At 48.1% G+C, this 72,089-nt stretch overlaps 2 protein-coding genes across 2 annotated transcripts; one reads left to right on the plus strand and one right to left on the minus strand.

The window, feature by feature from the left end:
* Positions 1-12,878: 12,878 nt before the first annotated feature.
* Positions 12,879-15,550, minus strand: LOC123040585 (probable lysophospholipase BODYGUARD 4). The gene is made up of 4 exons (XM_044463385.1): positions 14,602-15,550; positions 14,111-14,457; positions 13,817-14,013; positions 12,879-13,697 (listed from the first exon to the last, which is right to left on the minus strand). Exons 1-4 carry the CDS (start codon positions 15,044-15,046, stop codon positions 13,358-13,360), a joined length of 1,329 nt encoding a protein of 442 aa, XP_044319320.1. The 5' UTR covers positions 15,047-15,550; the 3' UTR covers positions 12,879-13,357.
* Positions 15,551-31,553: 16,003 nt separating this feature from the next.
* Positions 31,554-33,981, plus strand: LOC123043641 (probable pectinesterase 53). Its single transcript, XM_044466161.1, has 5 exons — positions 31,554-32,065; positions 32,424-32,616; positions 32,690-32,896; positions 33,416-33,651; positions 33,750-33,981. The coding sequence occupies exons 1-5, from the start codon at positions 31,683-31,685 to the stop codon at positions 33,895-33,897; spliced, it is 1,167 nt and encodes a 388-aa protein (XP_044322096.1). The 5' UTR covers positions 31,554-31,682; the 3' UTR covers positions 33,898-33,981.
* The last annotated feature ends 38,108 nt before the right edge of the window (positions 33,982-72,089 follow it).

The raw sequence follows: 72,089 nt of genomic DNA on the forward strand, positions 1-72,089 counted from the left end.
CGAAAAATAACAGAAAAAGGAAAAGGCTAGAAAGCGAACGTTCGTTGTTATGATCTAAACAGAGGACGTTCTCTAAATAAAAACAAAATGTTTCGAAAAAAAACTAAAACGATCTGGATCGGTGGATCCAGATCCAACGGCGAGGGAGGGGCGGAGGTTACCGCGGCGGCGGCGGCAAAGTCCGGCGACGCGGAACGATGGCGGTGGCTCTGCTCCGGTCGGGTGGTGGCTCCGGGCATCGGGGAAGGCGGCGAAGAGCACGGGGAGGGGCGGCGTGGAGCGGCGGTTGCGGTGGTGGCGTCGGCGGCGGTCATCGGCGTCGCGGGCGGCGGCTGCGGCGAGCGGATCTCCGGCGGAGCTCACAACTCCGGCGGCGGAGTGCGGCGGCTAGGGAGGAGGAGAGAAAAGGGGGTCGGGGTCCCGGGGCGCCCGAATTTATAGGAGGGGGCGACGGCGGCTTGGGGAAGGGGCCAAGGAGAGGCCGGGGCGGTCACGGCGGCGGCGGCGATGCCGTGGTGGCTCGGGACTTCGTCCCGAGCTCTGGGACGAGCGGCGCGGGCGACGTGGGCTGGCTGGGCTGTGGCCTAGCTGGCTAGCTGGGTCGGCCCAGTCGGCGGAAGTTTTTTTTTAAATATTAAACAGACAAACAAAATAAAAACAAAAGAAATAGAAATATTATATAAGCATATAATATATCAAAATTTTCAGAAAAAGATTTCCTATAAGCTGAACATTTTTGTAGAGTCAAATAAAATACTCACAAATTCAAATAAAGCAAAGAGTGCTTCTACCCTAGTAAAATCCAGTAAAAATCATTTTAAAAATACCAAAATTAATTCAAATTTATTTCTCTCCAATTTTTCTGATGTAGGGAATCATGTTACCCTATTTTCCATATATTTAATTTTTGGAGAAAAATAATTTGAATAAAACACAAATAACTCCAAATTGAAAATAAATTCAAAAGAACTCTGAATTTAATTCTTTGAAACTCCCAACTCATATTCCATATGTTTTGAAGAAGTCATTTTATCTTCGCTCGTGAAAATCATTGAGTTGCATAAAGTTCCAGAATTGGAAATATTTTCCAAATGAAATTCAAATATTTTCAACACCCCCTGTCATTTAAATAAATGGAAGAAGTCATGTCATCTTCTCTCCAGGGTTTTGTGGTGAAAAGAATTTGAATTCACGAAGATCATAAAAGCAAAAATGAAAGTTTGGGAAAGTCATTTTATTCCCTCTCATTTAACTTTCAAAAAGTTTCAAATTCACTCACTTTCAGTCAATCAATCAAACAATCAATCAAAACTATCTATTTGTTTATAACATTCCAAAATTTAGAATTTTGGGATGTTACACTCTCTCTCTCGTGTTCTTGATATGGCACGATCTTGATGTATCGCGAGCTTTGCTATTATAGTTGGATCTTATGATGTTTCCCCCGCCCCCTCTACTCTCTTGTAATGGATTGAGTTTTCCCTTTGAAGTTATCTTATCGGATTGAGTCTTTAAGGATTTGAGAACACTTGATGTATGTCTTGCATGTGCTTATCTATGGTGACAATGGGATATTCACATGATCTACTTGATGTATGTTTTGGTGATCAACTTGTGGGTTCAGTGACCTTGTGAACATATGCATAGGGGTTGGCACACGTTTTCGTCTTGACTCTTCGGTAGAAACTTTGGGGCACTCTTTGAAGTAATTTGTGTTGGATGAATAGATGAATCTGAGATTGTGTGATGCATATCGTATAATCATGCCCACGGATACTTGAGGTGACATTGGAGTATCTAAGTGACATTAGGGTTTTGGTTGATTTGTGTCTTAAGGTGTTATTCTAGTACGAACTCTATGATAGATCGAACGGAAAGAATAGCTTCGTGTTATTTTACTATGGACTCTTGAATAGATCGATCAGAAAGGATAACTTTGAGGTGGTTTCGTACCCTACAATAATCGCTTCGTTTGTTCTCTGCTATTAGTGACTTTGGAGTGACTCTTTGTTGCATCTTGAGGTATAGTTATATGATCCAGTTATGTTATTATTGTTGACAGAACTTGCACTAGCGAAAGTATGAACCCTAGGCCTTGTTTCCTAGCATTGCAATACCATTTACGCTCACTTTTATCGATTTTTACCTTGCTGTTTTTATATTGTCAGATTACAAAAACCTATATCTATCATCCATATTGCACTTGTATCACCATCTCTTCACCGAACTAGTGCACCTATACAATTTACCATTGTATTGGGTGTGTTGGGGACACAAGAGACTCTTTGGTATTTGGTTGCAGGGTTGTTTGAGAGATACCATCTTCATCCTATGCCTCCCACGGATTGATAAACCTTAGATCATCCACTTGAGGGGAATTTGCTACTGTCCTACAAACCTCTATACTTGGAGGCCCAACAACATCTACAAGAAGAAGGTTGTGTAGTAGACATCACGGCTCCGATGGCGGCGATGGCGGTGATGGAGGCAGGGCGATGAGGGAGCGCAGGGGCGACGAGGGAGAGGTTAGGGATCTGGCGATAAGATTGGGGAATTGGGGGAAGGAGGGACGCCCGCGAAGCGGTAAGTCAAACATAGTAGTAGCGGTTTTAGGAAACATGCGCTATAGCTACTTAGCTATAGCGTTTTCAGCAGAAACGCGTTACGGCTATAGATAAGTTAGCTATAGCGCGTGTTGGGCGAATGCGCTATAGCTAAAGTAGCTACAGCACTTTCGTAGAAACGAGCTGCTGCTATTGCTTTCATTTTTTTTCTTTTTCTTTAATTTTCCTTTTCTTTTTTCCTTTCCTCTTTTCCTTTCTTTTCCTTTTGTTAGTTGCTATCATAGACACGGAGATTTTTGGCGTGGTTCCGATTGGTGGTGCTATCGTATGTCCACATTGATGGAGACTTCAACCCACGAAGGGTAACGGCTGCACGAGTCCATAGAGGGCTCCACCCACAAAGGGTCCACGAAGAAGCAACCTTGTCTATCCTGCCATGGCCATCACCCACGAAGGACTTGCCTCACTCGGGTAGATCTTCACGATGTAGGCGATCTCCTTGCCCTTACAAACTCCTTGGTTCAACTCCACAATCTTGTTGGAGGCTCCCAAGTGACACCTAACCAATCTAGGAGACACCACTCTCCAAAAGGTAATAGATGGTGTGATGATGATGAACTCGTTGCTCTTGTGCTTCAAATGATAGTCTCCCCAACGCTCAACTCTCACTCACATATTTGGCTATGGTTGACAGATGATTTGAGTGGAAAGCAACATGGGAAGGCTAGAAATCAAGATTCTTGTGGTTGGATTGGAATGTCTTGGTCTCAACACATGAGTAGGTGGTTCTCTCTTAGAAAATGAGTAGTGAAAGTGTAGGCACGTTCTGATGGCTCTCTCTTGAATAGAGAAGGGGGTGGAGGGGTATATATAGCCTCCACACAAAATCCAACTGTTACACACATTTGACTCAACTCGGTTAGACCGAATAGAAGAACTCGGTGAGACCGATTCAGTTCAAAATGTGAACGTTAGGAATCTCGGTAGGACCGATGTGCTAGGGCTAGGGCAAGACCTCATCTCGGTGCGACTGATTGCATGAATTTGGTGAGACGAATTTCAGCAATGAGTTAACATAGAGTTGGTCAGGCAAACTCGATGGGACCGATCGCTCATTTCGGTAAGATCGAAACGTTACGAAGGGAAACAAAGAGTTTGCAATGCGAACTCGGTGGGATCGATCTCTCATTTCGGTAACACCAAAATGTTATGATGGGAAACAGAGAGTTTGCAAAGCCATCTCGGTGAGACCGAGATCCGTATCGGCGAGAACGAACTATCTAGGGTTTCTGGCAGTGGCTATGTCAAAAGAACTCAGTGGTACCGGATAGATCAAATCGGCGGGGCCGAGTTTGACTTTGGGTTTTGGACATATTTGGAAATGAGAAAGTGGCTGAGGGTTTTGGAGCAATATCACTAAGCACTTTGAGCAAGTAGACCATTAAGCAACACCTCAACCTCTTTTAATTGTGTTGGCTTTCCTACGGACTCAATGTGATCTTGGATCACTAAAATGAAAATGAAGAGTCTTGAGCTTTTGCCAATCTTTGTCCTTAGCATTTTGAGGGGTCCACATCTCTAGTCCATGCCATGCCAATCATTGAAATTTCTGAAATATTTAACTTGAATGGATATTAGTTCAATGAGCTATATGTTGTTATGAATTACCAAAACCATCCAGGGTGTAATTGCACTTTCATCGTGGAAGAGATAATGAACGCTCTCCTCGAGAAATCTCGCGTCATGGACAGATGAAGAAGGACGCGGAGGAGATGCGCGAGGAGATGAGGGTCGTGGAGGCGATGAAGAAACAGTTAGGACTCCGCGACCAGCAACCCTTCATGAAATAGAGAGCAGCACCCCAGACTTGTGTTTGTGTCTTCCTTCTTTGGGGGGGGGGGGGGGGGGTAATCTTCCTTCTTCTTTTGCTCCTGTGTTTCTTCTTTTGCTTTGGGTGTTTCACCGCATGTGTCACGTTCTCCGTGAGGCACGAATAGAACAATGCTAATAATGAGCGGTGCCGTGAGATTGATGAATAGTAAATTAGATCATATTTTATTACCATATCGCACTGGGCTGCCGTGTTTCGCATTCCTCTGTCGTACTAGTAATCGAGTGGAAAACTAGAGTATACCGCAAGGTTCTTTGCTCCTCCTCAGGTCGTCGCCAACAATTATATGATTAGTCAAATAACAGGGCCCCACTTACAGCAGTAATGAGCCGTCAAATCACAAAGTCCCTCGCCTCTCGTCAAACCAACCAGGCGAGACTGCCCCGCGCTCTAGCCTTTTTAATGTACTTTTGTACAGTAGTAGTATGGAATGCCATGGAGCAATACTAACAAGATGAAATTAAAGAAAAAAGGTGGTACATATACAGAGCGCTCGTCGCCAAATTATGCATAGTACTACTTAAAAAGCTAGTATGTGCTTACTAGATGGGGTGCTAAAGTCTATTAAAGAAAGTAGCATATGTACTTAATTATTTGACAACTAAACTCCTTCATGCTTTGGGTAAACTTCTCTCATTTAAGTTTTTTTAGAATTACTTATCTCATTTAAGTGTTTTGCGTATGTGGCATTCTTAGAGCATGGTTAATAGTATAGCCAACTGCTGGATATATGATGTTGGCCATATCGTATATACTAGTACGTATATAATGTGAAGAAACGAGTGGTAGTACTACCAACTACAAGATGAATTGTAAGAAATACTAGTATGTACGTACTGAATAGTTAAAGTAATGAGAAAGAACATAACATAGTTCTACTTGGGGCTCAGCACAACACACCCCTCAAATAAAACTAAGCACCCTGAAATTAAACTAAGCAACTAATCCGGTAGACACTGGATTAGAACCACCATGAGCAACGACACTGCCACCTTACTTGGATTCCTCGTCCACGTCCTCGACTTCGTCCTTGTCCCTCTTACTCTTGGCTGATAGTTCTTTGCTTGAACCGCACACTAGGCTCTCGCTCTTCATCCAACCCTTGTAGATATTGAAAAAAAGGTAGGCATCCATTGCAGCATACTGGATGTGGTATTTATCTATTAAATTCCACTCCCATGCAAGATGAAACTTTTGGTGAGGTTTCGTTAGTTTGTTGTACGGGATCAACCATGGCTCCTGCCAGGATCAGCATTAAAGGCTGACGGGAGGACATCAGCCTATTCTTCTGGAGGTCGAAGGGCTGGCCTACAACGAGACCTATCCGACCCAGGACTTCCTCGTCATTACGAAAGTCTACAGTAACAAATTTGACTCTGTCGTCCGCAAGGAAGTTCTCAAAATCCTCGCACTTAACATCGGTATGGCATATGTGGTAGACCAAGCACAAGGTATGCACGCAAACCCGGATCACGGTAGGCTTATTCTTCTCTTCCTCCTTTAGATTCTTCTCTTTTCCCAGGACAATGGTGTACTCAACATCTAGCCCAGTGACCCACTCATCACCATCTGACTTTTCGAACATGTGTTTGAAGCGAGCAAGGCATCCTTTCACCGTCACGGAAGAACGGGTGTAGATGACGTCGAACTCATCGCCGGTTATGGTTCTAACCTTGTACTCACCACTGATCATGGAGATTTGGGACGCCATGGAATTTGGAGGAGGGTTAGGATTAGTGGAACTGCTGTAAGGTGAAAGGACGAGACAACTATTAGCAAACTGTCGTAATGTTATAGGACGGCCGAGGACGAGTAGGAGCGAACTGCTAGCGGTTTTCCGATTGTAAAAATGCTGAGTGGGGCGTGCGAACGGCAGGGTAGTGGCTTGCCCAGTGAATAAATGGCTTCATGCACAGTACTATGGGGGCCCAATTAGATGTCATGTCTACTAGACCCACTTCGTAGGCCTGATAGTATAGCATCTGCATGTTCGCATGTCAAGCGTCGGGAAAATTACAAGTGATATGAAGCTTTCCATGCTCCCATGATACTGCTTCCGAGAGCCCTTGGATTTGAGATCGAACGGTTGCATGGCGTGATTCTAGACCTATGGGTGAATAACCTATTCTGTAGGGTTATTCTACAAATTTTCAGCAACAACATGCGACCATTCAATCTCAGATCCAAGGTTGTCAGCAGCCTGTATCATGGTCGCTCCTACCACGACCGTCACCTCGCTCGCACGGTCGCGCCCTTGGAGATTTCATACGACTATAAATGAGCATTTTTCTGCCTACTTCGCATCAAACTACTTCCTCCATCCAGGTGCGTTAGGCTATCTGATGTTGGCATGTCATACATAGTTATCACTTATGGTCACTCATACAACAAGGTTAGCTATATGGTTGGCTAGAAGAGTATTTTTTTACTTATCTCTATCTCTTTCTTCGTAGTATTTATTGCATGGACATTATTGCATTTGCCAAGGAGTAAGTGTCGGTGTTACGGGATCGGGGGTACCCAGATCTGCCTGCTCGCAGCCTGTGGCATGGATCCCTTGACATCCTGGTACGGCCCAGCGGCAAGGCTTCCAACACAAGACCCTCGTGAGGTCCCCCGGCCTCGCGAGATGGACGACACCAAGACCTCCCGAGGGGCAGCTCTCCGAGCATCCATCCCGAGGAGTGGAGGTTTCTATGCGGGTACCCAGCCTCACGAGGCACTCGATGATGCAAGCCATGACGACCAAGGCCAGGTGGGCGCCAGCGGGCACAGAGGATGACAGTTTCCTCTTCGGTGCTAAGGTAGCAAGGGCAGGCGCAGGTTCCCAAGGAACCCCCCAAAGGTTTACATTCCAGTGCAACAAGACCAAGACCACGAGCTCGGCAGGACAGATGTCATTGCCGAGCCCACCTCCGCGTCATGACCAGAAGCTTTGAAGGCGAAGACCACCTTTTGTCAGGATTAGATGTACTTCTTGTCCCCTTTCAAATTGGCCGTTGTGGGATCCCTTCCCGCCTAAGTTGAGAGGGAAGAGGACCAATACCACTATAAGTATAGGCTAGCCACCACCGTAGAAGGGGTCGATCCGATCCGATCCAACCCCACAACGATCCATTCCATCTTCGCCACCTGAGCCCTCGCGAGGCCGCTCGTCCATTGTACTAGTTTATTCTCAGCCTCCTCGTGAGGCCAATCCACCACAAAGCAGGAGTAGGGTTTTACACCACATGGTGGCCCGAACCTGGGTAAGCTGTCGTGTTCATCCTCTTCCCTGGTCGCACGAACTCGACGAGGCTAGGTTGTGGGGCGGTGAGCTTGAGGCTTAAGCTAGTTGAGATCTTCGCACACGCCCCAGAGTTTGAACCTTCTTGGGTCTGCGGAGACCCGAATCCGACATTAAGTAGCTAGGGTCTTGCACAAGAGCCCACTCCCACCATTTTTCCCATGTCTCTCTCGTCGACATATAAGCAAAAGTGCCATCTAAGCGGCTATAAACCCATTATTGTAGAGTACTTAGCACTTGTTGTATACCATGGAGGGGATCAGGGGAGACTGACCCCGGTTGTAGCGTCGCAGTAATAATGATAATGGCTAGTCAAATCATAGGACCCCACCTATCCAGCAGTAACGAGTAGTCAAATCACACAACCCTACGTTTGCAGCAGTAAGTTCAATCCGCCACTCCCTCATCTTCTCGCCTCTCTATCGAACAGACTAGGCGGAACTACCCCGCCTAACATGCGGGAAAAGGCCCGCCCTCGACTTTCAAATATGACTTTGTACCCATGGATTGCGCCATGGAGCAAAGCAAGAAGAAAACGGCGGTACACATGTATATAGCACGCCCATCACGTTCGCTCGCACCCCAGACGGTCAGTAGGTCTGGCACGCCGCTCACCGAGTGGAACGCACGTCATATTGCGTTTGCACACACATGCGGGCCCGCAATTGAGAACCGACCATAGGCACACTCCCCCGTCCCCGCAAGTCAGCTGAGTTAATAGAAGAGAGAGACGAGTGATAGTACTGGAGCAGTGTTGTACAAACATCGGTGCCTGGACGATCCCTACACGACACGGGAGATCAGTTCGTCCATGCATGTGACCAGACTCCAGCAGCCGGCTGGATTGGCTATTGTCTACATATCGTGCAAGCTGTGTTGTACAGGGATGTAGTTCTAATGAGAAATCTAAAAGAAAAAGGGAGCACCAGGTATATTACATTAGCAATAAAATTTGAACCCATTTTCCGTATAAATAAAAATATACTCCAGTCACCATAGGCGGCTAGGGAAACCTCTCCCCTCCATTCTTCACCGGTGAGCCCGTGGATTCGCCCCTCCCGTCTTACCACCGCTCCGTCGGCCGCTGGTGGGGAGGGGAATCCTAGTCCCTCCGCTCGGGTTATTAGTTTATGTTAGGGATTTTAGTCCTGGCACATGCAGAGCTCACGCAGATGTCGGCATTTCTTCTCCGAGTTCTCTTTCGGGCTCCGATCCTCCTTGAGGTCGTTCGTCCACACGTAGTCGATGGAACTCCACCATAGATTCTTGTCTTCTCCTTTGGGGTAGTTATTTTAAGGTTTCTTGTCATCTCGCAATATTAGGTGTCATGTGCTTCGGATCACTGTGAGGGTTAAACAGCGACAACTGCGTTCCTCCAAGGCGTTGGTCATTGGGGGCACATGCATGAAGACTACTCGGCTGCCATCTAGGTCAAGCCAGCAATGTTAATTAGGACATCTCTCGATTGACCCCTTTTCTACGAGTTTGTCTTTAATTTGAGCTTTGATCCTCGTCTAGTTTGTCCGTCGGGATTCATGTTGTCTCCTTGGGGCAGTGAGGTTCGGCATTTTTTGTATTATGTTAATCCGGTGCTTCAGATCAAAATGACAGCAACTGCGCCTCCGGGGCACGTGCATGAAGACTTCTCGACAGTCATTGACAAGGTCAAGCCTGCTCCGATAGAAAAAAGAGAACTACTCCACTATATAGGCAGGAACCTCCGCGCTAGCTTGGGTAGTACTCCCTCCATTCCATAATGTAGTACTAGTACTTTACGTTACTACGTTCGCAGTGGGTAGTATTCCCTTCATTCCATAATTTAGTACGTATATAGTTTTAAAATAAGTCAAACTTTGCAAATTTTGACTAAATTTATAGAGAAAACTATTTATATCTATAATACCAAAAATATGAAATATGAAATTACATCATATGATGAATCTAATGATATATGTTTGGCATTCTAGATATAAATGTTTTTCTTACAACATTCGGACAAAGTTTGTGAGGTTTGATTTTTTGAAAAATCTATATGCGCTACATATGAAATGGAGGGAGTAATATATACGTGGAATTTGTCTTTTTTCGGAGATAAAACAAAAAATATTTTTTTACAATACTTTATGCTGCGCACACACATTTGCGAACATGTATGCATGATTTTTTATGATTTTTTTTGACATTTTAAAAGATGCCTAAAATGCTTTTTTTTTTAAAAAAAAAAAGTGGGTGCATATGCCCATGCGTGCAGGACGTGTCTCTCTGCGAAGTGAATCTGAGCTCTTTTCGTGTCATTGACACATGCATATGCTCTTTTTAGTGTGTGTATGCATACAAGACAAAATGGTGTTGTAAGTATAGATTTCATCTAAATTTGACATTCACAAAATGCTTTGTGGCTCAAATCTTTCATCCGATTAAAAACCCGTTTTCACCTTAAATCCGTCGAGACGGGAGCTTCAAAACTAGATCTCATGTTCGTATGCTCTGATGACTTTTTTGAATCCAAAGTTACCTCACCGATACCCCTCAAACCCAGCCCAAATTTGGGGTGGGTATGGGAGGCTCGGACATGCCCGTCGGACCATCCTACCCTGATCCATTCGGACCCTACACATATTCCCACCCAGGCAAACCCTAGACCGCAGTCAAACCACACTTCATTCCACTCGCCGCATGTTCCTTTCCTTGTCCCCTTCCCTTTCGATCCAATGTCAAGCTCCAGCAGCGCACCGTCCGGCAGTGACGACCCCATCGACTGGGAGTTACTGTTGCTCAAGGCAGAGGCGGACGATGAGGAGGAGCTCGTCGTCCACATCACACTGCCACGACTCCGATGACGACGCACCTCCCGTCGCCGACACATATACAGGGCTATAACTGCCACGATGACCGCAAAGGACCCACGTGGAAGTGGTGATGTCTCAGTGCCGCTCTCGTTTCCAATTTAGTTTTTTCCTATGCTGCGATGATGAACTAAATCTTTTGATCCGATGAACCGTGTTTATATGCCCGTATGGAATTTAGTTTGAATTATGTTTATCTACATGTGTATATGATCGATGTTGGTAGTTTCTCACGTTGCATGGATACCGCGGTTTTGAGGGGTCGGATTTATCCGATCGTGGACGCTGCCATACAAGTGCTGATCAATCACTATGCGGATGCGTCGGATCGCATTTATGGACATTTAGAGCAACTTTAATGGGACGACCCATTTCATCCGCCGCTGTCCGTTTGAATCGACGCGGACAGAAAAGTCGGCCCAACGCGTCGACCCAAACGGACGCGCGTCCGCTTTTCGTCCGCGGGCGGCCCATTCCCGGTCCATTTTTGAGCCGGGTTTGCGTTGGCGCGGACACGCGACGGACGCGCGCACGCTCGCCCTCTCCTCCCCTCGGGCCCGCTGGTCTGTGTCACATCACCCTCCCCCATCTAACAGCAACCCTCGCCCTCCTCCTCCGTCGCCGACACCGCCGCCCATTTTTGTCGGCGACTCTGCCAGCTGCCGGGGCCTCCACATCCGCCCAGCTACGCCGCACACTCCCACGTCGCCCGCCACCGTCGTCTTGCCGCCGGGAGCTGACTGCTTCCCACCCCCCCCCCCCCCCCCCCCCCCCGCGCGTCCCCCACCACACAGCCGCCCCCGACCAAGAAGCCGCCTGGCCAGATCCTCACCGGCACGCTCGTGGACGCCGGCAGGACAGCAGCTGGTCCGTGTGTGCCGCGAGTCCCTTCACCAGCCGTCTCCTTCGCCGACGCCCGCAAGCTATTCGACAGTTTGCCAAGGTACAAAATGGACTCCGCCGACGAGTTCTTTTTTCACAATTTCCTTTGCGACTCCGACGATTCGTCCTCCGATGACGAGGAGGAGATATTGGCTGCCGTATTGGTCCATTACCACCTCAACAGTCAACGACCATTGTTCCGTGGCTCCATTCCGGGCCACCTTCCGGCGTTGAATCACAACCGAGAGAGCGGGCATTTTCTTCTTTGGAAGGACTACTTTGATACAACAAACCCGTTGTTCAAACATCAGAAATTCCGCCGCCGTTTCCGTATGAATAGGCATGTCTTCAACCGTATTAGAGAGGGGGTGGTCGGCTATGATGACTATTTTGAGTGCAAAGAGGATGTCGTTGGCAAGATTGGTTTTTCCTCTTATCAGAAATGCATTGCCGCCATCCGAATGCTTGCATACGGAGTGCCCGATGATCTCATTGACGAGTACGTCCGTATTAGCGAGTCTACTTGCCTGGAGTCTCTGTATAAGTTCTGCAAGGCTGTTATTGTTGTGTTTGGCCATGAGTACTTGAGAGAACCGACTGCTGAAGATACAGCCCGTTTGTTGACGATGAATGCAAGAGGGGCTTCCCAGGGATGCTTGGTAGTATAGACTGCATGCATTGGGAGTGGAAGAACTGCCCTTCTGCTTGGCAAGGGCAGTGTAAGGGCCATGTCAGGGCTTGCACTGTCAGACTTGAGGTCGTGGCGTCTCAAGATCTCTGGATCTGGCACTCTTTCTTTGGCATGGCCGGATCACACAATGATATCAACATGCTTCAGCACTCACCGGTGTTTGCTAGGCTTGCCGAAAGCAACAGTCCACCGGTGAACTTTACTGTCAACGGCCACACCTACGACAAAGGATACTATCTGGGTGACGGTATCTATCGTCAGTGGACCACAATTGTCAAGACAATACCCAACCATGTCGGAGAGAAGAGGAAAAGATTTACTCAGGAGCAATAGAGTGCTAGGAAGGATGTCGAGCGTGCCTTTGGTGTTTTGCAATCTCGATGGGGCATCAATCGGTATCCTGCTAATACCTGGAGCACGCAGAAACTGTGGGAGATGATGACTGCTTGTGTGATCATGCATAATATGATCGTAGAAGACGAGCGCCCGGAACGTCTGTATGATCAAGGCTTTCAGTTTCAGGGTGAGAATGTTGTGCCTGAGCATGAAGTAGCGGCAACGTTTGAACAGTTCACCCAATTTCATGAAGACGTGCGTGATTGGGAAACTCACGTGCAACTGCAAAATGATTTGCTTGAGCATATGTGGGCTCATGTTGGCAACCAATAGATATATCTTCTTTTATTCGATTTGCAAAACTGGATCAGAGCTATGTGAGACATTTTTATTTTCATTTGGCTTGTAATAAACTGTGCTATTTTATTCCGTCCAAAATGATTTTATTTTAAACTATGCAATTATGCAAAGAAAAAATAGGGGTGTGGCAGCCACGCCGGCACATATGGGTCGGCGCGTTGGGCGCCCTGCCGACACATATCTAAAAGAGGGCGGACGCCGGGTGGGCGGCCAACCCAAGCGGACAAAAAACGGACGAGGGTCACCCCATTGGAGTTGCTCTTAGAGGCTGGTTTTGCTATATCCGGTTGTAGAAGCTCTAATGGATGATTTTGTATAGACTTTGCTTCATTTCAATGAAAAATGGAACATGGCGTGATGCCTTCATTCTAGAAAAATTACCAGCAAGAATCCCGCTGCTAGAAGAACAACATGTTTCCTACAGTTTCGTCCTGTAGTTCTGTACACTATGACTATGCGGCATCGTTTGAGACTTCGCGTCGTTTCATTCCCCAGCATCCATTAGCATGCACACCCTGCCTTCTCGCAGCCCGACCAGAACGCCCGGAGCTCTTGGGCCAACTCCTCCTCCCTGCCGAACACCACCGTCCGGTGGTCGCGCCCGCCGATGATACGCAGCTCCGCGTGCGGGAGCTTCGACTTCAGGTGGCGGCTGCTGCACTCGACTGGGACCACCTGGTCCCCGTCGCCGTGGACGACCCTCACCGGCACCCCCGCCGCCGCCAGCGCCTCCAGGTTCCGGTCCTGCGCCCTCGCCCCGCCGCAGATCACATTGTGCATCGTGTGCCACGCCGAGTGGTGCGTGTGCCTTGTCAGGTCCCTCACCACGATGTCCACGCCGCTGATGATGAAGTACATGCATGAGCAAAATGGCAGAGATCCAGGCAAATGTGTTGCTCTTCATGTCTGAGCTCTGGATTAATCTGAGTTAATCATGATTGATTTGATTTGATCGCTTACCTCGTGCGCGTGAGGATCTTGATGAGCCACTCCCAAAACCGGTGGTTCTTGCAGACGACGAAGCAGATGGTCCTCCCGATGTGCTCGTACCAAGACATCACCGCCGAGCCGAACAGCAATGGCGGCCAGAGCTTCTTCTCGGCGAGCCTGCGCAGCGCCACCTGGCTCGCCCTCTCCTCGCACGGCAGGAAGTACGGCTGCAATGCCGGTGTGCCACCAACACGATTGATCCATTTAGCAGAAAGTACATGTCAGAATAATCCAGAGCTCTGATCGAGTGCGCGGCGTACGTACCGGCGCGACGAGCGTGACCGATTTGACCCGCGCTGGGTGCTTGGCGGCCAGGGCGATGGCGATGGTGCAGCCCATCGAGTGGCTGACCAGATGGAAGGAGCCCAGGTGGAGCGGATCGATGAGGCTCCGCTCGATGGCCTCGACGTGGTCTCGCAGCGTGTACGCGCAGTTCGCCGGCTTGGGGCTGTCGCCGAAGCCGAGGAGATCCACGGCAATCAGCCTGCGGTGGTTCGTGGCGGCGGGTTCGGGGAACACGGTCTGCGCCCAGAAGGAGGAGGAGGACGTGAAGCCGTGGATGAAGATGGCGTCGTCTCCGCGGCCGCTCTCGCTTCGCGTCTCCTCTGCACCTGTGAAGTCGCGGGCGTTAATGTCGTCGTCACGCACGGCACGGCAGATCATGGCGGCGACGTTCGTGCGCGCACACACGCGGATAACTAAAAAACGGAACAATTCTGTCAAGGACAAGAACGGTCGAGCACACGGACACGTACCTTCCTTGGGCGCCGTCGGCTCCTGCAGGACGAAGTGCAGCCGGTCGCCGCCGTTGCTCCGCCACGCGCCGCACTTCCCGCAGCCGCAGTCGGACCACCTCGGGCTCCGGGCCTTCGCCGGCGACCCGTCCTCCTTCCTCCTCGTCCCCCCGCCGACCGCCCCGAGGAGCCGCAGCAGCGCGTCCCGGCACGCGCTCCTCCGGACGTACAATGTGTCGGACACCCCGTCGTCCTCCTCCTCCCCCGCCGCCGGGACCTTTCCCCGGCTCCGGTGGCAGTAGCAGCCGAGGGGGCTCTCCTCCAGGAAGCCGTCGAGGACGCCGTAGACGAGGCAGAGGAGCACGTCGACGACGTCCAGGACCGCGAACACGGCGGCCGCGAGCGCGGCCATCGCCGCCCTCGGCCATTTCGCGGGGCACGACACGAGATCTGCGAGCGCGGCCATCGTGAGCCCGTGAACGATCGGAGGGTGGGTGGCGCGAGGGGCTTAAGTGGATGCGAGTCGTGCGGCTGGAAACGCGCGGCGCTTGTGCGCTCCGCTGCTCCACGTCGCGGCGTTGGCGCGTGTGCCGGGACCAAATCCCCGCGCGTTTGGGCGCACTGGTCCTGCCGGCGGCTTGCCGTTTGGTCGTCGCGCGCGTGGCTGTTTCTTCCCTCGACGGCGACGGGTCTCCGGAACCTTCACGTGTGCCCGGCAGTCGGCGCCGATTCACCGGAAACTTTTCTGGATTCTGTGAAAGTTCAGCCGTCCGGCGTCAACATCCCGTGGGATCGGAGGGTGCGCGTGCTTTACCGCGGCGCGGGGCACGAACGTTCTGGTACCACCTACGACGAGGACGGCACGGCAGAGCGGAGCAGCATCTCCATTTCTACATCCATCCTTGGATTCCTCGACGGCGACGTGCGTGCGCTCGTGCATGTAGAGCCATGAAAACAACACGACTAATCTCGGTCATCGATTCAACGACGTGAATTGCTTCAATGGTAAGCGTTCGATATGTGTAAAGAGCAAAATCATATTGATTGTCAAAATATAAAACGTGAATGTTACTCTAGTAAATAACATCCTACCCAGTTTTAATGTGCAATTGATGGTATCTTGGCTAATAGCCTAATACTCCCTTCGTCCAAAAAGCTTGCTTTAAATTTGTCTAGATCCGAATGCCTCTAGGCACGTTTTAGACTTTTAGTGTTAGTACATTCATCCATTTGTAGTTGAATCTAAGACAAACTATTTGAAACGGAGGTAATACGTATTAACATGCAATTAATCTCCTACCTAATATCAGTGTGCATTGCAGTTACACACTTAGGGCCCGAACGCCCTAGTTCTGTCGTAACAACTCCATGAAGAGGGCCCTCCTCCGCTGCAAAATGGAGAGGCGGCCAAAACGCAGCTTCACGACACGACAGAGCAAAGAGTTTGGTAATTACGTAGGGAATCCCACCGCTAAGTCAAAAAAACGTTTCACAAAGGAATAGCTCGCCCCCTCACGCATATGGCCCGCTCGCTTGTACCACGTCTCGTGCGCTGCATCCGACCCTCATTGTCGGCGTGCCCTTCTCCGCCTCGCTCCCGCATTGCTACCTCCAACGCGTCGCTCCGTCGTGGTCATGGGTGCCCTCATGGACCTAGGCCTGCGCCGCCAACTCTGATGCACATCGCCTTCATCGTACCCTCCTCTATCTCGCTCCCTCGTCCTTCCCTCCTTCCTCTGCCCCGTTCTTCTTCCAACATGCCTTCAGATGCTTGCCTCGTTGTGTCGCCCCCTACTCCTTCGCAACGTGACGTGCAAACCCTACCCAGCCCTCTGAACGAAGGTGGAAGAAGGGGTTACAACCGTTGAATGGTGAGACGTGGAGGCGTAGCGGCAGTCTATGACTTTTCCTTTGAAATGGATATGCAACCCAATTTTCTTTCCATCCCGAACATGTCTTGTGCGGTATATTTTGGCTACCAATCCATCGTCTGGATCGAGAATTGATTTAGCGGCGCTCACTGCAGCGCCTAGTGGTCGGCCCATGAACGCCCAACGCACTGAACTGTATTATAGCGCGAAACCCCCCCAAAAAAGTGGTTGTCCTGAGGAATCAAACTCGTGCCGCTACATCCATGGAAGCGTTTAGCTAACCACTAGAGCTTCTGAATGCTAGTGACTGATAGCAACGTGAAAAGTTTAAGAACCATTGTTGCCACGCTATTTATTGCATAGTAAATTATTGTGCCGCTTAGATTTTGAATAATTAATCATTTAAAAAAAATTAAAACCATCAAAAAAAATTAAAAGTTCTTGATTTTGAAAAAATCATGAATTTGTAAAAGTTCAAAAAAATGGGAAAGTTCATCAATTTTGAGAAAAATCCATCGAATTTTGAGAAAAGTTAGTCAATTTTTTAAAATAAATCAGAAATTAAAAAAAATTCATCAATTTCGAAAAAGGTTCATTGATTTGAATTTTTTTTAATAATTTTTAAAAACAAAAAAGGAAGGAAAACAGGACAAAAAAGGAAAACCAATATAGGATCAAATTGTTTAGTGTAATATTTGAAGAAGAATAAAGAAGGTATTAGACACAACAGGAAAGTTATGCAGTTGATTTAGAGAAGCTGGAGGACACGATTTAGAGAAGCTGGAGGACTTTCGAGCTGGTAGCGTCTATACATCGCTTGTAGGGACGCAAGAGCTCGCCTCACCTACAACAAAGGCGTATTGGGCCGGCCTTGAAGGAAACTATTACGAGCGTCTATACATCGCTTGTAGAGAAGCTCGAGGACTTTCAAGCTGGTAGCGTCTATACATCGCTTGTAGGGATGCAAGAGCTCGCCTCACCTACAACAAAGGCGTATTGGGCCGGCCTTGAAGGAAACTATTTCGAAAAAGGTTCATTGATTTGAATTTTTTTTAATAATTTTTAAAAACAAAAAAAGGAAGGAAAACAGGACAAAAAAAGGAAAACCATTATAGGATCAAATTGGTTAGTGTACTATTTGAAGAAGAATAAAGAAGGTATTAGACACAACAGGAAAGTTATGCAGTTGATTTAGAGAAGCTGGAGGACACGATTTAGAGAAGCTGGAGGACTTTCAAGCTGGTAGCGTCTATACATCGCTTGTAGGGACGCAAGAGCTCGCCTCACCTACAACAAAGGCGTATTGGGCCGGCCTTGAAGGAAACTATTACGAGCCAAAGCTATTTTGTGTTTGCTTCGCACGATGCCTAATCCCATCTGCTTGAAAAAATAGCGATATTGACGCAATGGTGCGCTTTCTACAACGCACATAATGGTTTGATCTGCAATACGTGATCAAACTAAAATAGCCGGAAAAAAAATCTTTAGATAAATTACTCGCTACTTTTAAGTGTCTGATTTTAAAAAGTGGAGGTGAAAAAATTTGTGAATTTTAAAAGAGTGTTCGAGCAATTTTAAAATGTTTCATGTAATTAGAAAAGTGTTCTTTTATCCTTTTTGCAATGTTCATTCAATTTAAAAGTGTGTGTGTGTGTGTGTGTGTGTGTGTGTGTGTGTGTGTGTGTGTGTGTGTGTGTGTGTGTGTGTGTGTGTGAGTGTGTGTGTGTGTGTGTGTGTGTGCATTCTCAAGAATTTTTAATAGACGGTGAACATTCTTAAATATACGACAAAACCTTTTACACATAAATTAGTATTTTTAAGTACCCAACGAACAATTTTAATAAATCATACGCATTTTTTAATACATGATAAAAAATTAATACCCAATAAACATTTTTTAAGTAATGGGTGAAAAACTTTAAAGACAGGGCGAGAACTTTTATTGCACAATGAACACTGTTTAAATAACTGAGGAGCATTTTCAATACACCGCAAACATATATTGATACAAAATAAACATTTTTTGATAAACATTGAATTTTTTTATGTATAAGATGCACATTATTCAATACATGGCAGTATTTTTACTACACTATGAACATGTTTTCAATACCCAATGAATATTTTTAACACACCATAAAAAAATTTAATACATGATAAATATTTGTTAATACAGAATGAACATTTTTCTGAAATATATGATGAATATTTTAATACACAATGAATAATTTTTAATGCACAACAGCTTTTTTAATATACAAGATGCAAAAATAAGGGGACAAGAGAAAAAGAAAAGGAAAATAAAAAACATAAATTGCAACATTCTGAAAAGAACAAAATGGGACAAGAAAAGAAAATGGAAATTAAAACTAGAAAATTTAAAAATAGGAAATAAAGTTTAGGTGAAGCAAAACCACTACAAATTGAAAATAAATTAAAGGAGAAGCAAGACCAAACTCGAAACCTACTTAAAATGCGAGAATGGTGTTTTGGCTCCCGGGAGCTCGCGCTCCCGCATGAATAGTAAAAAAAGATATATATAGTAAATATTTTTTGGAAAAATCTGAAAATAAATTAGATTTCCGTGTTAGTGTTGCAAGTATCCTCGAAAATTTTCATGCGGAACGGAGTAGTGAGGTTTCGCCCCGTGAAAAAAATTGGGTTGACATTTTTGGGGTAACATTTGGTGTTTTTTTCTTTTGCACAGGCCAAAACGTTTAATATTTTTACCTACAAATTTGTATGTAGCATTGAATGTGACAAAGAACACATATAATTTTTGTTGGATTTTTTTGATGTTTCAAAAAATATTTTGGTACAGCAGAGGACTGAAGATCCTCGTGTCACCGGTCCAAATCTGGTTCCTGGCAGAGAGAAAAAATATCAACCGAATACGTATTGATCCAAATACATCGAGATGGATTGTGATACATATTCATTACTAATATCTATTCATATAGGTGGATAAATCTATAATATAAATATAGAGGCACTTCTTCTTTTTTAAAGAAGTTTTAAAATATATCTTTTCTTTATGATAAAGAAGGGGGTGAGATTCCCCTTTATTTTTTTGCGTTTCGTAATTTTGTATTCTGCTATTCCGACGAATATTTTTCAGAAGCGCGCTCCCGGGAGCACCAATGGATTTCCGCTTAAAACGCAGCATAGACCGGCTACCCAAAAAACAACACACTGGAAAAAAATAACAATTGGGCCTAGCCCAGTGGAGCAGCGCAGGCGCGCCCATGGTACATCTCACACCATGCGTGATATATAACGTTGCGCTTTCGAGCGCCCCTTAAACTCAAGGGATGAATCAGGTCCAGCACTTTAAAAAAGATGAGATAATTTTGGATCTAGTTAACAAAATCACTAATTGGGGGAGTACTCTTTGCAAAGATCACTTCGACCTTCCAGGTTATGACAAGTGGCACGCTGCATGCGCGTCAATTGTCGCAACCTGTGAGTTTTCCCTTTTTTTCGTAGATTCATTTATTCAAAACGTTTTACCTCTTCAACCATGTGTTCAAATCTCAAACCGTTTTCACTGTTGGAATCCTCGCGCCGAGATCTTTAAAAATAGATCCCATGTTAATAAGTTTTGATGAACTTTTTTTCATGAAAAAAATCGAACGAGAAAACCGAACCACGGACATGTTTTTTTTTCTTCCTAAAACAGAATCCTGAGTTTCTTCTGTCAGAAGTGTGAACTGAATCGTTACTTCGAGTTCGAGGTACTCACAGCTCCCCATATTCATATTTATGTGCTGATTTCTTTTATTTTATCATTTGCAACGGCGTTCGTTCGTTGCTACCATTCATGATTCGTTGAGTAATTGACAAAAAACTACCACATTTCACGTAATTGTCCAACATAATTACCATATTTTAAAAACTGACCAGAAACTTCAGTTTAGTGCTGATTTCGTGACAAAAAACTACCAGATCGATTTGATGGCCGATTGAAGCGTTTTAAACGTCTTTCTGACAGATCCGGCCCATCGGTCAGGACGGCGGCCGCGCTAATGGCTAACGGCTAACGGCGCTCGCCTGCCGCCCGTTAGCCGCGTGCGTCGGTCGGGCCCGGTCGGACCAGGACTAACCTGGCCGACCGGCTAGCTCGTCGTCCTCCCCACCTCACTCTCCCCCGAGCCCTAGCCATCTTCGTTCATGGCGGCGGCGGATCCAAACTCCGGCGCCGAATCGCTTGGAGGAGCGCCCCCCGACGTGCTGGGCGGCGGGGATGCCCTCTTCGTTGAGGTTGATAACTGGCTAGGCGGCAGTAGCTTTGATGTCGAAAACCAATCCCAGCCTCAATCTCAGCCGTCCCAGACGATTGTGAGGCAGCGTGTAGCAGCAGCGTCGAAGAGAAGAAGCGCAGCTCGAGGCCGGCGCAAGCTTCCTTGTCCTGCTGGCGGCGTGAGGTATGGCAACAGGTCTGTAATTGTTTTTCTGAAATGATTTGTTTTGTTAGGAATCACGATATATAGGCTAGTTGCATAGTTAGATTTACATTAGAACCATGTTTGAGCACAACGGAAATTTAAATATGTAGGGAACATTAACAATTTGTTTTGCTGTGACTGAATCCAAAATGTCAGAAAATAGAAAATTTGAACCGTCAGACACTAAATATTGTGCAGACCATTTAATTATAAATTTTCTAATTTGTGGTGCAGTATTGATGACCCAAAGTGAGAAATTTGGTTCCATTTCTTAGCCAGAGAATCTATGGTTAGAGGAATTTACCAGTCAGACATATCATTTTTTACTATGGTTTCTCTTATTCGAAGTGAGGGCTATGGAGCTGATGATTATATGTACTATGTTCTCGATGAGGAGAAAGGAATAGAAGGTATGGAGCATCTTGGTTCTGAACATGATGTGCAGCAGATGTTGATCCACTTTGAGAAGGAAAAGAGTGTGAACATACGAGTTGTCAGGGCAGATGAGCAATGTAATCATATGAAAATAGAGATAGTTATTTTGCTGAACATTGCATTAACACTCAACAAAGTTGCATAAAGTTGGTGGATGCAGTCGGTGACAGAAAGGATGAGCTTAAGCAAAGTAGTCTGCAGATGGAAGCTGACTTTAACCATTTTAAAGGTGACACTGATGTGTCTGAATTTCTTTCTGATGATGCACAGTCAGGTTCAGATGACAACAATGTGCAATTACATCCAGGTTCCCCCTCTGAAGAAGAAGCTGCAGAAGTAGATACATCAGTGGTCCAGAAACTTAAGCCAGTCAGAAACCCTGGTCCAACCATTAGATCCCACCAAGAGGTTGAGAAAGAGGTAAAATCAGACGTGTTTCCTGAAGCAGATGAATTTTGTTTTCCTGGTGATGTTGGCATTAGTGATGAAGAAGAAGAGCCCGAAGGAGCTTTCAAACTAGCAAGTGGCAGGAAGAGAGTGCTGAAGAAGTCAAAGGATAAGGTATGGTTCAATGAGAAGCTTCCAGATCCACATGAACAGTTTTGTAAGGGATTGTGCTTCACCACTGTTTATGAGTTCAGAGATGCACTTAGGGATTTTCACATTAGGACTCTGAGGAATTTCCAGTATCACAGAAATGCCCCTGATAGGATTATTGTTTGGTGCTCAGAGAGAGCCCATGGATGTGATTTTTATATCAGTGCATCTAAGATAGCTCATGAAAAAACTTTCTGCATCAAGAAGTGTGATATGTTGCATACTTGTGGAGCATGTGCAGAGACCACAAAGGTTACTACAAAGTGGTTGCCAAATCAGTACAACCAGCATTGAGAGAAGACATTAGATCTCCTATGGATGCATTAATAGAGAAGACTAAGACTAAATTCTTAGTTAATGTTTCAAGAAGTGTTGCCTATAGGGCAAGGAGGAAGGCTATTGGTGTGGTGCAGGGTGACCACAAGCAGCAGTACTTGAGGCTGAGGGATTATCTTCAAGCTGTTCTTGATACAAACCCTGGGAGCAGGTGTATTGTAACAACATTTGTTGACCCAGAAAACCCTGCACCCACTCCTAGATTCAAGTACATGTTCTACTGTTTGGCAGCTTCAAAGGAAGGGTTTCTTAATGGTTGTAGACCATTTATTGGTAAATATTTCCTGATTGTGTTGTACATATTTGTGTGTCAATTTTCTTCTGTAGCTAATGTGTGACTCCATCCAGGGCTTGATGGATGTTTCATCAAGTTAACCACTAGACAACAAATTCTTGCTGCCACAGGAAGGGATGGCAACAACAACATCTACCCTGTAGCTTTTGGTGTGGTTGACAAGGAAGATGGAGACAGTTGGACTTGGTTTTTAACTCAGATGAGATGCTGCATTGGTAGTGGCAACAAATTTGGAACATACACAATAATATCTGACAGGCAAAAGGTTAGAAACTAAATCATTGATCATTGTTGCTATAGTAATTCACTGAATTATGTGAGTGTGTTCATATGTAGATCTATTTTGTGAATGTGCAGGGTTTACTTAAGGCAATAAATGAAGTGTTCCCTGATTCACCTCAAAGATTCTGTCTTAGGCGCATATATGCCAACTTCCAATCAGCTGGTTACAGAAGCAAAGAACTAAAGAAGTGTGTTGACAAGGCTAGCTACTCTTATACTAGACATGGGCATGAATTAGGGATGGCAGAGCTGAAAGCACAATATGAGGATGCTTGGAAATGGCTTAAAATATAGAAGTCTCTGCTTGGGCTAGGTATGCTATGGACCATACTTGCAAAACAGATCTAGTTGTGAACAACCTTAGTGAAGTCTTTAACAAGATGATACTTGATGTTAGATCCAAAACAATAAGGATAATGTTTGAAGGGATCAGGACAAAGGAGATGATCAAGAGGCAACAGACTAGGGAGAAGTTACAGACTTGCAGGTGGACAATCACACCAAATTACTCAAAGAGTCTACAGGAGAATAAAAAATATGACAAGTACTGTCAGGCTGACAAAGATGGTGAAACAATTTGGCAAGTAACAAGCAAAGAAAAGCAATGTTGTGTGGACATGGCAACCTGCACATGTGACTACAAGAGATGGAACATGATAGGTGTACCTTGCAGTCATGGCATATCTGCAATGGCAAAGCAAAAGCTGCATCCTGAGGATTATGTGTCTGAATTCTTCAAGAAGACATTGTACATGGAGACATACAAAGCAATTATTTACCCTGTCCCTGGTCCAGATTGCTGGCCTGGTACAAACACTCAAGACATTCATCCTCATGTGTTTAAAGAAAAGGCAGGCAAAAAGCAGACAGCAAGGAGGAAGGGAGAGTTTGAGGTTCCAGCTCCAAGAGACACAAGTAGGATGGGCACTATCACATGTGGAAACTGTGGTTTGAAAGGACACAAGTATACAACATGCAACAAGACTCTGAAGCCTAGTCTTCAGATAAGGAAAAAGTTCAAGGTTCAGTTCTTCAATGTTATCTGAATTCTCCAAGTCTCTAGTATGCGCACTTGTATGTGTGGATTTTCTGAAATTGTGCTCTGAATGTATGCGCATTTGTATGTGTGGATTTTCTGGATTTTTTGAAATTGTGCTCTGAATATATGCGCACTTGTATGCGCGAATTTTCTGGATTTTCTGAATTTGTGCTACTAAATGTATGTGAATTTCTCTAATTTTCTCTAGAGCAGCTTGATTTTAACAGTACCTCAGTCAACAAAATATGTTTTCACCACGAAATAACTATTGCATAACTTTCAACTAACATCACTTAACCAGCACAAGTTTCACCACACAATAACTACTGCACAACTACCACCCTGTCAACTACTGCTGCACAAGTTTTACTTCTCCACTGCCTCACTCCATCTCTCTTTAACTCCCCCCTCTTTCTTCAGCTACTCTACTCACATCACTCTACATCACCACAACTTCACCTCGCTCAACACCACTGCACTCACCACTTCCTGATCCAACCATGGCTGCTTCTTCCTCTTCTTCGGACCCATGGCTCAACCCATTCCCAACTGTCAAGGGATGGGTTGCATGCTTTATGGTTCAGTGCGCGGCGACGAAGACCTTTTCGTGGACTACATGAAGGTCGCCACAAGGTACACCAACGTTCAAGGGCTGGTGGATGGAGCAAACGAAGTGAGGAAGAAGGCGACGAGTGAGGAGAAGCAACGCATGGACCAGCAGTATGGAAACCGAGGTAAGGGGATCCTGCCCATAGATATACTGCTATGCGCAATGAAAGAGGCAGGCTCCGCCAATGCTGGGCAGAGGCAGCGGTGGGTAGACCACCACTACGTCGCTCCAGCACAATCTACAGCTGAAGCAAATGCAAACAAGCACCAAGACAAGGACGACGACCTCCAGATCATCGCACCACCAGCACTGCAGGCTCGCCCCCGCCCTTCTCCCATCATCTTCATTGATGAAGATGAAGATGAAGAAGAACAGGAGGTGCAGATGCTGCCAAATCAACCTACCGAAGTTAAGCAGGACATATGATGCTCAGGTCGCTTAGCAGGGCAGGCGCCTAACGGAAACTGAATGTGAAACTATTCAGTTTCACATTCAGTTTCGTCAGTCTTATTCAATGTTGGCTAGTTTCAGTTATCCTCAAACTATTTGGTGCTATCTATCTATATAATGCTTTCTATGTTGCATCCTCAGACAATTTGTGTTATCTATGCTACCTCCAATGTAATGCAAGTTTCAGTTTCATTTTCATTTGCAGATTCAGTGTTGTTTGGTGCTACCAAATTCAAGTGTAAGTATTAGCAACAACTAGCTAGCAGCAACAAATTGCAGATGGAGATATAACAACTGTTGGAAATATGCCCTAGAGGCAATAATAAATTGATTATTATTATATTTCCTTGTTCATGATAATCGTTTATTATCCATGCTAGAATTGTATTGATAGGAAACTCAGATACATGTGTGGATACATAGACAACACCATGTCCCTAGTAAGCCTCTAGTTGACTAGCTCGTTAATCAATAGATGGTTACGGTTTCCTGACCATGGACATTGGATGTCGTTGATAACGGGATCACATCATTAGGAGAATGATGTGATGGACAAGACCCAATCCTAAGCCTAGCACAAGATCATGTAGTTCGTATGCTAAAGCTTTTCTAATGTCAAGTATCATTTCCTTAGACCATGAGATTGTGCAACTCCCGGATACCGTAGGAATGCTTTGGGTGTGCCAAACGTCACAACGTAACTGGGTGTCTATAAAGGTACACTACGGGTATCTCTGAAAGTGTCTGTTGGGTTGGCACGAATCGAGATTGGGATTTTGTCACTCCGTGTAAACGGAGAGGTATCTCTGGGCCCACTCGGTAGGACATCATCATAATGTGCACAATGTGACCAAGGGGTTGATCACGGGATGATGTGTTACGGAACGAGTAAAGAGACTTGCCGGTAACGAGATTGAACAAGGTATCGGTATACCGACGATCGAATCTCGGGCAAGTACCATACCGCTAGACAAAGGGAATTGTATACGGGATTGATTGAGTCCTTGACATCGTGGTTCATCCGATGAGGTCATCGTGGAACATGTGGGAGCCAACATGGGTATCCAGATCCCGCTGTTGGTTATTGACCGGAGAACATCTCGGTCATGACTACATGTCTCCCGAACCCGTAGGGTCTACACACTTAAGGTTCGATGACGCTAGGGTTATAAAGGAAGCTTGTATGTGGTTACCGAATGTTGTTCGGAGTCCCGGATGAGATCCCGGACGTCACGAGGAGTTCCAGAATGGTCCGGAGGTAAAGATTTATATATAGGAAGTCCTGTTTCGGCCATCGGGACAAGTTTCGGGGTCATCGGTATTGTACCGGGACCACCGGAAGGGTCCCGGGGGCCCACCGGGTGGGGCCACCTGCCCCGGGGGGCCACATGGGCTGTAGGGGGTGCGCCTTGGCCTACATGGGCCAAGGGCACCAGCCCCAAGAGGCCCATGCGCAAGGAAACTTGGGGAGGGAAGAGTCCTCAAAGGGGAAGGCACCTCCGAGGTGCCTTGGGGAGGATGGACTCCTCCCCCTCCTTAGCCGCACCCCTTCCTTGGAGGAGGGGGCAAGGCTGCGCCCTTCCCCTCTCCCTTGGCCCTATATATAGTGGGGAAAAGGAGGAGCAATCATACCTAAGGCCTTTGGTTGCCTCCCTCTCCCCCCGTGACACATCTCCTCTCCCGTAGGTGCTCGGCGAAGCCCTGCAGGATTGCCACGCTCCTCCATCACCACCACGCCGTTGTGCTGCTGCTGGATGGAGTCTTCCTCAACCTCTCCCTCTCTCCTTGCTGGATCAAGGCGTGGGAGACATCGTTGAGCTGTACGTGTGTTGAACGCGGAGGTGCCGTCCGTTCGGCACTAGGATCATCGGTGATCTGAATCACGACGAGTACGACTCCATCAACCCCGTTCACTTGAACGCTTCCGCTTAGCGATCTACAAGGTTATGTAGATGCACTCTCTTTCTACTCGTTGCTGGTCTCTCCATAGATAGATCTTGGTGATACGTAGGAAAATTTTTGAATTTCTGCTACGTTCCCCAACAACAACATCTGGATAATATGGTCCAGGGGCATTACAAATAGGATTATCTTAGAGCATTACAGATCAGGGGCACTACATCACCCAACAACACAACCAAAATGATCTAAAACCATAGGCAGTTTATAGGGAGTTCATATTAATACTAAGATGCATATCTGCATCAGATTCTAGTACTAGGCCAGTTAGATATATAGGCCTCATATTCACTTACCAACCATAGGTATCACTTCACTCCTCCATGACAACTTCTTTGATCTTGTCTAGCTTTGCACCCATGACCAGCCTTCAAGAGCTCAGCAATGATATGCTCCAGCTTCTTCTTCTCTTCTTTAAGGAGGTCTTTCTCCACTTGTATCTCCTTCATGGCTTTCCTGGTGTTTTGAATGATATCAGCTTGACTCTGCAGGATGCACCTCTGTTCTTTCTTGAGCTTAAACTTCTCCATTCGAACCTCAATCTTTGCCTGCTCCTTAAGCTGATGCTTCTTCTCCTTAAGTTCATTGATTGCCTGGCTTGTGTAACCCATATCATGGGATTTCTGCCCATCCTGATAATCAAACAGCTTGGATACATCATCCACGAGCTGATTGTACTGATTGCCAAGAGAATCCAGCTCCTTCTTCAGTTTCTCAACCTCTATCTCATGAGCCTCTTTGTCTTGGACTCTACCAAGGTTCTCCTCATGATACATATCCGAGAGCTTGGTTAAGCACCTTTGCAAAATTACAGGCCAAGGGGCATCTACCCACTCTAAAACACCATAGTTCACACCATCCTGAAAATTCAGTTAAATTTACAGTGAGCTTTATTCTTCATTAACAAACATATTCACAATAACAAATCATAAACAATAGTCATATATGTAGCTACACTACACTAGCTAACTCTATACTACAAATTATAAATCAGTGCTATGTTTCCATTGCTCTTTGCTGCTCTTTGCTACAAGTACATAATTTAGACATAGTAATGTTCTTATAATTAAGCAAAAATGAGAAAAGCAGCAGCATTATTTAGAAAAGCACAAAATGAATCAATCACAGCCATGACAACTTGGTTCATTACCTCAGTTGCACATCCTATGAATCTTCTGCCAGTGTCAGTGCCTTCAAATGCCACAAATTTGTCTGCCCTCTCCCTGTGCAGGATGCACCTACGGTCAGATTCAGTCACAAGCCCAGAAAAGCTTGGATCTATCACATTATCTAGAGTTTGTTGCAGCAGGAAACACATATATATCAACTACAGCTCACATATATGAACTTAAATGGAGAAATCCCAATCCTTCTTCAAACCCTAACCCTAACCCTAGCAGATGAGAGGAGAGATTGAGCTGACTTACAAAATATTCCATCTGCATGCTACTGAACTCGCTCATGTACTCGTCATCGTCAGAGGTCTCGTTGCTGTTGGGCCACGACGGCATGGTCGGGCGTCGCCGGAGTGCGAGAAGAAGAAGAGAAGCAGTGGAGAGCAGAGGAGCAGAGTGAGCGGGCGAGTGAGCTCGGGGGAGAGTGAGGTGGGGAGGACAACGAGCAAACCGGTCGGCCAGGTTAGTCTTGGTCCGACCGGGCCCCACCGACACGCGCGGCTAACGGGCGGCAGGCGAGTGCCGTTAGACGTTAGCGCGGCCGCCGTCCTGGCCGGTGGGCCAGATCTGTCAAAAAGACGTTTAAAACGCTTCAATCGGTCATCAACTCGATCTGATAGTTTTTTGTCACGAAATCAGCACTAAACTAGAGTTTTTGATCAGTTTTCAAAATGTGATAGTTCTGTGGGACAGTTACGTGAAATGTAGTAGTTTTTTGTCAATTACTCTGATTCGTTGGACGACTGGTTTCAACATTTCCTTTTCGCACGCAATTAAACATGACTGACGCACTGAAGTATAAAATACAAACAAACTCCCAACTGATTCCACTTCGCACAAATTTGCAGTACATCAATCACACATGATCCCATGGACAAATTTGCAGTGGTACTACCATGGTGCTACTACTTGGAGGTTGGATGACAGTCGACAGATGACCACAAGACAGTTAGGCACCGGCGGCTTTGATTACTCGATGACGCGATAAAAATCAACTTTGATTACCCTAATCAGCACGGTTGATGACTATATTGAGCTGGTGCAAGTGCTGATGCGATTTATTTCATGTGGTTGGGACGTGAATCGTCCTGCTCGCGCGTTCACCAACACAAGTACGTACGCAAGATAAAAGGTTTATTAAACGATCCGTTCGTTCAAAGTTAAAAAAAAAAGGGGGGTTCATTAAACGGCAATGCCTTAACAGATGCTTAGGAATCACGTAAAGGTTCGACCCCTTCCGTTCTAGAGTGTTCGCGAACACGAGCCAAATCCCTAACACTAACAACGCCTTAACTAATGGCACGTACAGGAAGTTCAGGAACACAGCAAGGCGTCAAAGCCATTTCGGCGTGCCAAACCCTAGTTAACCTCGCATCTGGTACGTTAGGTGGAAGTAGAATTGGGGCAAGCGGACGCAGCGCATCTGTTCAAGCAAGAAGAATGGACACCGATCACTGCCCACGTACGGCGGCGCATCCTCAACGCGCGCCGCTGCTAGCTGTGCATGCATGCATGGTCGACACGACGACTGCGCCGTCCACGCGGCCGGTGGGTGACCACCGTTGTCCTCTTGCTCCGAGCGGCAAAGCGGTAGCTCTTGGCCGTCATTCGTAATGGCGGCAGCAGGTCTGTGAGTCTGTCGAAACGTGCCAGGGAGTGCGCGCGGTCCATCGGCCGCTTCGGAAACCGGGGCGTCCGGGGGTCACGGGCCGCGGTGGCCGGCACGAAGACGAGCACAGCTCGCAGATTGATCGGCGTCCACAGTTGATTGATCAATTTAGCGGAGGGTTTGTCTAAGATGTTGCTCCACCAAAATCTCTCATTCCCTGCCAAAACCCTAACCGGCTAGTGCAAAAAAAAAATATCCTCCAGACTTCACCAGCAAGCCCGTGGATCAGCTCCGCACTGCTTGTCGCATCGGTGGTCGGTGGCGGGAAGAAGAATACTGGTGGCTCCGCTTCGGTTATTAGTTTAGGTTAGTTTTTTTTGTTCTTAGTGTGATGATCGGGCGGACAGTGGCGCTTCTTGTTTAAGTTTGTTTTTCGGGATTCAATCCATCTCGAGTTATGTCCATTTGGACGTAGTCGACGTACCTCCGGAGTATATTCCTGTCGTTTTCTTGGGGCGGTGAGGTTAAAGTTTATCGTCATGCGATGAGATTTTGTGCTAGATGCTTCAAATCTATGCAAGTCAAGGCGACAATTGTGGGTCCAGAACGCTAGTCCTTAGGGACACATGCACAAAAACTTCCCGGCAGTCATTGATAAGGTCAAACTGTCTCTGGTATGGAAGTGGCGACGGCGGCGCGTCAATGGCTCGGTCTGGCGGTAATATTGGTCGTTTGGTTGTGTCGAATTCTTGATATAGTGTTTGTGATGCTCTATATCCTGATGAACTTCTATAATATATTCAACCATTTTCGAGAAAAGAAACCTCAATCGATTTCACAGAAGCTTTGTTCTACGAAGAAAATCCGATTGAGGTTTTGCTTGCCAATGGATTGAAAAAGTTAGAATATCTCCAATAAAAAATGCAAATTTAAAGATGTAAAACAGGAGATATAAAATTTACATCTCTAAAAAGTGTTCTTTACATCTCTAAAAAAGAGGCAGCTCCAACAAAAAATGTAAATTGATGATGTAAAAATGTAACTCCAAACAGATGATGTAAATGAAGATGTAAACTAGTTATGCCACCCGTGGCCATCAAGCACGTCGGAGTGCCTCGGGTTTGCTCCACAGGTGACGGTTTGCATCGACGTTTGGCTCTACGGATAGCTGGGACGAGGCGCATCCTTTGGTGCAAACGAGAGGAGTTGGGGTGACCGAAACTTGACAGGAGCGAGCTTGACGCGGCGGCCGGAGCACAGCTTGCTCGGGCGCGAGGCTGCAGGACACGGGGAGGCCGGATGAAGGACGCTACGGGCTCCTGGGAGCTCCAGGAGTTCAAGTGTATGCTCGGACGCGGCAAACGTGTGTTTTTTCACGAGTACGTCGATGACTTACCATATCTTTATAAAAGAAAGTAATATGTTAACAAGAGTCCTTCGATCCATGCGTACATCACTTGTTGGAGCACCCATTCCTATTTGTGGGAGCAGATTCTTAAACTCAGTCTACAAGACATCTCTGGGAAGGTGTTTAGAGCTTGGGCAATCATGTCACCTGGATGTCTGGGCGCGAACAAAGCATAGCACTTGCGCTTGGGGACGTCGCTGTCACGTGGAAGTCCAGAAGGAAGAGCGAGGGCGGGTCGATACGCGAGAGCACGGGGTCGGAGACGGCCAGAGCGGCCCCAGAGCGGCGGACACGCGCCACAAACCACCAACGCAGTACCAAGTTCACTAGGCAGCTCGTGAACCATGACCCGCCCGAGTGGTGCCGCGTCAGGCCGTCAGTTCACCCCACTACACTCCACATACAATCTTCTCGTTTTCGCTTTCTCGCCCGTGATCGATCATTCGAGCTCCTTAAATCCCCCTCCGATCCCCTGCCTTTTCGCCTGCCCCCGCACCAGGCCTGCCACGCCCGCCGCTCCAGCTGCCCCATCGTCCGTCCAGTCACCACCGCGCCGGCATTGTTTACCAGCTGGCCGTGGCGTACGTATCGATGTCTATGCCACGCGCCGGCCGGTTCCTGTTCTGCATTGCCGCCGTGGCAGCGGTGGCGCTCGTCGTGGTGCCGCCGGCGGGTGTGGCCGGGCACACGCGGGGCGTGCGGCCGGGGAGGGCGGCGGGCCGGCCGTTCCCGGAGAACGCGACGCGGGCGGAGGAGCTGGAGCGGCTGTTCATGCGGTGGGTGCGCTACGTGGGCGGGCTGAAGCACAGCACGTTCCACCACGCGCCGCTGGCCCGCGCGTTCCCGTCCTACTCGCTCGTCGTCGACAAGGACCCCTCGGCCGGCGACTTCACGTCCGTCCAGGCCGCCATCGACTCGCTCCCGACCATCAACCTCGTCCGCGTCGTCATAAAGGTCAACGCCGGCACCTACACGTACGTGCATTGCCCCTCGCTGTCCTCCTCCCTTCTGCCGTTGCCAAGCCCTGTTTACCTTGCTGCCTCCATTGGAGGCGAGCTCCGAAGATGCGTGCCTGCATCCAGCCGTCCATGATCAGGGGTTCACGGGAAGGAGGAAGGAGGCGCTTCCTGGAATCGTGTGCGTCAGGGAGAAGGCCCCACGAAGATCAGAAGCCCACTCCTGACTGGCTGTAGCGTAGCGATACTCACATTATCACATTTTCCCTGGATGCTTCAAACTGATTTACCATTGAAAACTTCGAACTATTATGGCATTCTGGCTAAAAAATTTCGCCGTGTCTTAGAATTCTGGCTTTCCACAACTTGGTTGCAGGGAGAAGGTGACGATATCGTCGATGCGCGCGTTCATCACCCTGGAGGGCGCCGGCGCCGACAAGACGATCGTGCAGTGGGGCGACACCGCGGACACGCCCGCCGGGCCGAGGGGGCGCCCGCTCGGCACCTACGGCTCAGCCTCGTTCGCCGTGAACGCGCAGTACTTCATCGCCAGGAACATCACCTTCAAGGTACGTAACTCTCCACCGCCGCCGTCCCTGCTGCTCGGTGCTCCCATGTCCTAATACACGCTTGTGTTGGCAGAACACGGCGCCGGTGCCGAACGCGGGGGCGACGGGGAAGCAGGCGGTGGCGCTGCGGGTGTCGGCGGACAACGCGGCGTTCGTGGGGTGCCGGTTCCTGGGCGCGCAGGACACGCTCTACGACCAGTCCGGGCGCCACTACTACAAGGACTGCTACATCGAGGGGTCCATCGACTTCATCTTCGGCAACGCGCTCTCCCTCTACGAGGTACGTGCCTGCTCTCCTCTTCCTCGATGCCTCGATGCTCCATTGCCGGTCCTTCCACGTATGAGCGAGGTGCAATACCGCGCATGCTGCACAGAGAGAGAAAATCAGAGCATGCACGAGCAGCACAAAAACAGAGAAAAACAGAGCATGCACGAGCAAACATCTGTGTGACACGCAATGCTAGGATTTTGTTCCGTGGCCGGTTGCAGTCGCAATCTTGGCGCCTTCGACCGACTCGTCACAGCGGCTGAATCATGCATGCACACGGCCTCTTGCTGCTGTCCGTTTGTGCCCCCGGCGCCGCGACCGGCGCCCCGGCGGCCCTACGCCCACATGCTCGATAGACGTCAAATATTTCGGTCTCGTCTCGTCTCGTCTCGTGCCCACACTGTGGATCCCCGTGTTTTCTGTTTTGTTTTTCTACAATGTTCACGAACACGGTGGCACTAGAATCTACAGAATGGACGTGTGACGAGGAATGTATATGCATGACTGTGTGCGTGTGTGTGGTGGGTGCAGGGGTGCCACGTGCACGCGATCGCGCGGGACTACGGGGCGCTGACGGCGCAGAACCGGCAGAGCATGCTGGAGGACACGGGGTTCTCGTTCGTCAGCTGCAGGGTGACGGGGTCGGGGGCGCTCTACCTGGGCCGGGCCTGGGGCACCTTCTCCCGCGTCGTCTTCGCCTACACCTACATGGACGACATCATCGTCCCGCGCGGCTGGTACAACTGGGGCGACCCCAGCCGCGAGCTGTACGCTCCTCCCTCCCTTCTCTCTTTCTTTTCCACCGTCTCCGTCCTCTCCCATCTTCCGTTTTTCTGACGGTGGATGATGATGATTGATGATGCAGGACGGTGTTCTACGGGCAGTACAAGTGCACGGGCCCCGGCGCGAGCTACTCCGGCAGGGTGTCGTGGTCGCGGGAGCTCACCGACGAGGAGGCCAAGCCCTTCATCTCCCTCAGCTTCATCGACGGCACCGAGTGGATCAGGATCTGACCCAGGTCGCGTTCCATGTAACACGCACACACGTTCATGTATGTAAAAAAAGAGACAAAGTGAATCCATAAAGATTCTTTTGCAGTCTTCTTTTGGGCGGCGAGTGCGTTTTTTCAACTCGGACAGGGTCCGTGCAGCATGGTACTCGGACAGGGTCGGGGATATTTTTTTTACCGCTCAGGTTTGCGGACTCTATTCCGCCGCAGCCGATCGGTCTTTTTTTTTGAATTTTCACAGGGGGAGGGGGCCCTCCGCCACCTGAATATTTTTAAAACATTATAACTGTGCACCTTAGGAGCCTCCTCAGACATTCTGCCTTTACAGCCATCGGATCAAGCTTTTGAACATTCCTGGCCATCCAATTGGCAGCACTTCCCGCAGTAGATAGATTTACGGGTCATCATTGTTGCTGGTCGGGCGCGTTCGTCAATTGGGCAGCTGCTCCTGTAACAAAATCTGCAGATTCTGGCTTATTCGGGTTAGAGGTATGTACGCGGACCCGTTAAAGCTGAGCGATCGCTCCATGCTCCACCCCACGAGTCACGACTCATCCCCTTCTCCGTCTGCGCCCCTCCCTCGCCCTCTCATCCATGATCTGAATCCTAAGTGTGCGGCGGCGGCAGATCCTCTCCTCCGTGGCCCCTCCTCGGCGAAGCAAGCGACGCCGCATCATTCCTTTTGACATCAAGTTTTTTCTTTTACGGCAGCGTCGGCCATAGGTTCACCGCGACTGCCACTGCGGGGCACTGATGGAAGCTAGCTCCACTCTTAGGTATGCCTCTGCATCTATCTTCGTCGTTCTGTCCACCTTCTTCCCTGTCTTCCCTACTTCTTCGGTTGCGGATGCAGATTTTGGACATCGATGACAAAGGAGACGAAAAAAACTAGGTCGTGCTTGGAATCCGTGGTACTAGGGTTCAGTAAAAGAGGAGCATGCGGCGCTGTTACGTCCATGTTTACGCAACTTCTCTCGTTTTTAGAATTGCTGATCCCCTCGTGCCGCCACTGGCAATACGCAACTCATAGGGCGAGATCGACACTACAAGTTCCTGGTGAGTTTCTTTATTCTCTCTGTCCGTGCTTTATTTTAATTCACCTATTCAACCGTCACTTCTCTCTCGCCATCGTGGTCCTCCCGTCTCTGGATTCAACAACCAATGTATGTCCTGCACATACTGTGTGACTGTGTCTACTTCATAGGCTACTTATTATCCTGATTTTTTTATCTCAGTTGTGCTCGAGTGATAAATGTCAGGATACTTAGTGGTTATAGTGGGCGGATAATTGAGCAGCGAACACTGCTGCTCAGATTTTGTCTCCCATTTATCCATGATTTGGTGCTACATCATGGACAAGTTTAATTAATATCATGATCGTGCAAAAAAAAAATTGAAAGGAGATGAACTGAAACTAATCTCACAAAAAGATCACTCGATGCAAATATATCTTCTCGATACAGTAGCTGGTTTGTAAAATGACACAAGAGGTAGAAAACCTAACCAATTTGTGGAAGCGTAATACAAGACAAATTCATATTCATATGTTAATACTCCCTCCATCCCAAAATAAGTGACTCAATTTTGTACTTGCTTTAGTGTAAAGTTAGTACAAAGTCAAGTCACTTATTTTAGGACGGAGGAAGTAGTATATAAGTAATTCCTTTATAGGAGGAGAATCCATGTCATACTGGTGAACGTGAACCTGCAATATTTAGCTCATTAGTCCTTGCATGACGAAATTGTACTATATATTATATGCCTAATTAGTTTTTGGAGAATTTATATTTTGTACCACAAAATTGCAGGTGTGGTGTTACTTAGTTACAAATATTGTAGGGTGTTTTTTGGCTTAGCAAACTTGACTGCAGTATGTAGCATTCAGATTTTCAATTCATGTGTGTGCTAAGCAATCTGGTTTGGTTCAAGTTTCGAATCCATGTATAATAAGATTGCTGGGTGTATTACGTCTTAACAAACCTTGACGTATGCTATATGTAGCTTTCAGACAACCAACTATTTTCATGTATATTCTGTTGGTCAACTAAATCATGGATAAATTAGATGTTACAACAAGAGAAAATGTACAAAAGTGATGCAGAACCATAATGATCAATGGTTTTATATTTTATGGGGCAATAATGGTTTGATGTTACAAAATTTTGTAGGAACGGGCATGGGAATCCTTGAGGAATACCCAAGCCAAAGTCAACATTGTTAAATTCGTTATGTGTTTCTCCAGGTCTGTGATCTTTGGGATTATCCCAACATTTGAACATCACTTATGCTCGAGGTAATCAACCTTTGCACAGTAAAACTGTTATGGCGCTGCTAGAAGGAGGGCGCGAGAGGGACGGCTGGGGGCCTTTTTGCCCACGGCCGGGCAAGAGGAAAGGGGTTTCCTTCTTAATTCTTGCTTGATTAGATTGATACATCTCCTCTCTCTTTATATAAAGAGGTTTACTTGACTCCCAAGCAAGGCTTATTTGACCCCTAAGCAAGTGACCCTTATCTCTAATTAACCCTAAGACTAAGGGGCTATACCGCCAGCCCATGCCCATTAGGCCCTCGAGCTGCAGCCTAACCAACTTATAACCATGACTCGACGCAACACAAACGTAACACCTAAAAACAAGCCTTTTACATCTCGGCTTGTGTTATTACTCTCAACCTGAAATAGACTGGGACGCTTTATTTTGGACGTGCACGTGTACAACCACCTGGATCCCATGGACACCACCTGGACAAAAGGAGCGATGTGTATGGCTGTTGGTCTGCACTGCACAAGGAAGAGTCGAGGGCTTGCGATGGAGAATGACGAGGAGGGGTGTGCCCCCCCAACCACCGATGTCGCAGATTTTGAGGTCACTGCCCGCGGGGAAAACAACATGCACGCCTCCCGTGGGGGAAACCGCATGCCCAAGATCCCCGACGCAGCGGACGAGATCGAGGTCCTTTGCACAGCGGAGGGCAACTTGGAGGAGCGGCAGCTGCAGACCACGCATCTCCCGCACACGCTGACGCGCTAGGAGGCCGCGCACAGCAGCCTGCAGCCTCACCGCCGCCGACACGTGGCAGGTAGCGATCCAAGACGGAAGCGGTGACAGCGACAGCAGGGACTTGACACTACTAGGAAAAGGGCTATAGATGGGATGGACACTAATGGCGCACCTGTCAGGTGGTGCGCCATTAGTGTGGAAGACACTAATGACGCACCAGACACACGGTGCGCCACTAGTAATAATATTTTTTTCCATTTTTCCATACATACTAATGGCGCATCCTGGCGAAGTGCGCCATTACTAGTTCTAACTAGTAATGGCGCACCAGACAGACAGTGCGCCAGTACTGTATTCTTTTTTATTCTTTTTTTATTACTAGTTCTAACTAGTACTGTATTCCCAGTACTGTACTTGAACATATTTAAAAAAAAATTATTACTGTTTTTATAAAAAAATATTGTTACGATTTAAACAAGTTTGAACATATTTAAACACAAATAAATATCAAACAACATTTAAAATGCATAAGAAAATATTGGGGAGACTAGGAGTCGAACCCAGGACCTCCTGGTGTGTGTGCTGCGTGTTGACCAGTTGAGCTAGTGGGCGGGTTCTGGTGTGGATTGGGTTAGGTGGAATATAACCTGAGTGCTTGAACTGTAATAAAAAAACATTCTAATGGCGCACCTCTGCAGGGTGCGCCATTAGTAAGCTTCCCCCATTCCACCTATTCCCCTCCCTCCCTTCCTCCCCACTCGACCTAATTTGCCCCAACCGTACGGCGCCGCCGCGCCTGCACGCCCCCTCCGTCCCCTCCGTCCCCTGCCGCCGCAGCCCCGACCCCCCGCCGGACTCCAACCCCCGCCGCTCCCGCGCCCCCGCGCCCCCCACCACTGCAGCTCCCCCGCGCCGCCGCCCCCGCGCCCCCACGCCTCCCACCACTGCAGCTCCCCCGCGCCGCCGCCCCCACGCCCCCGCACCCCGAGCCGGAGGAGGAGGACCAGGAGAAGGACGAGGAGGAGGAGGAGACGACGACCGCCTCTACCTCAGCTCAGCTCTGCTGCGGCGTGGTCTTGTGCCGGCCCCGAGCCCTAGGGATCCGGCACGACCGCGGCTTCCTCCGGGTCCAAGGCGGTCGGCCGGCGCCGTGTACGCCCTCGACTGCTGGTGAGCCCCTCCCCTCCACTTCCTTCTTCTTCTTCTTCCTCTTGCCCTCAACCTCTGCTCTAAGTCTCGACCGCTGTGCCGAGCCCGTCCATCTCCCACGAGCTCACCACACCGCGCGAGCTCAACGACCGCTGTGCAGGGCACCACCATGCAGGTGACCCTCTGAATGTCAAAATTTCAACATTTTGATGGAGTACAATTGTTACAGTACAGTCAGAATTGTGTATGATTGTGCCTAAAGTAGATAATAGTGGACTTTAGGCTTTTTTAAAGGCAATACTAGTGAATTTCAATTAACTCCTTACGGTTCAGATCATATTTTGATTGTCAATAATAGTGGACTTTTAAGGCTTTTTTAGAGGCAATACTAGTGGATTTTAGGCTTTTTTACAGAAAAATAGGGGCAAGACTGTTACAGAAAAATTTAGTTAGGTACAATTATAGAAAAATCCAGTTAGGCTTTTTTAGAGGCAATACTAGTGGATTTTAGGTATCTATTTGCTTGTCCTTCAAATAGGGGCAAGACTGTTACAGAAAAATTACTAAATACAGTTAGCTACTGTCAAAAAATTCAGTTAGGTACAGTTAGCATCATGTAAGAAAATGGCCATAATGTGCCCTGATAATGATGTGTTTTGTCATAAAAATATCATATTTGTGATAGTTAGCATCAGTTAGGTACAGTTAGCATCAGCTAGGTACAGTTAGGTACTGTCAGGCTTGTTAGATTAATCTTCAGTTTACTTGACTTTTGAGCCTGCTAGTAGTTTACTTCCATGAGTTGTTTGATTGACATGGCACATTTGCAATGGAGTTTTATATATCTTTAGCCATAGTTTACTTGACTTTCAGGTTTGCTCGGCTCTTTACTTTACTTTAATTCTGGCGGGTCGATTTCTTCTCCCTCGTGTGGCATCACTGTCATATGACAGTATTAGTAAGCAAAGATTTTGTATGCTATCCCCATTGATTTTGGGGACTGTATTGCTTTGCTTGGATTTTGATTTTGATTTCTACTATTGGATTGGATTGAGGACAAGTTTTGTAGGTTTGGACCTTCAAATTCCATTCCTAGGTAGGGTAGCAACAACCAGTAGCTTAATTACTTAGTTTTGACTACCTGTCTGTCAATCTCTAGGCCTGTAGCTGTAGGCTCTAGAATTCAATTCAGATAAGCACCTATCTATCATCGTTTTCATTTCATTCTCACTTCGTTTCACCTATATATGTATGCTATATATCCTCCCTCTCCACAAACAAACATAGATAGACCATTTCTTACTCTAGATAGGTATGTACCCAATTCCTACACTAGATACATAGATAGGCAGCAGCAGCTTAACTGATCCCAAATCCTCCTCCTTCAAGGACCACTTCTGCCATTTCTTTGCTCCATATAAATTGCAGACAAACAAATTAATGTGCTCATATATTCACATTATAGTCAGTCAAACAAGATTTGGGGGGTAGTATTTCTGATTTTAGAGCACCTTTGCTAGATGTATTTTGTGATGAAAAAGACTCTTCCTTTGCACTAGTTTTCCTCTCGTTTGTTGTTACGCAAGATTATTTTGATGGAAGAGACATTACTGAAGTGTTAAAGTATGCATGTTTTGCTTAGTTGAAGAATCTGAGATATTATGGTACGAGTTCGTGGCTTAAATTTGCTTGTTCTTTGTTGTTGCCCATGATGTGCAACATATGCAGCTAGATTGTTCCTGCTCTTGTGTATCTGGTTTTATATTTATAACCTGCCATTACTGGATATTCCAATTGTGGTGTCCCTGTGATATAGGGTTGGCTGTTTAATTGATACACACCAAATTTTGCGGTAGCAGTGGTCGTTTCCTGATCAATCATGCCTAGTAGACTTTTTAATTAATTAGGAGCAGTGAACCCTTGTTTTGGAAACTTGAAACTGACTGGATGTTTAGCAATGTTCAGTAGGACCGAATTGTAGTAGCGCATTTACAGGGTAAGGTTGATGCATTCTTTCTAGTATGTGTTCTTCTCTACTTGATGGTGTGATGAAATGGTGCTTGATCTGAAGTTAGAAAGCAAGAGTGTGACAAAGTTATGTTAGGACGTAGTTTGTGATGATGCTACTTGTGATCTTGTGATGATGCTACTTGTGATCTTGTGATGATGCTACTTGTGATCTTCTGAAATGACCCATTGGTGACTTCATTACGCGGGGATAATGATTTTGCAGGTACCCCGAGAGGCCCTTGAGTTTGCCGGAATGTCGATTAATTTCCGTTCTGGCAAATTCGGGTACTCCATATGTCCTATTTTCAGCAAAGGTCATGCTGAAATTTTCCGTGAATTTTAGCATGACTTTGCTAAAAATAGGACATATAGGGTACTTGCGACTAATGCCGATTATCATGCATGTTTTGATCTATTGTAAGGGTACTAATTGGTCTCTTCTGCTGCTTATCAGAGATGGCGGGAAGCAGCCACCGCCGCTCTGCGACACCACAGTACGAGTTGGATGCTTCCGAGTTCTTCAGTATCATACTTGGGACTTCAGTATCATCCATGACGCAGGTATATAAAATGAGAGATCTCCCCTTCACCCATCTCATTATGATATCTGTTGTTTGCTACATCACTCATCGTCCCAAACTGCAGAGGCTGCCTGATAGTTTTATGAACATGCTGGGTGAAGATCCGCCAAATAATGTGAAGCTGCGACAGGCCAGCAGCGGGTTTCGCAGGCAGTGGGATGTGGAGTTGGTGATCAAGGAGGGCCACATGTACTTGTCTCGTGGGTGCGAGAAGTTCTACCGTGCTTACGACCTGCGTCTGGGGTACTTCCTTCTCTTCAGGTACGACGACGACGCCAGCATGCTCATCGTGAAGGTGTTCAACGCGACTATGTGTCACATGCGCTACGCCGACGATGATGATGCCGGTACGTTCTGCCTCTTCTTATTCCTCTACATTTGGCTTTGTCTCACATCGATTGTTAACGGTCATTGTTGCATTTGGACAGGTAATGGGAGCAGCAGCAGCGACACTGGCTACAGCCAAAGCAGCAGCGACTATGGCTGTAGCAAAAGCAACACCGATTCTGGCTTTAGCGATTCTGGCAGCAGCATAGACAACAAGAAGGATGATCCGGACTGGAGTGCGGAGAAGAGGAGCAGAGTGGGGATGAGGAGCTGCAGGATGACAATGGGCATCAGGCTGAGGATGACCTAGCGCTGGTGGTGGCTGACCAAGGGCAAGAGATGATGGTGGCTGACCATGGGCAAGAAATGGTGGTGGCTGACCATGGGCAAGAGATGGAGGTGGCTAAGGATGACCTAGCGATGGTCGTGCCCGTCCTGCCTGAAGGAGGCCTCGCGATGGTGGTGGTGCCTGACAATGACCACGCACCGGTGGTGGCGTCGGCGATCCCACAGCTAGGCGACATGACCACACCAATTGTGGTAGAAGACTACATCCCACTGCCTCCACTGCCTCCACCGCCTCGCCGCTCTTGGCGCATCAGGCTGAGGAAGGAGAAGGAGAAGAACAATGCATGAGAACTGAACTTTGTCAGGTATGTCAGATCTCCAAAATGATATATATACACTTAGTTACCTATGTTATCTCTAATATCCTTAGTTTCCTATAGGTTAGCTTCATTTTACCTAAGTTGGCTCTAATATGCTAACTTAGAGCTTATATGCTTAGTTTCCTATAGGTTAGCTCCAAAATAACTTATGTTAGCACAAAATGATCAAGTTTACATAATAAGCTTATAGTCTTTTTCTTATTCTTCTTCTTTTCCAAAATGACATAGGTTAGCTTCATTTTACCTAAGTTGGCTCTAATATACTAACTTAGAGCTTATATGCTTAGTTTCCTATAGGTTAGCTCCAAAATAACATATGTTAGCACAAAATGATCAAGTTTACATAATAAGCTTATAGTCTTCTTCTTATTCTTCTTCTTTTCCAAAATTCTTCTTCTTCTTCTTCTAGTGTTCTTCTTCTTCTAGTATTCTTCTAGTCTTCTTCTTCTTCTTCTTCTAACTTCTTGTTTATCATTTTGCAGATTTGATTTAATTCACGGAAGCTTGCATGGATGGAGTGCTTCTTTTCCATTTGTGTTTTTATTTTGTATCAATGTGAAACTTTTGTGAATTGATGGATAACGGTGTTGGATGAACAATGTGAAACTTTTGTAATATGTAACGATGGAATTATGTGTTGGCTATGTATGTATATATGGTGGAACTTGTGTGTTGGCTATGATTGTTATATGGATGCTTGTTGTATATATATGTGTTGGATATCTCATATGTGAAATAGTGACCTGAGATTAAGAAGAAAAAAATTAAAAAAAGTGTTACTAATGGCGCACTACCATGTGGTGCGCCATTAGTATAGCAGACACTAGTGGCGCACTGTGGGCAAAACTAATGGCGCACCAGTGGTGCGCCATTAGTAAAAAATACTAGTGGCGTGATAGTAATGGCGCACCGGTAGTGCGTCATTAGTAGGAAAAACCGGTGCGCCATTAGTAGGCCTTTTCCTAGTAGTGTGATCTGCTGGATGTGGACGCCCTGGGATGGCGGCGGCGCTGATGGGAACGAGGTTGTCGCAGTCCCGTCGTAGGGCATCCCATACTGGGTGGCGGAGCTGACCGGCGGTGGCTGCTGCAGCTGCAACGGCTGCTGCGGTGTCGCGTCGGGCAGCGGTAGCGACTGCGGCGGAGCGCCGGGCACAGCGGAGGCCGCCAGGAGCGGCGGCTGTCACTGCAGCCAGGGCTGGGCGGTGGTGGCGATGGATGGCAGTTGCAGCGGCCCAGCGAGCGCGGCGAAGGCTGCCTGGTGCGGCGGCTGCCACGACAGCCACGGCATCGCGGGGGCGACAATGGGAGGCGCAGCCGGGTGCGGCCCGTAGGACCCGACCAAGAATAGGTGGATCTCCTGGACTGCCTGGGTTAGGTCCCGCAGCACCCCGAACACCTCCTCCGGGGTGAGGACGGCGGGGGTGGGCGCGACGGAGGATCCCGGCGCGGACATGAGTGGGGCGATGGTCATGGTGGTCGCCTGTCAGGACCCCGACTCGATATCACATTGATCTAGCTGGTAACACCTCATATCACTTTGCGGCCTCACGCACGGTATCCCCACGGGTGTCGTCTTACCTTTTCCCGGGACCGTTTGCGCCTTTTGGCTCACGTATATGAAAGTGTCGCTAGCATCCATATGATAAAAAGCCCGGGCTGACAAGACTAGTCGCAAACCCAAAGTGGCACAGACTTACAGGGACAGGCATCCATGACCCAGCTTCGAACGTGTCGGTCATCAGCAAATGGGTCCGGGCTGTAGCACTGGGCTAGCAGGACTCCGGTAAACCGGGCTGTAGCGGGCTAACAGGACTCCGGTACTCAAAGCGTGACATTTCCCCAAAGGGACAGACACAGGAACGAAGAAGGACACATGCCGGCCAGCCTAAGTGTTCCAGAGCAGTAGCAAGCTACCATGGCTCAGCGGTAACACTAGGAGACATTTCCCGGTAAGAGAGGCTACTAAAGATAAACAACTAGATAGTCAGATCCCACACATACCAAGCATTTCAATCATACACACAATATGCTCGATATGTGCAAATACAACGAAGCATCACAACATGACTCTATGACACAAGTACTTTATTTAAGGCTCAGTGAGCCATACATAACATACACAAAGGTACGGGTCTCACGACCCCACATACAAGTCATACAGTCATACAAACCAGCAGCGGAAGTAACTTGTCTGAGTACAGACAACTAGTAAAATAAAAGAGGCTTGGAAAGCCTAGCTATACTACGTGGTCCTTCACAAGCTCAGGGTCACCACCTGGGTCTTTAGCCTACTCGTTGATGTCAACGTCTACATAGAACCCATCAGAAGGGGTTGCAGCGTCTTCTGTAAAATGTAGATTATAGCAACATGAGTACAAAGGTACTCAGCAAGACTTACATCAGATCCTACATACATGCATAGTATCAAGAAGGGTTGGTGGAGTTATTGCAGCAAGCCAGCTTTGACTCTTGGCTAGGCTATCCTACGATACTCCAACTTGAAATGGTTTTGCGCACACGAGTCCACTACTCACCACTTCAATACACTACCGAGGATCCACCTCCGTCTTCCTACGGAAGAGCCATCCTCGGCACTCACACTTATCTTGAGGCTTTTAACAGTTTCCATTTACTTGTCTATGAACTGTATAGGCAACCAAGTAGTCCTTTACCGCGGACGCGGCTATTCGAATAGATCATGTTAACCCTGCAGGGGTGTACTTCTTCATACATGTTTCCACCACTTAGCGTCTGCACACGACATGTGCTCGGCAGACTTCAAGCGAAAGCCGACGTGGGTGTAGACCACGACCTACCTAAACACTTAAGCCTCTAGTCCAGGTTTATCGCCTATTCAGGTTCCATCCGCAGGGAGTCCGGCCGAGGTTTCCCATACGGCCCCGAACGATGTGAACAGGGTTCCCGAGATACCTAACGGGTATTCGGTACACCCGGCCACGTACCTACCGCATCACAGCCCACCCCTACGGTCAGCGCTGTCCACGGCCTCCAGTAGGCTACAAACACCAGAAACTACTTGCAACTCCTGGACAGAGAGCTAGGGTGAATAAGAAGTCGAGCGGGGTCATATTTCAGGGCCCAATGCATGGTAGTAGCTGTATCTTAAATCACACATACAGATCTCAGTGCTTAAGGTCGGCTTCAATGAAACAACCCACCATGTACTCCTACATGGCCTCTCATCGATACCTTTACCAAATCGTGTTCACCACACCACTCTCATTACCGACATAATCATTTCACTCTAGCCCATCACCCAGATGAACCAGACCTGACACGACTCTAAGCATAGCAGGCATAGCAAGGTAGGAACAACACATACATATGGCTCAATCAACTCCTACACATGCTAGTGGGTTTCATCTAGTTACTGTGGCAATGACAGGTCATGCAGAGGAAATGGGTTCAACTACCGTAGCACACAGCAGTTTGAATCGCGTTGTCTTAATGCAGTAAAAGAGAGCAGGAGCGAGAACATGGGATTGTATCGATATGATCAAATGGTTGGTTGCTTGCCTGATGGTTCGATGCACTGATACGGTTCTTCGTTAGGGTAATCACGGTACTCCTCGGGGACAGAACCTGCCGCAAGAGAGCACCGATACACAAACATCACCAAACAATGTGCAACAATATGATGCATGCATGAAACATGGCAATATGAGTGTGTTGGGCTAATGCAACTAAAACCAGAAGGGTTTGAACAAATTTGAATCAAGGATTCAAATTTCAAATTCAAATATGGCCTTTTAAAGTGCTTTTCCTTGTTCTGCTTAAAACATCAATTTAACTTGTTTGATCATGCATGAAAATAGTACAGATGGATAGATTGGATTTTTCTGATCATTTTTCATATATAATTTGTCCAATTTGGAGTTACAGAATAAAAGTTATGAATTTTTGAAGTTTAAATAATATTCTGGAATTTCCTGATTTAATTTAAATCCAGAAATATAATTATTGCGCCAGCATGACGTCAGCATGACGTCAGTGGTCAACTGCGGCTGGCTGGAGTCAAACCTGACGTGTGGGGGCCACACGTCAGTGACAGGGGGGTTAAACAGGTTTAAATTAATCCTAATTAGGATTAGTGGCGCTGGGGCCCACTGTCAGTGTCAGGGGGGTTGACTAACAGTAGTTAGCGCTAATCTAACCACCTGGCCGACAGGGCCCACGCGTCAGTGACCCTGGGGGGTCAAACCCCAGGTCGGACAAGTCAAACCCCACCGGCGACATGACGCCGGCGAGGCCCGAGACGGCGGCGAAAGTGCTTTTTGCCATTCCGGCAACCAAATGGACGGCGGAAGGCATCTACGTGTTGCTGAGGTTGAGCCGCGACTATTGGTGGTGGTGGTTGGGCTCGGGGTGGCCGGAGTTGACGGCGGCGAGCTCGGCTGCGGCTGCCGGAGTTCGGGTGCGGTCGGAATCGACGTTGCAGGGGGCTTGGGGAGGCGTTAGTGCGCGCTACGTGCTCCTAGTGAGGTGTGGAGCACGATGGTGTGCTCGGTTGGGTGCTACGGTGACCGTGGCCACGACGGCGACATCGCCGGCGGCGTGGAGCTCTCGGCCAAGGTGGGGCTAGGGCCTAGAGGTCGGGAGAGACCAGGGGAGAAGGGGGAAACGATCCGGGGGCTCACCGCGGAGCTGCAGAGGTGGTTAGCGGGCTCGGGGACGCGCTGGAGACGACGAATTCGACGGCGACGATGATCGGAGCCCGAAGAGGGGAACGGCGACGTGGCGGCGATGCAGGGCTTCCGGGGAGCTGTGGAGCGGTGGGGAGGAAGAGGGAGTCGAGGCGGAGCTCCTGAGCTAGTCGGGGGAGCGAGGGGTGGCCGGGGATGGCTGCTATGGCGAACGGCGGCGACGGTGGTGTTCGGCCGTGTGAGAGAGAGAGCGAGAGAGAGGAAGGAAGAGCCGGGAGAGAGTGAGAGAGAGCAGGGGGGGATCGGGACGGCCTGCGGGAGTCGTCCACGCGGCCAGGAGCGCGTCGGCAAGCAGGAGGTGGCCGCGTGGCCGTGCGCGCGCGAGCACGCAGCAGCTTCTGGGCGAGGGGAGGAAGACGACGGAGAGCTGCAGTGGTGGGCTGGGCCGGCTGCTGGCTGGGCCGGCCAGCTGGCTGGGCCGCACAGTGGAAGAGCCCAGGTAAGTTTTCCCCCTTTTTATTTCTGTTTCTGTTTTATTTAATATATCTGCAACTTTGTTGAATTTAATAAAACACCTAGGCAACTTCAAAATTCACCAAACTATTCCTGGCCCATAGTTGGATTATTTCCAACATGAAACATTTTAGTTTGGAGATATTTGAGCATTTAAATATTTTATATTATTTTAAATGCCCAAATTCAAATATTTATGATTTAATTCAAAAACCCTAGGATGGCCTAGGAAAATGTGCACCATTTTTGGCAGAGGTTCTGAACCAAGACAAAAATGATGGGCATTTTAGAAGGGCATTTCAGGTTCATTGAAAAATTATTTTAGTAACCCTAGTTGGTTTCAGAGGGGACTGGGGGTTCTGTCATCCCCATTTCAAGTTTCTGATGAAAGAGTAAACATGATGCAACACTCTAATGCATGACTAGCTAGGTTGTGACAACTCACCCCCACTCAAAAGAATCTCGTCCCGAGATTTGGGTTCCTCCGGGAAGAAGGCGGGATACTCGAGTCGAAGACGATCCTCCCTTTCCCAAGTTGCTTCATCCTCAGAATGGTGCGACCATTGAACCTTGAGAAACTTGATATTATGACGTCGCGTGGTACGTTCGGCCTGATCGAGGATACGAATGGGGTACTCTCGATATGTAAGATTATCTTGGAGATCAAGCGTTTCGTGGTCCACTTCACGGATAGGATCCGAGAAGCAACGCCTGAGTTGAGAAACGTGGAAGACATCGTGAACTCTGGAGAGGTGCGGAGGTAGTTCCAACTGGTAGGCAACTTCTCCTCGTTTGGCAAGAATGCGAAAAGGTCCAATGTAACGAGGAGCCAATTTGCCTTTGATACCGAAACGATGGGTTCCCTTCAGAGGGGTGACCCGAAGATAAGCCTTCTCGTCAACCTCGAAAGTCATAGCCTTATGTTTTCGGTCATATTGACTCTTTTGACGAGATTGGGCTGTTTTCAACTTTTCACGAACGATACGAACTTGTTCTTCTGCTTCCTGAATCATATCCGGGCCAAAGAATTGTCTTTCCCCGGTCTCTGACCAGTTAAGGGGTGTTCGACATCGTCGTCCATAGAGAACTTCAAAAGGGGCTTTACCCAAGCTAGATTGATAGCTGTTGTTGTAAGCGAATTCGGCAAATGGAAGGCACTTCTCCCAGTCCATTCCGAAATGAGATAACAGAGGCTCGAAGCATGTCTTCTAGAATTTGGTTGACGCGTTCCACTTGACCACTCGACTGAGGGTGGAAAGCGGTGCTAAAGGAGAGACGGGTTCCCATAGCATTTTGGAAACTTTCCCAAAATCGAGAGGTGAAAAGACTTCCTCGATCCGAGTTAATTTCCAAAGGAACACCATGGAGGGACACTATTCGGGAGATGTATAAGTCTGCCAGCTGACTAGCGGTTATACTCTCTCGAACAGGTAGGAAATGGGCTACTTTGGAAAGACGATCGACCACGACGAAAATAGCATTATTCCCTCTCTTGGTCCTGGGAAAACCGGTAATGAAATCCATACCAATTTTATCCCATTTCCATTCAGGAATAGCTAAGGGTTGAAGGGTGCCAGCAGGCCGTTGATGCTCTGCTTTTACACGACGACAGACGTCGCAATTTGCAATATACTGAGCAATTTCTCTCTTCATCCTAGTCCACCAGAACCTCTGGCGTAGGTCCTGATACATCTTAGTACTACCGGGATGAATGGTGAGAGGAGATTCATGAGCCTCCTTAAGGATCAACTGCCGTAGATGCTGGTTCTTGGGAACCACTAGACGGTTCTCAAAGTACACAACACCATGATCATTTGTGGAGAAACAACTAGCACCTCCGCTAGCAATGTTCTCTTTGATTTTAGATATTCCCTTATCTCGCTTTTGGGCAGCGATGATTTGATCCGTAAGAGTAGGTTTTGCCACCAAGGTGGAAAGAAAACCTTGAGGAACAATGTGAAGGTTAAGCTTCCGAAATTCCTCATGGAGAAGCGGTTGACTTTGTTGTAACATCAGGTTGTTACAATAAGATTTACGACTTAGCGCATCAGCCATGACGTTGGCTTTCCCTGGGGTGTAGGTTATTCCTAAGTCGAAGTCTGTGATCAATTCAACCCAACGTCTCTGCCTGAGATTCAAATCCGGTTGGGTGAAAATATACTTCAGACTTTGGTGATCAGTGAATATTTCGCAACGATTACCGAGGAGGTAATGTCGCCAGGTCTTAAGTGCATAGACTACGGCTGCAAGCTCTAGATCATGAGTAGGATAATTCTCCTCATGTGGGTGCAATTGCCGTGAAGCGTAGGCAATTACGTGTCGATCTTGCATGAGAATGCAACCTAGTCCTTGTCGCGAGGCGTCGCAGTAGATAACAAAGTCCTTGGAGAAGTCTGGCGGTACCAGTACGGGAGCAGAAGTCAGGCGTCTTTTCAGTTCCTGAAAGCTGTGCTCACATTGTGGAGTCCATTCGAACTTCTTATCTTTCTTGAGGAGTTCGGTTAGAGGTTTAGCAACTTTGGAGAAGTTCTCGACAAAGCGACGACAATAGCTCGCTAAGCCTAGAAAACTCCGAACTTGCTTGACCGATTCAGGTGGAGTCCAGTTAAGGACGGCTTGAACTCGCTCAGGGTTAACAGCAATACCTTTACCAGATATTACATGACCCAGATAGGTCACTTCTGACAACCAGAATTCACATTTAGAAAATTTGGCATAAAGGCGATGCTCTCGAAGTTTCTGCAACACTAGCCTTAGATGTTCGGCATGTTCTTCCTCGTTCTTGGAGTAGATGAGTATATCATCGAGGTAAACCACGACGAATTTATCCAAATACTCCATGAAGATTGAGTTCATTAACCGAGAAAAGGTGGCTGGAGCGTTGGTTAATCCGAAGGACATGACGGTGTACTCGTATTGGCCATAACGAGTAACAAAGGCCGTTTTAGGAATGTCCCCGTTTCTGATTTTGATTTGATGGTAGCCCAACCTCAAATCCATCTTGGAGAAGACTGAGGATCCAGCGAGCTGATCTACAGTCGTTGATCCTGGAAGCGGATATTTGTTCTTGATTGTGACCAAATTGACAGGTCGGTAATCTACAACCATCCGGTCCGTACCATCCTTCTTCTTGACGAATAGGACGGGGCAAGCCCACGGAGATGAGCTAGGTCGGATGAAACCCTTTTTCAAGGACTCATCGAGTTGTTTCTTAAGCTCGGCTAGTTCTAGGGGTGCCATCTTATAAGGTCTTCTAGCAATCGGAACGGTTCCTGGAATGAGGTCTATTACAAACTCAACGTCCCTGTCAGGTGGAACACCTGGCAATTCCTCTGGAAAGACATCCGGGAAGTCACGGACTACCGGAACGTCCTCAAGGTCTAGCAAAGGGCTGGCGTTAAGAGAATATAATTGTCGCTTGGCTATTCGGGTCAAGACATTGACTATCTTCCCCGAAGGATGGGTGAGTTGAACAGTCCTAGAGAAACAATCAATTTTGGCTTGATGAGCTGACATCCAGTCCATACCCAAAATGATATTAATATCTGAAGATTTAAGGGCTATTAAAGAGGCAAGGAAAACAAGTCTGTCGACTTGGATTTCATTTCCATAACTTACCCTAGAGGTCTGCCATCTAGAACCAGGGGTAGAAATCTCCATAGTGGATGGCATGTCACAGAATGCAATGTTATGCAAACGAGCATAACTTTTGGATATAAAAGAATGAGAGGCTCCTGTATCGAAAAGAACAGATGCCGGGTGGCAATTAACAAGAAGCGTACCGAGAACGACGTTGGGATCCTCTTGAGCTTCTTCGGCAGAGATACAGTTGACATGGCCACGTGAAGCGGTGACCGGCTTGGCGTGGAATATTTTTCCTGTCGGCTTGCCACGGCCAACAGCTTTAGCAGATTGATTGGGGTTGGTCTGGGGACACTCACGCATATAGTGACCAGATTCCCCACACTTGAAACAAGTCAGGGAACTGGTACGTGGAGGAGCATTGTTAGTTGGACCCCCATAGGGCTTGGCTGGAGCAGACTGTTGAACGGGGCGAGGCGCCTGGAAGGATGGCCTCGGTGTAAACCTGGGTGGCAGGGCGGTGTTGGGCACCCACACGCGGCGCTTCTGAGGACCAGCACCGGATGAGGAACCCATGTCACGTCCATGCTTGCGTGTTGCGTCATAGTCAGTCTGACCAGTTTCAGCACTGATGGCTTTGTTGACAAGTTTCGAAAAAGATGTGCACTCATGCAGACGGAGGTCGCGGCGAAGCTCAGGACTAAGGCCCTTACGGAACCTTGCTTGCTTCTTGGCGTCAGTAGACACTTCCTCAGTTGCATATCGGGCGAGATTACCAAACTCCCTGCTATAGGCATCCACAGAAAGTCGGCCTTGGGTGAAACTGCAAAATTCTTCACGTTTACGGTCCATGAGACCCTCCGGAATGTGATGTTCACGGAAAGCCTCGCTGAACTCAGCCCAAGTAGTGACATGGCCCGCTGGGCGCATAGCTCCATAATTCTCCCACCATAGACTGGCGGGGCCTTCAAGATGATATGCAGCAAAGGTGACCTTGTCATCCTCCGCTACCAGCGCGGAACGCAGTTTGTGAGCGATACTGCGAAGCCAGTCATCAGCGTCGAGAGGCTCGACGGAGTGGTGGAACGTGGGTGGATGCAATTTGATAAAATCACTGAGTGACACCACGTTAGCCCTCTGATGGTGTGCTGTATTCTGTTCAATACGCTCCAACAAACGGTTTGTCTCCCGCTTGTTTCTCTCAGCTTCCATCATAACCTCGGCTAGTGAAGGAGGATGAGGCAGATTTGCATCCCTGGCTTCACTGCCTTCGGCCTGCTCTTGAGAAGCAGGATTTGCGCGCGTGTTGACCATCCTAGGTAAACAAGACAATGATTTAGTCAGGATGGTAAAATTCCGACATAGGATATAGATGTAAGGAATAACTCGAATGCAAGATGATCATCCGTATGACATGGTAGATACAGAAACTGCTTCTTTTATTCCATCGTCATACACACCATACAGGGTTTAGTACAAGACCAAACAAAGTACTATTACGGTGAAAGAGGATTACATCTCATCGGAGGCATTCCAAGCTCTTATACATTATTTTTCTACATCTCCGGAAGAGTACAAACTAGGTCATATCCCACGAGTCACGCGGGACGATAGACGACACAGCTAGTGCGAACTAGTGATACTACCACTAACTCAGACCGATCCGTAGTAGTCCTCGTAGAAGTCACCTCCATAGCCTGGAAGCTCAACATGATCATCCGGAAACAGACGGTCTCGCGGAGCTTGTGGACCATAGGGGCTAGGATGAGGCCTTGGACCAACAAACGGTGGCCTGCGGGGACCGCGAGGTGGGGTGATGCCTCCTACATCACGCCAAACCATCACGTCTGGCAGAGCAGATCTCACAGGATAGAGATCGCGCATATCTGAATATCCAGCTTGCACCGCCGGTGCGAACCGAGTCAAAGTGGCCCAGTGGTCAGCACGGGTATTGAAGAGCTCTAACCTCAAGGCCCGATTTTCACGGTCCTTATCCTCGAGCATCTCAGCAGTGGTGCGAGTCCGTGAATCCTCCTGAGTGGGGTCAGCATAGATAGCCTGGAGATACCCTTGTGCTCCCGGAAGTGATCCTGGCATATACCGGAAATCAGAGTCCCGAAATAGACCAGATCTGACTCGCATAATGGTCATCATAGAGTAGGCGGCGTCCTGCACAGCCATCTCAATAGTAACCCCGAGTCCATAGGAGCAGTGAAGAGGCTCGGTGGATCCAGGATAAGATGGAAATATCCTGACAGTGCAGAGATACTGGCTTTGATTGAAGTCCCGGAATTGCTCTTCGACCGTGTACTCGGGATACCAGCGGTATCCAGCCTCAGTCATTACCCTGACCAACTTAGCAGTATGGCCGGGTACATCTAGGCATCGAGTCAGGCGAACCACTTGATTGAGGTCGCGAGTGGCCATCTGAAAGCACAATCATAATGCAAAGGCATTAGAATTTCTAGCAAAATTTCGGCAGCATAACAGCTGTAAATGCTCAAAAAGGATTTGAGACATTTGACAAAGGATTTCGTACACACTCAACATCATCATATCAAAGTTCTGAAACCATTCTGGCAACATAATGTGGTAGTAGAACTGAACTAGGCTTGGTAACCATCAAACTTATAAGGTACTACTGATTAGTAACTCGTGATCCTGATAGAGAGAACAGATCCTAATTCCTTAACCCCCGGTGGAAGAATGGACTGACTCAGATCAGAAAGTCATAAGGTATAAGGAGTAAAAAGAGCCTTACGTTCCAACCCACAAACAATTCCCCTACATATAACTAAAGAATTTCTAGACTCAACATCGACCAGTTTGGCTTGGAGAACCTACAGGCAGTCCGGCTCTGATGCCAACGCTGTCAGGACCCCGACTCGATGTCACATCGATCTAGCTGGTAACACCTCATATCACTTTGCGGCCTCACGCACGGTATCCCCACGGGTGTCGTCTTACCTTTTCCCGGGACCGTTTGCGCCTTTTGGCTCACGTATATGATAGTGTCGCTAGCATCCATATGATAAAGAGCCCGGGCTGACATGACTAGTCGTAAACCCAAAGTGGCACAGACTTACAGGGACAGGCATCCATGACCCAGCTTCGAACGTGTCGGTCATCAGCAAGTGGGTCCGGGCTGTAGCACTGGGCTAGCAGGACTCCGGTAAACCGGGCTGTAGCGGGCTAACAGGACTCCGGTACTCAAAGCGTGACATTTCCCCGAAGGGACAGACACAGGAACGAAGAAGGACACATGCCGGCCAGCCTAAGTGTTCCAGAGCAGTAGCAAGCTACCATGGCTCAGCGGTAACACTAGGAGACATTTCCCGGTAAGAGAGGCTACTAAAGATAAACAACTAGATAGTCAGATCCCACACATACCAAGCATTTCAATCATACACACAATATGCTCGATATGTGCAAATACAACGAAGCATCACAACATGACTCTATGACACAAGTACTTTATTTAAGGCTCAGTGAGCCATACATAACATACACAAAGGTACGGGTCTCACGACCCCAACATACAAGTCATACAGTCATACAAACCAGCAGCGGAAGTAACTTGTCTGAGTACAGACAACTAGTAAAATAAAAGAGGCTTGGAAAGCCTAGCTATACTACGTGGTCCTTCACAAGCTCAGGGTCACCACCTGGGTCTTTAGCCTACTCGTTGATGTCAACGTCTACATAGAACCCATCAGAAGGGGTTGCAGCGTCTTCTGTAAAATGTAGATTATAGCAACATGAGTACAAAGGTACTCAGCAAGACTTACATCAGATCCTACATACATGCATAGTATCAAGAAGGGTTGGTGGAGTTATTGCAGCAAGCCAGCTTTGACTCTTGGCTAGGCTATCCTACGATACTCCAACTTGAAATGGTTTTGCGCACACGAGTCCACTACTCACCACTTCAATACACTACCGAGGATCCACCTCCGTCTTCCTACGGAAGAGCCATCCTCGGCACTCACACTTATCTTGAGGCTTTTAACAGTTTCCATTTACTTGTCTATGAACTGTATAGGCAACCAAGTAGTCCTTTACCGCGGACGCGGCTATTCGAATAGATCATGTTAACCCTGCAGGGGTGTACTTCTTCATACATGTTTCCACCACTTAGCGTCTGCACACGACATGTGCTCGGCAGACTTCAAGCGAAAGCCGACGTGGGTGTAGACCACGACCTACCTAAACACTTAAGCCTCTAGTCCAGGTTTATCGCCTATTCAGGTTCCATCCGCAGGGAGTCCGGCCGAGGTTTCCCATACGGCCCCGAACGATGTGAACAGGGTTCCCGAGATACCTAACGGGTATTCGGTACACCCGGCCACGTACCTACCGCATCACAGCCCACCCCTACGGTCAGCGCTGTCCACGGCCTCCAGTAGGCTACAAACACCAGAAACTACTTGCAACTCCTGGACAGAGAGCTAGGGTGAATAAGAAGTCGAGCGGGGTCATATTTCAGGGCCCAATGCATGGTAGTAGCTGTATCTTAAATCACACATACAGATCTCAGTGCTTAAGGTCGGCTTCAATGAAACAACCCACCATGTACTCCTACATGGCCTCTCATCGATACCTTTACCAAATCGTGTTCACCACACCACTCTCATTACCGACATAATCATTTCACTCTAGCCCATCACCCAGATGAACCAGACCTGACACGACTCTAAGCATAGCAGGCATAGCAAGGTAGGAACAACACATACATATGGCTCAATCAACTCCTACACATGCTAGTGGGTTTCATCTAGTTACTGTGGCAATGACAGGTCATGCAGAGGAAATGGGTTCAACTACCGTAGCACACAGCAGTTTGAAACGCGTTGTCTTAATGCAGTAAAAGAGAGCAGGAGCGAGAACATGGGATTGTATCGATATGATCAAATGGTTGGTTGCTTGCCTGATGGTTCGATGCACTGATACGGTTCTTCGTTAGGGTAATCACGGTACTCCTCGGGGACAGAACCTGCCGCAGAGAGCACCGATACACAAACATCACCAAACAGTATGCAACAATATGATGCATGCATGAGACATGGCAAAATGAGTGTATTGGGCTAATGCAACTAAAACCAGAAGGGTTTGAACAAATTTGAATCAAGGATTCAAATTTCAAATTCAAATATGGCCTTTTAAAGTGCTTTTCCTTGTTCTGCTTAAAACATCAATTTAACTTGTTTGATCATGCATGAAAATAGTACAGATGGATAGATTGGATTTTTCTGATCATTTTTCATATATAATTTGTCCAATTTGGAGTTACAGAATAAAAGTTATGAATTTTTGAAGTTTAAATAATATTCTGGAATTTCCTGATTTAAATTAAATCCAGAAATTATAGTTATTGCGCCAGCATGACGTCAGCATGACGTCAGTGGTCAACTGCGGCTGGCTGGAGTCAAACCTGACGTGTGGGGCCCACACGTCAGTGACAGGGGGGTTAAACAGGTTAAATTAATCCTAATTAGGATTAGTGGCGCTGGGGCCCACTGGTCAGTGTCAGGGGGTTAACTAACAGTGGTTAGCACTAATCTAACCACCTGACCGACAGGGCCCACGCGTCAGTGACCCTGGGGGGTCAAACCTCAGGTCGGACAGGTCAAACCCCACCGGCGACATGACGCCGGCGAGGCCCGAGACGGCGGCGAAAGTGCTTTTTGCCATTCCGGCAACCAAATGGACGGCGGAAGGCATCTACGTGTTGCTGAGGTTGAGCCGCGACTATTGGTGGTGGTGGTTGGGCTCGGGGTGGCCGGAGTTGACGGCGGCGAGCTCGGCTGCGGCTGCCGGAGTTCGGGTGCGGTCGGAATCGACGTTGCAGGGGCTTGGGGAGGCGTTAGTGCGCGCTACGTGCTCCTAGTGAGGTGTGGAGCACGATGGTGTGCTCGGTTGGGTGCTACGGTGACCGTGGCCACGACGGCGACATCGCCGGCGGCGTGGAGCTCTCGGCCAAGGTGGGGCTAGGGCCTAGAGGTCGGAAGAGACCAGGGGAGAAGGGGGAAACGATCCGGGGGCTCACCGCGGAGCAGCAGAGGTGGTTAGCGGGCTCGGGGACGCCCTGGAGACGACGAATTCGACGGCGACGATGATCGGAGCCCGAAGAGGGGAACGGCGACGTGGCGGCGATGCAGGGCTTCCGGGGAGCTGTGGAGCGGTGGGGAGGAAGAGGGAGTCGAGGCGGAGCTCCTGAGCTAGTCGGGGAAGCGAGGGGTGGCCGGGGATGGCTGCTATGGCGAACGGCGGCGACGGTGGTGTTCGGCCGTGTGAGAGAGAAAGCGAGAGAGAGGAAGGAAGAGCTGGGAGAGAGTGAGAGAGAGCAGGGGGGGATCGGGACGGCCTGCGGGAGTCGTCCACGCGGCCAGGAGCACGTCGGCAAGCAGGAGGTGGCCGCGCGGCCGTGCGCGTGCGAGCACGCAGCAGCTTCGGGGCGAGGGGAGGAAGACAACGGAGAGCTGCAGTGGTGGGCTGGGCCGGCTGCTGGCTGGGCCGGCCAGCTGGCTGGGCCGCACAGTGGAAGAGCCCAGGTAAGTTTTCCCCCTTTTTATTTCTGTTTCTATTTTATTTAATATATCTGCAACTTTGTTGAATTTAATAAAACACCTAGGCAACTTCAAAATTCACCAAACTATTCCTGGCCCATAGTTGGATTATTTCCAACATGAAACATTTTAGTTTGGAGATATTTGAGCATTTAAATATTTTATATTATTTTAAATGCCCAAATTCAAATATTTATGATTTAATTCAAAAACCCTAGGATGGCCTAGGAAAATGTGCACCATTTTTGGCAGAGGTTCTGAACCAAGGCAAAAATGATGGGCATTTTAGAAGGGCATTTCAGGTTCATTGAAAAATTATTTTAGTAACCCTAGTTGGTTTCAGAGGGGACTGGGGGTTCTGTCATCCCCATTTCAAGTTTCTGATGAAAGAATAAACATGATGCAACACTCTAATGCATGACTAGCTAGGTTGTGACATCGCCGGAGGCGATGAGGTGACCGGCAGCAGAAGAGACGGGCTTGCCGGCGTTGAAGACATGATCGAACCGAAGCTAGCTGATACCAAATTGTTATGGCGCTGCTAGAAGGAGGGCGCGAGAGGGCCGGCCGGGGGCCTTTTTGCCCACGGCCGGGCAAGAGGAAAGGGATTTCCTTCTTAATTCTTGCTTGATTAGATTGATACATCACCTCTCTCTTTATATAGAGAGGTTTACTTGACTCCCAAGCAAGGCTTACTTGACCCCTAAGCAAGCGACCCTTATCTCTAATTAACCCTAAGACTAACGGGCTATACTGCCAGCCCATGCCCATTAGGCCCATTACGTACTCTAACAAAAACATATTGTTTTGAATGCAAATCATCTTTGCTAAATTGAGGAAAATGACATAACCCTATTTTAGTTCACATGTTGCACCGAGGTTATCCAAGCTGAAAATGTTCAGGATAAAAGTTGTTTGATTGCTTGTCCTTTTTTCTCTCTGTATCTTTATACATCTTTCTACTATTAGTAGCTTCCTTCTTTCACTCTATCTTATCTTTCTAGGCTGCCATTGTTTGACTTGATGATGTAGAAAAGTGGAATTTTGTTTTTGGCTCACCAGGCATTTATTCATAGGCAATGCAACCTCCAAATATTACCTCGTCAGTCTCAGTCAAAACTAAAGCTTCGAATTGGAATTGACACTAGAGAAATTACAGAATTACAAATAGAAGACTGGACTTCCTAATCCTGGGTGTAGGTGTACTCCCTTATCCAAGTTTTTCTTTTTGAGACAATCGAGACATGGATCATGTACACAATATCGAACCATGCTTGCAGGCTGTAGCAACAGTAATCCTGCTTCTGTTCTTTGCGTCTTTTTCCACTTTCTCTTGTGAAAAATTGCTTGGCTCTTATATTTCATTTTTTAGAGAATTTTGTCAGTTATTGACAAGAGAACATCATTACAATCATGCTCTTATATCTATGAAGTCTTTGTGAGACGTTCACTTAAGGTTGTATAAAGTGAAAAGACATGCAAAGGTTCGCAATGTTTATTTTTGTCTCATGTTGAGCAGATTCAATGTATCGGAGTTCATAAATTTACTACGGGATCTTTCATTATTGATTCAGTTGCTATGTGTGCACTTGAACTTTTTGTTAGGAGTATTGTAAGATGCTTGAATCCTATGAAAATACATAGCTATTGTTCTTAATTGTCAGATAGCTAGCTGAATCTGAATTTGTTCTATACCATGTGAACACATTATCTTTGCAATATATATTTCAATACATGTTAGTGACCTCTGACGTGGTTGGGGCATGGTTGGTGACAAGATAACCTGACAAATATAGAAGAATGGTCACATAAAATGGTCAATAATTGGTTGGACTAAATGAAACGGATAAGAAATTCAAGTGTTTCACCGAAAATAGGAGTTCAATTCTCTCATGCATCCATATAAGATATTCCTACCATTCTATAGGAAAAATAGATGGGAGCAGCAACGCGTGCCGTCATGGTCTAGTATTACGTAAAGAGGCGCAGCCCCTGAAGTCAGATTACAGAGAGATGGAGAGGATTACAGGGAGATGAGGTGAACCTACATCAGACTAACTCCCTCACGAGTTCTAAGCACCGATAACCAGACATCAATGTGGTGGCGATCAACAGCCTTCAGTCGAGCACGCCAAAGCACCGCGTCATCCCTACAAGGCTTCAACATAGCATCAAGGGACTGCGGATCCTCCCGGAAAATGACAGCATTCCGCCGCTTCCAGAGCCGCCAGCAGCAAAGGGGGACGAAGGCGTCCGGCGAGGCAGCACCGACAGCCGGAGAAACGTCTAGGAGGTGAAGAGACCCAACCGCAGCTCCGTTCGGCGACACGCCGATGCTCCGCCAGAAACGCACCGCAAACGGGCAGCCAAAATTGAGGTGGTCGGCAGTTTCCAGCACAGCATCACAGCAAGGGCACTCGACCTCCGCAGCCGTGAGGATGGTTTTGCGGCAGAGCACATCCCGCGTATGAACGCGAGACATGGAGAGCAACCATCCGAAGAACTTGATGCGCGATGGTGCCCGCGACGACCAGAGGAAGGACGCCGACAGCGACTCCACCCCACCGAACTGCGCGAGGGTGTACACACCACGGGGCGAGAGACCTCCTCCGGGGGTAGCGCACAGCGTCACGGACCTGGTGTCCGGGCAATCCCCAGGAGGGCAATCCTCCATCAGAAGTTGGACGGCAGCGCACTCCTCCACGGCCCGGGGGGTGAGCCGGGGCACAAGCATGGCACGCACCCCTGTCTACGCGCCGCCCACACCGAGACTTCAGAGCAGGCTGCATGAGTGTAGAGAGCAGGGAAGGCAACCCGGAGCGCCTCACAAGCAAGCCAGTTGTCGTGCCAGAACGAGGTCGACCTCCTGTCCCCGACGGCGACCCTTGTGAGGGCCCAGTAGACGGGCAGCAGACTCAGGAGGGCACCCCAATGCTCACCCTAGAGGGGGAAGCGGCCGCGCCCGAGGAGGGCCCTGCCGTCCAGCTGACCCCAAACCCAGGAGGCCCACCGGGACGGCACGCCAGAGTGAAGGCGATGATGCATCTTGAGGAGGAGACAATCGTTCTGGGCCCCAAGTGCCCGGACTCCGAGCCCGCCCTCCGCCTTGGCCCGGCAGACGCGGTCCCAAGCGACGAGGCACTGAGCACCAGAGGCTCGATCCGCAACATTCCACAGGAACGCCCGGCGTAGCCCATCCAGCTTGGCCACGACGGTCGGCGGAAGACGCATGGCAGCCATGGCGTAAGTGGGGATGGAGTCCAGGACCGCGTTGATGAGCACCAAGCGCCCCGCCGAGGATAGCAGCCTTGCCCGCCACCCCGCCAAATACCGGTCCACCTTAGTGAGCATGGGGGCAAAATCTCCGATATTGAGTTTGTCGCAGGAGAGCGGCAACCCCAGGTAAGTTTGCGGGAAGGAGGCAACCGTGCACTCGAAGGGAGCCACCACGGCCTCGAGCACCCCTGGGGCCACATGCATGGGGATGAGAGTGCTCTTGGCGAAGTTGATGACGAGCCCTGTCGCGGTGGCGAAAAGGTCGAGGAGGACACACAGCCGAGTCGCCCCATCCGGATAGGCGCGCATGATGATCAGCATGTCGTCAGCGTACTGGAGCACCACCGGCGGCGCCCCCTCACACAACGGGTGCCGTAGAGCTCCGTCCACCCTGATCATGCGCTGGAGCACGTCGGCGACCAGGAGAAATAGGTATGGGGAGACGGGGTCCCCCTGCCGCAGCCCCTTGCGGACCGCGAACCACCTCCCAGGCACCCCGTTGAGCAAGACAGCAGCTTGCGAGACTTGAGGATGAGATCCATCCAATCACACCAAGCGGCCGGGAACCCCCGCACCTCCATGATCCGCCGAAGGCTGGGCCAGGCGATGGAGTCGAAGCCTTTGGCAAAGTCGAGCTTGAACACCAGTGTCGGGGCCCCCCGCTTGCAGCAGCACTGCACAAGCTCCGCCGCATAGACGAAGTTCTCCGAGATACTGCGGCCGGACAGGAAACCGGACTGATCCGTGTCGATGAGGTCGCCGATCTGACACTGGAGCCGCGTAGTCAGCCCCCTACAGAGGATCTTAACGTCACCGTTGTGCAGCTAGACGGGACGAAAGTCTCCGGGGGCTGGCACGCCCTCCTTCTTGGGCAACAGAGCGATGAGGGCCCTGTTTACCCCGTCGAGGCACACGGTGCCGCCGTGCACATCATCGATGAAGCGCTGTAGGTCACCCGAGACCGCCGGCCAAGCGGCCTGGTAGAAGGCGGGGCCGATCCCATCCAGGCCAGGGGCGCTAGTCCGGTCTAGCGTGAAGACAGCGGCACGGATCTCCACCCTGGAGAAAGGTGTTGGAAATATGCCCTAGAGGCAATAATAAATTAGTTATTATTATTATATTTCCTTATTCATGATAATCGTTTATTATCCATGCTATAATTGTATTGATAGGAAACTCAGATACATGTGTGGGTACATAGACAACACCATGTCCCTAGTAAGCCTCTAGTTGACTAGCTCGTTGATCAATAGATGGTTATGGTTTCCTGACCATGGACATTGGATGTCGTTGATAACGGGATCACATCATTAGGAGAATGATGTGATGGACAAGACCCAATCCTAAGCCTAGCACAAAGATCGTGTAGTTCGTATGCTATAGCTTTTCTAATGTCAAGTATCATTTCCTTAGACCATGAGATTGTGCAACTCCCGGATACCGTAGGAATACTTTGGGTGTACAAAACGTCACAATGTAACTGGGTGGCTATAAAGGTGCACTACGGGTATCTCCGAAAGTGTCTGTTGGGTTGGCACGAATCGAGACTGGGATTTGTCACTCCATGTAACGGAGAGGTATCTCTGGGCCCACTCGGTAGGACATCATCATAATGTGCACAATGTGACCAAGGGGTTGATCACGGGATGATGTGTTATAGAACGAGTAAAGAGACTTGCCAGTAACGAGATTGAACAAGGTATCGTCATACCGACGATCGAATCTCGGGCAAGTACAATACCGCTAGACAAAGGGAATTGAATACGGGATTGATTGAGTCCTTGACATCGTGGTTCATCCGATGAGATCATCGTGGAACATGTGGGAGCCAACATGGGTATCAAGATCCCGCTGTTGGTTATTGGCCGGAGAGTTGTCTCGGTCATGTCTGCATGGTTCCCGAACCCGTAGGGTCTACACACTTAAGGTTCGATGACGCTAGGGTTATAAAGGAAGTTTGTATGTGGTTACCGAATGTTGTTCGGAGTCCTGGATGAGATCCCGGACGTCACGAGGAGTTCCGGAATGGTCCGGAGGTAAAGATTTATATATGGAAAGTTGTTGTTCGGGTTTCGGGAAAAGTTCGGGTTTTTTCGGTATTGTACCGGGAAGCTTCCAGAAGGTTCCGGAGGATTCCGGAGGGGTCCGGAGGTCCGGAAATTGTTCCACCACATCCAATACAGCAGAATGGGCTGTAGGGGGGCGCCCTAGCCTTAATGTGTCAGGGGCACCAGCCCCCCCAAGGCCCATGCGCATGGGAGAGGGGAAACCCTAAGGGGGAGGGCCTCCACTTGACTTGGGAGGCACTCCTCCCCCCTTGGCCGCCACCCCCAACCCTAGATGAGATCTAGGGGGGCCAGCCCCCTCTCCCCCCCCCCACCTATAAATAGTGGAGGGGAGGGAGGGCAGCCGCAACCCAAGTTCTGGCGTAGCCCTTCCCCTCTCCCAAGTCCTTCTCCTCTCCCGCGGTGCTTGGCGAAGCCCTGCAGGATTGCCATGCTCCTCCACCACCACCACACCGGCGTGCTGCTGCTGGACGGAGTCTTCCCCAACCACTCCCTCTCTCCTTGCTGGATCAAGGCATGGGAGACGTCACCGGGCTGCATGTGTGTTGAACACGGAGGTGCCGTCCGTTCGGCACTAGGATCATCGGTGATTTGGATCACGACGAGTACGACTCCATCAACCCCGTTCACTTGAACGCTTCCGCTTAGCGATCTACAAGGGTATGTAGATGCACTCTCCTTCCCCTCGTTGCTAGATTACTCCATAGATTGATCTTGGTGATGCGTAGAAATTTTTTGATTTCTGCTATGTTCCCCAACAGTGGCATCATGAGCTAGGTCTATGCGTAGTTTCTTTGCACGAGTAGAACACAAGTTGTTGTGGGCATTGATTTTGTTCAATATGCTTACCGTTACTAGTCCAATCTTGTTTCGACGGTATTGTGGGATGAAGCGGCCCGGACCGACCTTACACGTACACTTACGTGAGACAGGTTCCACCGACTGACATGCACTTGTTGCATAAGGTGGCTAGCGGGTGCCAGTCTCTCCCACTTTAGTCGGACCGGATTCGATGAAAAGGGTCCTTATGAAGGGTAAATAGCAATTGGCATATCACGTTGTGGCTTTTGCGTAGGTAAGAAATGTTCTTGCTAGAAACCCATAGCAGCCACGTAAAACATGCAAACAACAATTAGAGGACATCTAACTTGTTTTTGCAGGGTATGATATGTGATGTGATATGGCCAAGAAGAATGTGATGAATGATATGTGATGTATGAGATTGATCATGTTCTTGTAATAGGAATCATGACTTGCATGTCGATGAGTATGACAACCGGCAGGAGCCATAGGAGTTGTATTTATTTATTGTATGACATGCGTGTAATTGAACAACGCCATGTAATTACTTTACTTTATTGCTAAACTGTTAGCCATAGTAGTAGAAGTAATAGTTGGCGAGACAACTTCATGGAGACACGATGATGGAGATCATGATGATGGAGATCATGGTGTCATGCCGGTGACGATGATGATCATGGAGCCCCGAAGATGGAGATCAAAAGGAGCAAAATGATATTGGCCATATCATGTCACTTTTTGATTGCATGTGATGTTTATCATGTTTATGCATCTTATTTTCTTAGAACGACGATAGTAAATAAGATGATTCCTCATTAAAATTTCAAGAAAGTGTTCTCCCTAACTGTGCACCGTTGCGAGAGTTCGTCGTTTCGAAGCACCACATGATGATCGGGTGTGATAGATTCTAATGTTCACATACAACGGGTGTAAGACAGATTTACACACGCGAAACACTTAGGTTGACTTGACGAGCCTAGCATGTACAGACATGGCTTCGGAACACGGAAGACCGAAAGGTCGAGCATGAGTCGTATAGAAGATACGATCAACACGATGATGTTCACCGATGATGACTAGTCCGTCTCACGTGATGATCGGACACGGCCTAGTTGACTCGGATCATGTAATAACTTAGATGACTAGAGGGATGTCTATCTGAGTGGGAGTTCATAAGATGAACTTAATTATCCTGAACATAGTCAAAGGTTTTTGCAAATTATGTCGTAGCTCGCGCTTAGTTCTACTGTTTTAGATATGTTCCTAGAGAAACTTTAGTTGAAAGTTGATAGTAGCAATTATGCGGACTGGGTCCATGAACTGAGGATTGTCCTCGTTGCTTCGTAGAAGGCTTATGTCCTTAATGCACCGCTTGGTGTGCTGGACCTCGAACGTAGTCTGTGGATGTTGCGAACATCTAACATACACGTTTTGATAACTATGTGATAGTTCAGTTAAATGGTTTAGAGTAGAGGCACCAAAGATGTTTTTGAAATGTCGCGGAATGTATGAGATGTTTCGAGGGCTGAAATTGGGATTTCAGGCTCGTGCCCACGTCAAGAGGTATGAGACCTCCGATGATTTTCTTAGCCTGTAAACTAAGGGAGAAAAGCTTAATCGTTGAGCTTGTGCTCAGATTGTCTGAGTACAACAATCACTTTAATCGAGTGGGAGTTGATCTTCCAGATGAGATAGTGACGTTTCTCCAAAGTCATTGCCACCAAGCTGCTAGAGCTTCGTGATGAACTATAACATATCAGGGATAGATATGATGATCCTTGAAGTATTCGCGATGTTTGACACCGCGAAAGTAGAAATCAAGAAGGAGCATCAATTGTTGATGGTTAGTGAGACCACTAGTTTCAAGAAAGGCAAGGGCAAGAAGGGATACTTCATGAAACGGCAAATCAGCTGCTGCTCTTGTGAAGAAACCGAAGGTTGAACCCAAACCCGAGACTCAGTGCTTCTGTAATAAAGAGAACAGCCACTGGAGCAGAATTACCCTAGATACTTGGTAGATGAGAAGGCTGGCAAGGTCGATAGATGTATATTGGATATACATTATGTTAATGTGTACTTTACTAGTACTCCTAGTAGCACCAGGTATTAGATACCGGTTTGGTTGCTAAGTGTTGGTAACTCGAAATAAAAGCTACGGAATAAACGGAGACTAGCTAAAGGTGAGCTGACGATATGTGTTGGAAGTGTTTCCAAGGTTGATGTGATCAAGCATTGCACGCTCTCTCTACCATCGAGATTGGTGTTAAACCTAAATAATTGTTATTTGGTGTTTGCGTTGAGCATAGACATGATTGGATTATGTCTATTGCAATACGGTTATTCATTTAAGGAGAATAATGGTTACTCTGTTTATTTGAATAATACCTTCAATGAATGGTTTATTGAATCTCGATCGTAGTAATACACATGTTCGTGCCAAAAGATATAAGATAGTAATGATAGTACCACTTACTTGTGGCACTGCCATGTAAGTCATAAAACGCATGAAGAAGCTCCATATTGATGGATCTTTGGACTCACTCGTTTTTGAAAAGTTTGAGACATGCGAACCATGTCTATTGGTGTATACGCATGAAGAAACTCCATGCAGATGGATCATTTGGACTCACTTGTTTTTGAATCACTTGAGACATGCAAATCATACCACATGGGCAAGATGACTGAAAGCCTCGTTTTCAGTAAAATGGAACAAGAAAGCAACTTGTTGGAAGTAATACATTTTGATGTGTGCAGTCCAATGAGTGCTGAGGCACGCAGTGGATATCGTTATGTTCTTACTTCATGGATGATTTGAGTAGATACTGAGTATATTTACTTGATGAAACACAAGTCTGAATTATTGAATGGGTTCAAGTAATTTCAGAGTGAAGTTGAAGATCATCGTGACAAGAGGATAAAATGTCTATGATATGATCATAGAGATGAGTATCTGAGTTATGAGCTTTGGCACGCAATTAAGACATTGTGGAAATTGTTTCACAATTAATACCGCCTGGAACACCATAGTTTGATGGTGTGTCCGAACATCATAGTTGCACCCTATTGGATATGGTGCGTACCATGATGTCTCTTATCAAATTACCACTATCGTTCATGGGTTAGCCATTAGAGACAACCGCACTCACTTTAATAGGGTACCACGTAATTCCGTTGAGACGACACCGTTTGGAGAAACCTAAGTTGTCGTTTCTTAAAAGTTTGGGGCTGCGACGCTTATGTGAAAAAGTTTCAGGTTGATAAGCTCGAACCCAAAGCGGATAAAATGCATCTTCATAGGACACCCAAAATAGTTGGGTATACCTCCTAATTCAGATCCGAAAGCAATAGGGATTGTTTCTTGAATCGGGTCCTTTCTCGAGGAAAAGTTTGTCTCAAAAATTGAGTGGGAGGATGGTGGAGACTTGATGAGGTTATTGAACCATCACTTCAACTAGTGTGTAGCAGGGCATAGGAAGTTGTTCCTGTGGCGCCTACACCAATTGAAGTAGAAACTTATGATAGTGATCATGAAGTTTTGGATGAAGTCACTACCGTACCTCGTAGGGTGGCAAGGATGCGTACTGCTTCAGAGTGGTACAGTAATCCTGTCTTGAAGGTCATGTTGCTAGACAACAATGAACCTACGAGCTATGGAGAAGCGATGGTGAACCCATATTCCGACAAATGGTTAGAAGCCATGAAATCTGAGATAGGATCCATGTATCAGAACAAAGCATGGACTTTGGTGGACTTGCCCGATGATCGGCAAGCCATTGAGATAAATGGATCTTTAAGAAGAAGATGGACGTGGACGGTAATGTCACCGTCTATGAAGCTCGACTTGTGGCGAAGAGTTTTTCACAAGTTCAAGGAGTTGACTACGATGAGATTTTCTCATCCGTAGCGATGCTTAAGTTCGTCGGAATCATGTTAGCATTAGCTGCATTTATGAAATCTGGCAGATGGATGTCAAAACGAGTTTCCTTACCAGTCTTCGTAAGGAAAGGTTGTATGTGATACAATCAGAAAGTTTTTGTTGATCCTAAGGATGCTAAAAGGTATGCTGGCTCCAGCGATCCTTCTAAGGACTGGAGTAAGCATATCGGAGTTGGAATGTGCGCTTTGATGAGATGATCAAAGATTTTGGGTTTATACAAAGTTTATGAGAAACTTGTATTTCCAAAGAAGTGAGTGGGAGCACTATAGAATTTCTGATGAGTATATGTTGTTGACATATTGTTGATCAGAAATGATGTAGAATTTCTAGAAAGCATATAGGGTTATTTGAAAAGTGTTTTTCAATAGAAAACCTGGATTAAGCTGCTTGAACACAGAGCATCAAGATCTATGAGGATAGATCAAAAAATGCTAAATGGTACTTTCAAATGAGCACATACCTTGACATGATCTTGAAGGTGTTCAAGATGAATCAGTCAAAGAAGGAGTTCTTGCCTGAGTTGTAACGTACAAAGTTAAGACTTAAAGCTCGACCACGGCAGAAAAGAGAGAAAGGACGAAGGTCATCCCCTATGCTTTAGACGTAGGCTCTACAGTATGCTATGCTGTGTACCGCACCTGATGTGTGCCTTGCTACATACCTGGCAAGAGGGTACAAAGGTGATCAAGGAGTGGATCACCAGATAGCGGTCAAAATTATCCTTAGAGGAATAAGGATATGTTTCTCGGTTATGGAGGTGATAAACAGTTCGACGTAAAGAGTTGCGTTGATGCAAGCTTTAACACCTATCCGAATGACTCTGAGTAGCAAACCGGATACGTATAGTGGAGCGACCATTTGGAATAGCTCCAAGTGGAGCATGGAAGCAGTATTTACAATATGACCTAGAGATTTGCGAAGTACATACGGATCTGAATGTTGCAGACCCGTTGACTAAAACCTCTCTCACAAGCAAAACATGATCAAACCCCAGAACTCATTGAGTCTTAATCACATGATGATGTGAACTAGTATAGTGACACTAGAAAACTCTTTGGATGTTGGTCACATGGCGATGTGACCTGTGAGTGTTAATCATATGGCGATGTGAACTAGATTATTGACTCTAGTGCAAGTGGGAACTGTTGGAAATATGCCCTAGAGGCAATAATAAATTAGTTATTATTATTATATTTCCTTGTTCATGATAATCGTTTATTATCCAAGCTATAATTGTATTGATAGGAAACTCAGATACATGTGTGGGTACATAGACAACACCATGTCCCTAGTAAGCCTCTAGTTGACTAGCTCGTTGATCAATAGATGGTTACGGTTTTCTGACCATGGACATTGGATGTTGTTGATAACGGGATCACATCATTAGGAGAATGATGTGATGGACAAGACCCAATCCTAAGCCTAGCACAAAGATCGTGTAGTTCGTATGCTATAGCTTTTCGAATGTCAAGTATCATTTCCTTAGACCATGAGATTGTGCAACTCCCGGATATCGTAGGAATACTTTGGGTGTACCAAACGTCACAACGTAACTGGGTGGTTATAAAGGTGCACTATGGGTATCTCCGAAAGTGTCTGTTGGGTTGGCACGAATCGAGACTGGGATTTGTCACTCCGTGTAACGGAGAGGTGTCTCTGGGCCCACTTGGTAGGACATCATCATAATGTGCACAATGTGACCAAGGGGTTGATCACGGGATGATGTGTTACGGAACGAGTAAAGAGACTTGCCGGTAACGAGATTGAACAAGGTATCGGCATACCGACGATCGAATCTCGGGCAAGTACAATACCGCTAGACAAAGGGAATTGAATACGGGATTGATTGAGTCCTTGACATTGTGGTTCATCCGATGAGATCATCATGGAACATGTGGGAGCCAACATGGGTATCCAGATCCCGCTGTTGGTTATTGGCCGGAGAGTTGTCTCGGTCATGTCTGCATGGTTCCCGAACCCGTAGGGTCTACACACTTAAGGTTCGATGATGCTAGGGTTATAAAGGAAGTTTGTATGTGGTTACCGAATGTTGTTCGGAGTCCCGGATGAGACCCGGACGTCACGAGGAGTTCCGGAATGGTCCGGAGGTAAAGATTTATATATGGAAAGTTGTTGTTCGGGTTCCGGGAAAAGTTCGGGTTTTTCCGGTATTGTACCGGGAAGCTTCCAGAAGGTTCCGGAGGATTCCGGAGGGGTCCGGAGGTCCGGAACTTGTTCCACCACGTCCAATACAGCAGCATGGGCTGTAGGGGGCGCCCTAGCCTTAATGGGCCAGGGGCACCAGCCCCCCCAAGGCCCATGCGCATGGGAGAGGGGAAACCCTAAGGGGGAGGGCCTCCACTTGACTTGGGAGGCACTCCTCCCCCCTTAGCCACCGCCCCCAACCCTAGATGAGATCTAGGGGGGGCGGCCCCCTCTCCCCCCACCTATAAATAGTGGAGGAGTGGGAGGGCAGCCGCAACCCAAGTTCTGGCGCAGCCCTTCCCCTCTCCCAAGTCCTTCTCCTCTCCCGCGGTGCTTGGCGAAGCCCTGCAAGATTGCCACGCTCCTCCACCACCACCACGCCGTCGTGCTGCTGCTGGACGGAGTCTTCACCAACCTCTCCCTCTATCCTTGCTGGATCAAGGCATGGGAGACGTCACCGGGCTGCATGTGTGTTGAACACGGAGGTGTCGTCCGTTCGGCACTAGGATCATCGGTGATTTGGATCACGACGAGTACGACTCCATCAACCCCGTTCACTTGAACGCTTCTGCTTAGTGATCTACAAGGGTATGTAGATGCACTCTCCTTCCCCTCGTTGCTAGATTACTCCATAGACTGATCTTGGTGATGCGTAGAAATTTTTTGATTTCTGCTACGTTCCCCAACAAAAGGCGCCACCAGCGGGTCACCGTCGACAGTTGGTGCGCCGGCATAGAGGGCCGCCAGGTCAAACGCCCAGGAAGTGTGGGGGGCCCGACCCAGCAGGTTGGAGTAGAACCGCCGCAGCGCCGCCTCCTTAGCGTTGTGAGCAACCAGCTCAATGCCATCGACAGCGAGCACCCGGATGGCGTTCCCCCGGCGCCATTGGGACGCCCGGGCATGAAAGTAGCCGGTGTTCTCGTCACCCTCCGTGACGGCTCGGCACTTCCCCCGCTGCCACTAGTAGGCGGATTGCCGCGCAACAGAGCCTGCCAGCGTGAGGCAGGCATCACTCCGCAGCGCAGTCTCCGCCGGGGAGAGCCGCCGGTGCTCCTCCAGGAAATCTAACAGGTCAATCAAGAATTTGCAATTGTTATCGAAAATAGGAATGAACTTGTGTTGTCGTTTCCAAACCTTGGCCGCAGACCTGAGACGTTTCTTCTGGCGAGCAAGGCGAGTCGCAGCACAGGGAGAGCTAGGGACGCGCGACCAGGACGGTAAAACCGCAGGAAGGAACAGGGGGTCCAGCAGCCAGGAATTTTCAAAAAAGAAACGCCCCGCCGAAGGGGTGCGGGTAGAGACGGAGACTACTTGAGGGACGTGGTCGGATGTGGTTCTGGGGCGAGAGGCAAGCGTCGAGTCGGGGAAGAGCGAGTCCCATGCTGCGTCAAAAAATGCCCGGTCGAGCCGGGTGAGAGTAGGGTGATCATGCTTGCTAGACCACATGTACAACCAATCCGAGAGAGGGAGTTCTAGCCACGCCAAAGCGTTTATCATGGCGTTGAAAGTGGACACGCGACCGGCGTCAAAATGATTGTTGTTTTTCTCCCGCGGCAAGCGGATGAGATTAAAGTCCCCCATGACTAGTCTTGCCCCATCAATGGAAGGCGACAAGGAGAGCATATCCTCCACAAAAGCCGCAGCGAGAGAGTGGTCAGCCGGGGCATAAACGTTAGTGATGGAGAAGGAGAGGTCGGAGACCGCGGAGGCAAGCTTAGTGGTAAGCGAAAAGCCCAATCTAGCACAACTGACGAGGGACAGCTTGCGGGGATCCCAAGTGGTGACCACCCCCCCCCCCCACGCAACCCATCGGCGTCCTTAGTGACAAACTCAGAGAGATAAAGAGGAAGGAAGGATCGAGCCTTGAACACATCAAGGGACGCGAGCTTGGATTCTTGAAGACACACAACGACGGGGGACGCAGACGAGATAGAATTACGAATGAGATCACACTTATCAGGCTCCCCAAGGCCTTGAACATTCCAGAAGAGGAAGGACATGCATTGAATGCGACTAACCATGGACAGCGGATGGCACCCAAGGGGGGATACAAACGCACACGCCACAACTTAAGTAAGATACATAGTCACCCAAACTGACGGGAAAAAGAGCAGAACGAGGCAGGAACAAGCCCCTGCCAACACAACCAGGGGTAGAACCACCGAGAACTCTAGTCATGGAGATGAGCCGGCACCGATGAAGAGTTGACAGCAGCGGCAGCACGCAGACCCGCCACAGACGCCGAGGACAGTGGCCGCACCATCGCGTTGATGACGCGGTCGCGCGCTGCCTTTGCCTGGAGAGGGGAGAACACCCAATTAGCGCGTCCTTAAGGGCACGACGCTTGGCTGCCTTGTCCGCAATCAGAACGAACGCGCCCGTGTCGGCCAGAGCCAAGCGCGTGTTGCGCCGCTCCGCCCCCTCACCACGCACCGCCATACGTGAGTCCACGCGAGGAGCCGTAGCATGTCCCATGCAAGGCGGGGCCACGTCCTCCCGCTCCATGCAGGTTACGTCGTCAGGCAGCTCAGTGATCCGCATCGAGGAGGCCGAGGAAGGGGAGCCCGACCAAGTCACGGCTGGGGGCCATCCGCGTCCACGCCCCCGGTGAGCGCACGGCGAGAGATGTCGCCGGGAAGGGGGGAGGGCGTCCAGAACCCGCGGGATGGAGTCGAGGGCGTCACCGCCAGCCCGGGCGCCAAACCTGCCGACCGGGGGGAATGCAGGCCCCGCCATGTCGCCGTGACGGCAGCCTATCAGGCCGGTTGTGGGCAAAAGGGGGCGGCGGGAAGCTGAAGAAGGGCACGTACTCGCCATTCGCGTGGAAGGAGCGAGACATAGGCCAAACCG

The sequence above is a fragment of the Triticum aestivum genome, chromosome 2B, assembly GCF_018294505.1.
Source record: "Triticum aestivum cultivar Chinese Spring chromosome 2B, IWGSC CS RefSeq v2.1, whole genome shotgun sequence".
In the NCBI taxonomy this organism is placed as follows: Eukaryota; Viridiplantae; Streptophyta; class Magnoliopsida; order Poales; family Poaceae; genus Triticum; species Triticum aestivum.

Bases quoted from the DNA above. Each gene is read 5' to 3' on its own strand.
- LOC123040585 (XM_044463385.1), bottom strand. From the start codon at position 15,046: ATGGCCGCGCTCGCAGATCTCGTGTCGTGCCCCGCGAAATGGCCGAGG. The intron at 14,458-14,601 runs GTACGTGTCCGT...GCGACTTCACAG, and splicing joins GCCGACGGCGCCCAAGGAAG to GTGCAGAGGAGACGCGAAGC. The intron at 13,698-13,816 runs GTAAGCGATCAA...CTTCATCATCAG, and splicing joins AAGATCCTCACGCGCACGAG to CGGCGTGGACATCGTGGTGA.
- LOC123043641 (XM_044466161.1), top strand. From the start codon at position 31,683: ATGTCTATGCCACGCGCCGGCCGGTTCCTGTTCTGCATTGCCGCCGTG. The intron at 32,617-32,689 runs GTACGTAACTCT...TTGTGTTGGCAG, and splicing joins CCAGGAACATCACCTTCAAG to AACACGGCGCCGGTGCCGAA. The intron at 33,652-33,749 runs GTACGCTCCTCC...TTGATGATGCAG, and splicing joins GGCGACCCCAGCCGCGAGCT to GACGGTGTTCTACGGGCAGT.